Genomic DNA, 66,883 nt, shown 5'->3' on the forward strand with positions numbered 1-66,883 from the left:
CATAATTTTATTCATTATTATCTTCTTAAAATTGTTTCTTCATGAATTATTTATCCAGTCATGATTTGGGAGTTTTAATAGTGTTTAGCTTTGGAGGGTGGGGGACAAAACAAGATGTCTTGTGATCATGCCTACAATTCTACTCAATAAAGCATTTTTTAAATTCTTAGGGTAAGTATCAGATGTCAGTTGATGCCTAGTGCCCACATCAAAGATGTTTACAGTAACTCACAGCTCAGAGATTTACTTCCTCCAGACAAGTAGCAACTCACACACTAACCTAGTGGAATGCAGAATTCCCAGAATGGACTCTTTTCTATTGATGATTTCTCATCTAAATGAGCAAAATACCTCCAGTCAGCACTTAAGTGCATATGATCTCAGACTATAGGATGGAAATATGGAAAAGAGCCAAGAACTTGAACTAGAAACCATGGTACAGAGTCTCAACCCATTTTGTATGTGTGATCTTGAGTAAAACGGACTTTACAACCTGGGCCCCATCTAAAAAGTGGCTGGCAGGATTAAATGGGATAATGATAGAATCTTGCAAAGTGGTGATGCTATGCAGAAAGCAATCCTTATTCCCTAAATTAAAAGCCAGACATATGTCATTTCCATCCATCTTCCTCCTTTCTAATTCAATGCAAGCCAGGTGGATCCTGATACACACCATCAACACTTACTGGAAAACTAATTGGCAAAAGGTCAGAGCTGCTCAACCTGCTCTGAGCTTCTGATCCCAACTAGATAGACGGGTCAGTGGACCCAGGCTAACCTTAGGCTGATGCAGCAATGCCATTATCAGTGTATCGCAGAAATTTGGCATCTTCTACCCAAAGTATCCCTCATCCCTTCTGTAATAAAAATAAGTTTTTATGAACTGCACAGTCAAGAGGGAATGGGCCTCTCAAGGGCTTATACATTTTTTTCTTTGACTAAGAGAATGTAAACCCATCTGCAGGACCTTGTCTACATATGACCAAATCTTTTCAAGGCAATATGAGTCTGGATTTTTACCAGGAAGCTAAATAAGTATCCTATATAGCCACAGGAGGGAGTTAAAGGGTTTTTACATAGTTCAGCATGGGTCAGCAGTGGGAGTAGAAAAGAGGCTTGTGGGAGACAAAGGATTCCCTAGGAGAATAATTCTAGCACAGCTCAAAAGAGCCATGAATTAGGAAACACCATGGTCTCTGAAGTTCAAATCCTATCTCTGCTTTTCACTGTGAGAGTCCATAATTACATTTCTAAACAAAGGAGATGTTTTGGAGATATTTTTTCTAGACTTTGTCTTTCTTCATGTTGATTCACCCTAAGGTCATATCTGCTTCCAACTCTCCCAAATACACAGATAACCACACTTCCCTCTCCCTTTGCTTCTTCCCTTTTAACTGCCCCCCCTGCCCGCTCCTCCAGCACAGGGCAAGTGGCTTCTCCATGCTAACCTCTCAGCATCAATTCCAACAATCTTGGCCTAGAAACTTTTCCTCAAGAGTTCCTTAGAGGTAATCCCTTTCATGATTTCCCTCCTGGACTTCCCTAGTGCAATCCAGAAGCCACCTGCAGTCACATTTCCTGAGGAGCTTTAAAAATTCAGATCCTTGGAGGTATGCCAGACTTGCTGCATTTGCATCACCAGGTGTGGGACCTGGGAATCCAATTTTTAACAAAACTCCCCTACAGAGGAGCATACACTGCATTCAAAGCTATTGCTTTATAATTGACAACTGATTTTTGGTATAAAGATCTGGATGACTCCATCTTTTTTTTCTCATCTTTTTTTATTAATACCTATAAATTGTGCATATTAATGGGATGCATTCTAATATTTCCAAATATGTACACAGCATCCACCCTTCCTTTTGAGTGTCTCTTTTAGATTTTGACATTAGCCTCATAGATGATCACGTTTACAGATAGTTCCTCCTCTACATGTCAATCTGCCTGTTTAGGAAAGGGAGTTAATCAATAATAATCAATAATTTAACAAACGTTGTTAATTCATTTAACACTCACACCACCACCAGGAAGTAGCTACTATTAATAGTCCCATTAAACAGATGAAACAGCTAGACAGAGAAGTTCAATAATTCATCGAATGCCACACCATAATGAAATTAAAGTTTAAGTACTTTGATTTCCTTAACACCAGACATACAATCAATCAGTCTCCCCAAACAGAAATGATCCACAATAACAATGATTGCTTTTCAAAGCACCCTTCCGTAGTTTTCTTGTCATACTTCTAGTGAGATGCCATCAAGAGGAGAAGTCTTTAGGCTATTGCTACTAATCATTCTCTTCATCCAAAGTGCAGAGATTAAGTGAGTTTTAGTATTAGGTATTTTGATGGCAGCTCATAACCTTTTTTATATCATAGACAGAGAAACCAGAGAGCCCAGAGAGAAAGGTAACTGAACCATGAACCATGATGACTGATGAGAAAATATAGTTCTCTTTTCACCCGACAGTGACCTTGGGTTCCAGTTCTCGGGAGCAACCCTTGGCTTCCCTGTGCTTGGGCCCCGAGTGCTCATCACAGAACTCTCCAGCTCTGATACCCTTAGTTTCTCTTGTAAGTGCTAATGTCATGGGACCCACCTTACTGTGTCTCGTCTTCTACATCCGCAAAGATGAAATGACACCCAAAGTAACATCCTCCAAACCCCTCGCCCCAGTGTCTTTCAAAGGCAAGGAAATGGTGTCAATGGATGTTTTGGAGAAGCCACTACTGCATGCTGTTAGGATTAATTCCCATAATTTCTACCTATCAGACAATGGGCAGACGCATCTTCCTCTAAGGAGCCATGAACTTGTCCATGCCTGAGGAGATTCATCTTCATTCTGTCCATTTTGATTTCAAAGTCTTGATCATAAAAGTTCTTTTCAAAGGAAAATGTCCTCTCTAAACGAAAGGGAAGGAGAAAAATGCCAAGTTTCAGGAGAAAGGGGACATGTCCTGGGGAGGAGGGAACAGCGCCATCCACATCAGGGTGGAGGCTGAGGCATCCCCGTGTGGAGCCGTGGGTTAGTGTCGGTGCACGCACGCCTGGCCAAGCATTCCCTGCTTCAACACTATAATCAAATGTCTTTTATAGGAAATGAATCCTTGGCCTATTTGGCTGGCTGGAAATATCTGGTCAGTGTGTTCATACATGAGTCACAGGCTTCCCGGGGACAACCCACGCACCCCGTACCAATGGGAACAACCCTGTTTGGCAACATTGAATAGGTTTATTCTAATTGCCATTAACCTTTCAGGTTGAGCATCATATCTGGAGAGTTTTCTTAGCCAATACCTTTAAGCCACAAGCCACCATTTAGCATTCACGTAAGAAAAATGTGTAAAATGCCAATGTTTATTAAACTTCTCCCTGAAGGGGTCAACGGTAGGAAAGTTTCTGAACAGATTTTCGTTATCTCATCCTCTCTCTCCCTCTCTTTCTCAGTCTCCTTTCCCTCTCCATTTCCGTCCTGCTCCAATTTCTCCTCCCTCTTTCTCTGAAACAACATAACAATCAAGTTGGACATACAGGTTGCACCTAGAGGGAAACATCTTAAACAAGGAGTTCTCTTACTATTTTCTAGGAAGAAAGCAGATTTGGGGATTCTTTCTCTGTGTTCCACTCAGAACAACAACAACAACAAAACTCAAGAAGGCCTTTCTTCTAAGCCAGGGGCAAAAGTTTCTGACATCCCAGCTCCTTAGGATAGCCCAACAGGTGCCCGAGTCACAGTGGAGAGGGGTGTACTACCCACTCGGTATCTGGGACACTTGAAGAAGTCAATTTCCTGACCCAGAAGACATTGAGAGAGCTCACACTTGGAGCTCATTTCTTTCAATCTATGCAGCTGGATCTAGAGAACTATCTAGCCCCAACTCTAAGTGAGAGTACAAGTGTCTTCTCTCCGTGTCAGCTGGGGATTGTTTGTTGGCTCGTTTTTCACTAACCCACCAGAAAAAAAATAAGTGCCCTCCTCCTTCACGGTCACTGTTGGAGAAATACATACACCTGCCTTGTAGGATGGCCTCTGTGGTTACAGAGAGAAGTCTGGTGGTACAAGGCAGACAAAACAACAACCAGGACTTTTTTTCAGGGGGAAAAGGGAGAGTATAATTTTCTCCTTTTCTCCATCAAGTGATCCAGAAAGTCCAGAACTAAACCATTAGAAAAAAGCTAGAAAAGGCCAGGCCTGGTGGTACAAGCTTATGATCCCAGAAACTTGGGAGGCTAAGGCAAAAGGATTACAAGTTTGAGGCCAGCCTCAGCAACTGAGTGAGGCCCTATGCAACTTAGAAAGACTCTCTATCAACATAAAAAAAAATAAATAAAAAGGACTGTGTATATACAGCTCAGTGATAAAGCGTCCCTGGGTTCAATCTCCACTATATTAAAAAAAAAAAGGAAAAAGGGAACTGTTTTTCCCCCTCTGGCCAAGAAACAGAATCATGTACTGATTGTGAACAAATACTTAAATGTAGACCAGCACTGTCTGATTTCCAGCTGTGAGATACTAGACAAATGACTTAATCTATCTAGCTCCACTTCTTCATCTGCAAAATGGAGTTCTTAATAGCATCTGCTTCATAGGGTTTAGATGATGACATTAATTAATTACTGCAAAGCTCCAACAGCAGGTCTGGCACCCAGTAACACTGGTAGTAAGAGGCCATTGTGCTGCTCTGAGAAGTTTACATTCAATGGGAAAAAGAATCACACTCGAGCTAATGAGTTATTCCACATGAGCTAATAGTAAATAGCAGGAGTCATCCAAAGCTGTTTTAATAACAAACAAAAGCACCAGCTCAAGGTTAGAACCTTTCTTTTTAATAGAAAGTGGAGTCGTACAATAGCCCCAAGTAAAAACCACATGCAGGTCAAAGACTTTTGTTTTCCAGAATGTCATGGAACTCAGTTGGAAAGGACCTCTCCATAATGTATCAACCTTTGCTTTTTGGGGGCAGCCAATAAGAAGAAGATTGCACCAAGAGGAGGAGGGAGACCAGCTTGACATCAGTCCTGCAGGAAGGATCATTTTTGTAGAGAATGCAAATGTCAGGGCAATTCAGATAGGACGGCTGGCCCTTCTACCAGTACATTATTTGTTGTTTTTGTCCTTTGTGGCCCCAGTGTTCCCTGGGGCCTGGTTAGGGGTCAGCGGAGAAACCAACCGGCAGGAAGGCTTCTACAAAACTCTCAGTGTTAACATGGTACAGCCAACTCACGATCAGAATTACCAGACATGTGCGGAAACCACAGTGCCTTCTACGGCCAGGACTAGGAAGAGCAGGGCCTCTTCTATTCAATCAAAAACACATTGAACATTTTTGGCTCAGACATCATACTAAGGGTTTCACATGAATAATCTCACTCCTCTCTCACAATTTCCCTGTCATACTATTATCATTCACACTTCACCAGCCACTGAACCAAAGCTTACAGAAGTAACTTGCTCAGTGTCACATGGTGCATAAATGCTAAGGTCAGAACTTGAACCAATGCTTATCTACCACACTCCAGATGCCCAGTCATTAATGGGATCACTCAAGTTTGATTATGTCATGTCTGTAGCATGATCAAAGACATAAAGAGTTCAAGAATCGAGGCTCGTCACCGAGTTCTAAAGAAAATGAGCCCTAAAGACACAACTCAGTAGTGCTTATATATATAGCCCAACCCAGGAAGAAGCAGGGCTGAACACAATCACATCAGTACATGTAGGGCCAGAGCAGCTCTTCAGGAGTCCATCCTTAAGACCTCACATCTCTCTTCTGGTCCCATTTTTTTTCCAGAAACCTTCGTGTTTCAATTTGGTTTCTATAATTCTCAGATATAACAAAGATGCTCTGATTTGCAAATGGAAACTCTGTAGTGGCAGAATGGATCATCTTCCAGTATTAGCACATTTGCATTCTGGATCATCCCTCTGGTGCTTAAAGGTCAGGTTATTGTGAGTCAGCTCCTGAGAATCTCTTTGCTTCTGGTGCACCAATAGAAATAGGGCTCTGAACCCACCAGCCTGCAGCAGATGTACTGTGACCTCACAAAAGAGTATCTGCCTGTGAAGCTCTGCCCTGGAGACCAGATGACCTAACTAGATAGCATCTCCACCTCGTCTGGGTCAAACTGCAGCACTCATGTGATTGGGTTCATGTGAAGTCTATTGTTTGAATACTGGCGCTGTATAGTTCTGCCCCACTAGACATAAAACCAAGAGGTCTTACGTGGAGAAACATCAAGAAAGAATAGGCCTCACTTCTATTCATATTCACGGTGAGCACAGGGTTAGAATGATAGCTGCAGGGTATCCTTGTTTCCAATGGACAACTTGTGGCTTCATCAACAACTGTGGGTTGTCAAAGCAGCAAGCAACTTTCTGGTTTTGATCTCTCCCATGAGTAACAGGCTACAAGAGTGATAGGATGGGATATCCAAAGTCCACCCCTCCCCCAGGACCCCTGTTAAGAATGGCTACAGATTGTTACAGGGATGGAGTGGAGATCAGAAGTGAAATCCAACGTGTTAAGTTTAGGATAATAGACGATACTGTCTGTGAATGAGGCACAGACAGAACAAGGAAGAGGAAGATGTAAAATAGTTCTGTTCTTGTGGCCCTGAGTGGGAAGAGCTGAGAGGCCGTTGGAAGCTCATCCAGGTGGACAGAATGTCCTGTAGCTGCAGAACCACAGGGGCCATGTCCAGTGTCCCTGATGCAGCACCGTCTGTCCATATTGATGATGTGAAGCCTGTGTAGTGAACAGTAGTGATGAAAAAACCCGCGGATCAGGCAGCTCAGTCTGAGAGGAAGGTCCATGGAGAAGTTCAAGAGCTGAGAACTAAGGACACCATCAGGGGAGAGCGAGAGACTTGGGCTGTAACAGAAAGACGTTCAATCCTGTCCAATTACAGCACCCAGGTGTTGTGGCCTATCAGGAACAGCCTTGATTCGGTGTAATGTTTTTTCTTTTCCATAAAAATTGAAAAAAATATGAGTTTAATTCAATATGAGTTAAAACTCTATGATTTTATGAAGTCTATTATGTAAATTAATTTGCAAATTTAAAAACACATATAATTTGGCTAATTTAGGGTTTAGGAACTATATTCACTATAACTATCTTTGCTGCTTTACTAATAAAGATTCCTATTAAATATGTGTGTTGAAAACATGTCTTACCAATGACATGGAAAAAAATATTCTGTTTATCTGCATTTAATCTTCAGCAAAAACCAATCGCTGGAGTTCCCATTACATGCACTTTGGTGTGTTAATTTTCTATTGCTGCTATAAACTACCAGGAACCGAGTGGCTCTAGGCAGCACAAATTTACTTATTATCCTTCAGCTCTCTGTGTCAGAAGCATAATACAGGGCTCACAGGGCTGAAATCCTCCGGGCTGTGCTCCTTCCTGGAGGAGGACCTAGAGGACAGTCCAACCTTGCCTTGTCCACCTCCGAGGGGCTGCTCCTCATGCTTGGCGATGATCTCCTTCCATCTTCAAAGTCAGCAATCTTAGCAGACTGAGCTCTGCCTTCCTCACATCTCCTGCAACGTGATCTGAATCTTCCCCTTTCTTCTTTGGCTTTTAAAGACATTTGAGATTGCACTGGGGTACAGACAGAATAAGAAAGAGAAAGAGCCCATCTGAATGATTCAGGATAATCTTCTCATTTTAAGGCCAGGTGATTAGCAACCTTAATTCTGTAAACAGCCATAATTCTCCTGTGTCACCTGACATAGCTTATTCAGAGGGTCTAGAAAATTAGGATGTGGATGTCTTTGGGGGAAACCATCATTCTACCTAATGCACTTGATTATAACAAACCAAACAAAAACCAGAGAGAGAGAGAAAGAGACATTCCATATATTATCTTTGTAAAACACCAAAGACCCAATCTGAAGACTGATGTGCACATTAACAAGGACATGGGTATTTAAATCCACCAACCAATTAAGTTTCTGTGTTGTACTTTAAGCCTCAGGGAATACAATTGATGTAAGGATAGTATATATTTAAGACTATACCTTAACTAATAGTTTGAAGATGTAAACATACTCTATAACCTTCTGGGGATCATCTTTTTATAGCAACAATAACAACAATTAACATTTACTGAGCACTTACATTGTGCCAAAGTGTTATGTGCTCTCTGCATTTTCTACAGAGTTACTCACTTGACAGATGAGGAGCATGAGGTACAAGGGGTTCCTAATTCACCAGGGACGTTGCGAATAGTTAGTTACAGAGCCAGGTTTCAAGTCCAGGACTGTGAGACTCCAGACCCTGACTTTTTATCCATCATGCAAAACTGCCTCTTCTTTTTTTAATCAATGTGCACTTTGTAAGAATTTATTCACTGATTGACTTGCTGTGAGCTCAGTGTGAAAGAAAGAACAACTAGCTGTTAGGATTCTGTCCCTCAGGCCAATTTTGGCCACTCTCTGCTGACCTCTCCTATAATTCTGGGACAGAAAGAAAAGAACTTATGGGGAGGAAAATAAAGAGGCATGTCCATGAGAAAATAAGGAAGACAGAGAGAATGGGAGTAAGATCTAACAAAAGGCATGCAGAAATGGATTTCACCTGCTTAGAAGAAATAAGGCAAAGTCAAATCTTGCTAGGGAAGAGCTGCAGGGCTCCACTTCACCCTAAGCCCCAGTTCAGATACCATATGGAATGCTCCGGTAACTTTCTCCAAGTGTAAATAGTATTCATCCCAAAATAAAAATAGTTTTAAACAGAGAACATAGAAATAGTAAGAATAAAATACACCAAAACAAAGAAATTTGAAACTATACTTAGGATACAATTTTATATAGAAAAATGAGAATTTAAAAGGCTCCAACAATTTTAAAATAAACATTTTATTAAAAACATATCTTCCCAGCAATTTATACTCAAGTCCAGAACAAAGAAAAATACGGGCTTTTATTTTATTTTAATCAACACATAATAAGTGTGTGTGTGTATATATATATGTGTGTGTGTTATATTTACATACATACACACACACACACACACACACACACACATACACACACATATGGCTGGGAACATAGCCCAGTTAGTAGAGTGCTTGTCTCACATGCACAAGGCCCTGGGTTCAATCCCCAGTACCACAGAAAAAAAAAAAAAAAAAAAACGTAGACATATTTGTGGATTCCAGTATGATATTTCAATACACAAATACAATGTTAATGATCAAATCAGAATAATCAGCATTCCCATATCTTTATCATTACTTTATGCTGGAGCCTTCAAGTTTCTCTCTCCTAGTTTTTCTTCAAATATATAATATAACAAATAGATACTGTAAAACACACACAAATATTTTAATAATAGTACCATTACAATAGTTAAGGTCTGGAGATTTTCCCAAAGGCCCAAGTGTGAAAGACTTGGTTGCCAGTTTATGGTGCTACTGGGAGATGGTGGTACCTCTGAAATCCACTGGAAGATAGGATCACTGGGAGTATTCCCTTGAAGAAAATATTGTGTCATCAGTCTCTTTCTGTTTGCTTCTAGGCCACCATGAGCTAAACAGCCTCCCCCACCACGGGTCACCACTGTCATATACTGTGAGGCCACAAGCCTAAAACAACATAGCCAAGTGACCATGGACTGAAACCATAAGCCAAAGTAAAAATTTTGTCTTTTTATGTTGATTATCTCAGGTGTTTTGTCACAGTGGTAGGAAACTGACTAACAAACCACTGAGTATAACACATAGATTATCTGCTTTAATTCGCACCGTCAGATGATGTTTTGTTTTTGTATTTGTTTGTTTGTTTTGTTTTGTTTCTGAAGCTTACAATGAACATTGCCAGAACTCAAAATTAGTTGCCTACATTTTTGTTTTTCTTTTTGGTGCTAGGAATTGAACTCAGGGCCTGGTACAGTCTAAGCAAGGGCTCTTACCATTGAATTATAAGAGATGAGGTTTAATCTCAGTTCATAGTTATAGAAATTGAGGAGTAAGGAGTTGAGTCGTAGATGAAAGAGTCAGGATTTGAACTTAAGTCTGATAACAAGAACATGCATCAACATGTGATAGTAGAAGCAAGTGTGACTCCATTTTGTTTTATGACTTTATCCTGTAGAACAACCATGCCAAGTAGAAGGGTCATGACCGGGGCAAGATGTTCTTTTCCTTTTGCTACAGAAACCTTTAAGAACATAAAACTACCTAATGGGGTATTTTTTCTGTAACTAGGATAACGGGGCTCTGTTTCTGTAACTGGGGTGACTGGGCTGTGATTGGTTAGGCTTCCCTCCGCTTGACTGCACTCTCCCGCTTCTGTAACCTGGCTTGCTTGCATTGGCTGGACCCCCGAACATCCCTTTTGCAGTTTTCAGGCTTATAAGAAGCGCCCTTGCAATTGTTGGGGGCTGATCAGGGGAACAGCTTTATGTTCTGGTCAGCCGCCACTGGTGTGCTTCAATAAAGGCTTGATTCGATTATGCGTGAGTGGTCTGGAAGTCAGTTTATGAAACCCTGGGACGAAGCTTTAACTATAACAAACATAATCCACACTGACCTTTACCTGAACTGTGTTTATAAGACATAAACTCCTACAGATAATCTTTCCTGTAAATTACAGGGAATATTATTAGTAGTATCATTTTTATGATAAAAATACTGAGACCAGAGAGGTTAAGGTTTCCAGGTGGGTTAATGGCAAAGCAGTAACTTTAGCCCCCAGTTCCAAATTCTTTCCAGAATCCTGCTCTGCAACCTAGATGTAGAGCAGTCATCAGGGAGGTGATTTTTTAAAAACTAAATAAATAAATCTTTGAAACTATAAGTACAGAGTTTTGAAAAGCAAGCATCCCTAACCAAAAGAGAGAAATGCAAATCACAAAACTGTTTCTCAAACTAAAAGTCAAGCCATGATTAGTGATTTATAAGCAGTGAAATAGGTAACCAAAGAATACACTCAAGGAAAGAAAAGATGCAACCTAGAAGCAAATGTGCAAGAACTATAAACACACAGAGAACCTTCACAAACACACGGATAAAACAGGAAGCCCACAGTCACCTGGAACCCGGGCTCCCCCACACCTCTGCCACAGGACAAGCTCAGGAAAGGTTTCCTCTTCTCGCTGTTTTAATTCATTCATCTATTTAAAAGGAAAAAAAAGTCTACAATAGTTACTTGTTCATAAAATAAGGTGAGAACCTTGAACAAAAGAACACTTTAGCAAAATATCTGATTACTTCCCATCTCAAAGCATACCGATTAGGGAATGTTATCAAATGGATACAGTCTTGGGAGCATAATTAACACTGTGTTTATTATACAATCCTGTCAAACAGACAACTGCAGCATGTACACACCATAAAAATAATTAATTGAATTTTATTTTGACATTTTTCACAGGAGGAAAATAATTAATGCGATGCTACCACTCTCACATCCTGCCTGTGTTATTATGTCATTCCTCTACCAAAAGTGTTAAGTAGGGGCTGGGGCTGGGGCTCAGTGGTAGAGCACTTGCCTGGCACATGTGAGGCACTGGGTTCAATCCTCAGCACCACATATAAATAAATTAAATAAAAGTCCATTGATAGCTAAAAACATGCATATTAAAAAAAATGTTAAGTAAACCATCACAGTCTGTCTGGACAGGTGTGTAGCCTCCCCCTTGTCTCCAAATGCATACTCCTGTCCTCATTGATTTTCTCCAAGGCTACCTTTTGAACAATCAGTATGCTGGTGGCTCAGGCCTCCTGCTCAGAACCTCTCCGTGATTTTCCATCAGTGCTCTGTTGAAGGTCAGAGTAAACAACAGGCCTGAGAAGGCCTGGAACAACCCTGCACTGCTGGCTTTTCATCTCATCTGTCTTTTCTCCTTGCTCTTTCTGCGCAGTGACTGAGAGTGAGTATTCAGAAAATACTTGATGAACCAATGAATGAATGGGTGAACCATAGATTAAGGTTTCACCTTTAATAAGCAACATTTGGGTGAATCAAACAAATAAACGGTTGAAATACCAACAACTGTCACTTAGGGAAGAATGGCAGGGCTGTGGGGGCAGGTCCTTCCCACAGCCCTCGATCCCCTGGCCCTGCTACCACAGGAAGGCCCGATCAAAGGCAAAACCTACAAGGACAGCATTTCAGCAAATTGCATGAGATGACACCTCAGCCAACCAACACGACTGTTGCTCAAAAATGTGACAAAAGAAAAGGAAAGTAACGCCCAGTGAACACTAAAGCTAACCTGCAAGTTGATTCAAGGATTACGGATGACAGCAGCTTTTGTACAGGGATTTATTTGATCACCTCTCATGTACATTGGACTAAGACCATAGAAGAGGAAAACCATTTCAGACTTGCAGAAAGAGCACTCCCCACCCACTAATGGGGATCTGTTTTTCTGCTGTCCTCTCGAATGAACAAAATCACCCCAATAGGCCGGGTGGCTGGCCAAGGTAGCACAAAAGGACTTAAGGGTCTTTCTAAAGCCAGGCTTAAGGCAGGGTGTCTTTTTGCAAAAGTTATCCAGCTGCCACATGGCTTGCCTTCCCAGAAGCATTTGGTGTTGGCTGGGAAGGAAGCTGGGAGAGGGAAAGGAGTGGGCCTCCTTTTGTGAAGGCAACAACGATAAAAGAGGTTCAGCTCCCAGTATCATGGGATAGGCCCGTCTATTCTTCCGAGGCGTAGGTCCAGGTATGGAGTGACAAATATGTCGCTCAAATAGTGACTTCATCGCCCACGGGCAAAAAGACCTCCACAACTAGGAAAAGAAGGCTTTCTCTGTTGATGATGGTGCAAGTTGAATTCTGAATTTGAGGTATAAATGGGTGAAGACCTGTTGCTGAGCACCACGGACCAAGCCCTCACAGGGCAGGCCATTTGGCAAATACTAAAACTAGGGTGAAATAAAAGAAAAGAGAGCAAAGCAAATGAAACCCTTCAATCCAGAGACTAAAGAATCCTTAAAAGCAGGATGTGTCTTACTAGCCCCTGTGTTCCCAGAAATCGCTCAGTAAAATTAATAATTAAAAGAACTAAATTAGAAGGTTTGAATTCAAATTGTGTGTGTGACTATGGAGTTCAATCAACCATAGATTTAGAGACAAAATGGATAGTTTGGAGGTAGGAGGAAAAAGCAACAAAAATATCTTAAGCAGAGCTAACCACGCCAGGCATAGTGGTGCACACCTGGAATCCCAGAGACTCAGGAGGCTGAGGCAGGAAGATGGAAAGTTCAAGACCAGCCTCGACAACTTAGCAAAACCCTGTCTCCAAATTTAAAAAAAATTAAAAAGGACTGGGGATGTGGTTCAGTGGTAAAATGCCCCTAGGTTTCATCCCCAGTACCAAAAGTCAAGCAAAATAGCATAAATATATCTGGCCATTTGCAAATAAACAGGTGCTTGAATAAATATCCCTCAAGAGTAAAAATTTTGGTGAACATAAAGCATCATTTCTAAGGCTTAAAAAATCAAAGGGTAAAGGGAATAAAGAGTTCAACCCCAGCATAATGGCAAGCATCCCAGCTCTACCCAAGTGCTCTTGCCTCTTCTCTGTTGGTTTCTATTTCTTTGCCAGTAAAATGAAGTGTATGAAACACATTTTTGCAAAAGTGGCTTATATCATGATCAATATTATATTCCTAGAAAACATGAAAATCCTAAATGTTTTATTGGTAATTAAAGGCCAACAGTAGAAAGGAACCTTTAAAGTTTACATTATTGGATCCTAACCTTTTCAATGTTGTACTGTTTTGAAATCAACAAAACCCCAGGAAAAGACCGACAGGCAGAAAAAAATTCTGCATGTAATTTTAAAGGCTTGACGAACTTCTCGAGGTCTGCCCATTGGTTTCCATGTTAGAACCTCAGCTTAGATGAAAGTACTATATTGATTTTTTTCCCCAGTTGGGAATGCTCAGATTCATCTTCATTTTCTTCTCATTCTATCTCATCAAGTCTAGTCCACACAATGCATCTCTGCTGTACATAGTTTCCAAGACCAAGTTTAACCACCACTTAAAGAGGACCTGCCATAAGATGGAAATGATAGGAAATCAGAGATGAGTCAGCCAGAGCCTTGAATAAGTGGTGGGATTCCTAGGCAGAGGTTTGCCATTCAGTATGTGCATTAAGCATCTTTCTTGAGTGTGTGTATGTGTGTGTGTGTGTGTGTGTGTAAATTAGAACTGTACTAATCTGGACCTTCATAAAGACTTCACAGACTGGATTTTGTGAATACAGATCCTATTGGATTGAGATCTGCTTTCTCTTTCTTTATTCTAATATCTTTGCCTCTTCTAATTTCCTAACTCTTAAAGTTCCCCAGTGCTATTTGTTGGTGTTCACTTATAAGGTCTTGTTGACCTTTTCAAGTTTTTTTCTTGCTTTTAAAAATCAAACTAAGAAAAATCCCTACCATTGCTGTATCATTACTGACCACTTGATAAAAATTCTTCATATGATCTTAAACCATTTTAATTGACTTATTTTTAAAAAAAAAAATATTTATTTTTCAGTTGTAGTTGGACACAATACCTTTATCTTATTTATCTATTTTTATGTGGTGCTGAGGATTGAACCCAGGGCCTTGCACACGCAAGGGGACTGCTCCACCACTGAGCCACATCCCCAGCCCCTAATTGACTTATTTTTTAATTGGTGCATTTAGTGCATTAGTCCTTCATAAAAGTGGAATTCACTGCGATAGGTTCATACGTGCACATGACATTGTTTGGTTCATTTCATTCTTCTATTCCTCCCCTCTCCCATCCCTCCTCCCTTGCCCACTCCTTCTTCTACTCCACTGTTCTCCCATCTATTTTTATGAGATCCTCTCTTTTTTTTCTTTAATTCCTTATTTCTCTCTAGCTTCTGTACACAAAAGAAAACACTCAGCCATTCACTCTGAGTCTGGCATATTTCACTTAGCATAATGTTTTCCAGTTCCATCCATTTACCAGCAAATGACATGATTGCTGAACAAAACTTCATTGGGTATATACACCATGTTTTCTGTATCCAATCATCTATTGAGGATAGATACCTAGGCTGGTTCCATAATTTGGTTACCGCTATAAATATTGATATGGATGTATCACTATAGAATGCTGATTTTTCTTCTTTCTGGTAAATTCCAAGGAGAGAAATAGCTGGGTCAGAAGGTGGGTCTATTCCTGGTCTTTTGAGAGATCTCCAAACTGCTTTACAAAGTGGTTTGTACTAACTTGCCATCCCAACAATGTGTAAGTGAACCTTTTCCCCCACATATTACCTAGCATTTATTATTATGTGTATTTTTGATGCTTGTTGTCCTAACTGGAGTGAGATGGAATCTCAGTATAATTTTGATTTGCATTTCTCTGATTGCTAGGGATCTTAAACATTTTTTCACATCTGTTGACCATTTTCACTTCTTCTTTTGAGAAATGTCTTTTTAGTTCATTTGCCCATTCATTGATTGGGTTATTTGGGGGGAGGGTATTAAGGGGTTTTTTGAGCTCTATGTATATTCTGGATATTAATCTCCTGTTGAAGCTGGCAAAGATTTTCTACCATTCTGTCGGATCTGTTCATGCTCTTGTCTCCTTTGCTGTGCAGAAGATTTTCAACTTAAAGTCACCCCACTTATTGATTCTTGGTTGTTATTGTTGTTGTTTTGGTTGGGGAGAGGGTTGGGGTTTTTTTGTTTGGTTGGTTTGGTTTGGTTTTTGGTTTTTGGTTGGTTGGTTTTGGGCACAAGGAATGAAACTCAGGGGCATTCAACCACTGAGCCACATCCCCAGCCCTATTTTGTATTTTATTTAGAGACAGGGTCTCACTGAGTTGCTCAGCGCCTCACTTTTGCTGAGGCTGGCTTTGAACTCACCATCCTCCTGCCTCAGCCTCCTGAGCCACTGGGATTACAGACATATGCCACTGCACCCAGCTGACTCTTGGTTTTATTTCTTGAACTTTAAGAGTATTATTAAGAAAGCTAGTAATTGTGTCAATATGTTGGAGTATTGAGTCTATATTTTCTTCTAGCAGTTGCAGTGTTTCTGGTTTAATTCCTAGGTCTTTGCTCCACTTTGAGTTAATTTTTGTGCAGGGTGCGAGAAAGAGAACTAGTTTCATTTTTCTACATATGAACATCCAGTTTTCTCAGCACCATGTGTTAAAGGTTGTCTTTTCTCCTATATATATTTTCAGAACCTTTTTCAAGGATCAGATGACTTGTAAGTATGTGGGTTTGTCTCTGTATCTTCTATTCTATCCATTGGTCTTCATATCTGTTTTGATGTCAATATTATGGTGTTTTGGTAACTATAACTCTATAATATAATTTGAGATCTGGTATTGTGATGCCCCCAGCATCACTTTTATTGTTCAGTATTGCTTTGGTTATTCTAGGGCTTTTATTCTTCTATATGAATTCTAGGATTTATTTTCTAGTTACATGAATAATGTCCCTGGGATAACAAGGAAGTTCACTTCAAACTAGACTGTATTTTAGAACATAAAGCACGTGTTAGCAAATACAAAAGAATCAAAATTGCATCCTAACAGAAACCATATTAACACATGGAGATTGATTAACATATTTTGATGAGGAATGGGTCAGAAAAGAAATCAGGGAAGAATTTAAAAACTTTAGAAACAAATGAACACAGAGATACAACATACAAGAATCTCAGGGACACTATGAAGACACTTATGAGAAGAAAGTTTATAGCATTGAGCGCCTAAACAAAAATAACAGAAAGATCCCAAATAAATAGTTTAATTTCACATCTCAAGGCCTTAGAAAAGTATTAACAAACTAATTTCAAAACTAGAAGAAGGCAGGAAATACTTAAAATTTGAGCCAAAGTTAATGAAATTCATAATAAAAAAAACTCAACAGATCAATGCAACAAAGAGTTGGTTCTTTGAAAAGATAAAACAAGATTGATAAACCCTTAGCCATACTAACCAAAAGAAAGAAAATGCAATTCAACAAAATTCAGATGAAAAAGAAGGTATCATCCAGACATTGCTAAAATCCAGAGGATCATTAGGAACTGTTTTGAAAACTTATACTCCAATAAAGTGGAAAATCTAGAAGATAATGACAAATTTCCTGAAACATATGACTTACCCAAATTTCCTTGTATGTCAGACACTATATTCTAAAACTATTTGCAAGCAACTTTAAGTTGACCCTTTTCCTCCTAGGAAATGCTATACTATAGTATTTATAGTATAGTATAACACTAATCAACTCAAATCTTCTGTCATCTCTTTTTTCCCGGATAAATATAAATATGAGAAAATTGGTTAGTCTTTTTTTCAACTTGGCCATAGTTTGATAAACTGAAGCACACACAAAAAATGTTCAATCTGGTATTGCTGCAGATACTATGTTTTATTTCTATAAATGTTTTATCTTTTTATGTAACCCACCAAGTCATAGGATAATGACATACCAATTTGGCCTAAAGATCTACTACTCATCTGTTCTGAAATGTCATGCACAGTAAAAATGTATTGGGGGATTATTTTGGCTATTCTTCTGTCACTATAAAAAAACAGGGTGCTTATAAGATGCTTCTGTGATGGATTTAATGTCTTTAAAAGGCAGATGGTGCTTCAGGAAATGTCAACTAACTGTCAACAGTACTCCTCTGCTGGCTCCTGATACACCTGCTCATGTCCCCATTTATTCTCTCACCACCCCACCTCTCCTACAAAATACCTACTCCCTTTTCATGATGACACCTCGGTTCATCAGAAAAATCAATTGAATGTGAAAATTATAAATTTTTTAACTGGAAAATCATGCAAAGAGATATCACTTGGATTCTGAAACAGCTGGAATTCTTCAGAAATGCAAAAAAAGAGAAAAATCTTAAATTATATTATGGGCAAAATGCTCATTATCAAAATCATGATTAAACGTTGGACATCCACTGAAAACGCAGTGGGAGTCTTCATCCTTTGAGTTCTTTCAACATAGTTTAAAAATAGGCTCAGTAATTTGCTGGTAAACACAATTCACAATAGCTCAACTGTGGCACCAAAATAGATGTTCCTCAGTGGATGAATGGATAAAAAAATGTGGCATATATACACAATGGAATTTTACTCAGCAATAAAAGAGAATAAAATCATGGCATTTGCAGATAAATGGATGGCATTGGAGAAGTGCTAAGTGAAGTTAGTTAATCCCCAAAAAAACAAATGCTGAATGTTTTCTCTGATATAAGGAGGCTGACCCATAGTGGGGTAGGGAGGGGGGAACATGGGAGGAATTGATGAATTCTACATAGGGAAGAGGGGAGGGAGGGAAAGGGAGGAGGCAGGGGATTAGCAAGAATGGTGGAATGTGATAAATATCATTATCCAAAGAACATGTATGAAGACATGAATTGATGTCAACATACTTTATATACAACCAGGGATATGAAAAATTGTGCTGTATACATATAATAAGAATTGTAATGCATTTCACTGTCATTTATTTTTTTTTAAATCAATAAAAAAAATTGCTGGTAAACATAAAAACACAACAAATAACTTGCTAATGTTCTTTCCAGTTCTGAGAGTCAACAAATACAGAGATTTACAGATCATTTTACTCTTCTTAAAAACTTAGAATTTAAAAGAATGTGATGAAAGTTTAAACTTCTATAGTAAAGGGTTAACTAACATGAATTCATTTTCATTTCTTATCTGTCAGTTAAAATTTTTAATTAACTCTTTCTAAAATAAAATTAACTGTAGTTAATTTTTTTAAATGTTTCTAAATTGGCACCACAGTTGAGATATTGTGAATTGTGTTTACCAGCAAATTGTTCTAGCTATGCATGTGTCTTGCAATATACATATAAAGAGTACCTCCGAAATGATATTCACCAAATTTTGCCAAGGGTTATGTCTGTGTAGAGGAATTAGCGTGTTTGTTTTTAAGTCTTTTCTCTTGCACTTTCATATGTTGCTTGAATTTTTATAATAAGCCTTACTATTTTTACCAAAAAAAAATAATAATATTTTATTTCTTTTAAAATCCAATGGCATCCCACACATTAGATGTTAAAAGGAAAATTGTTGTGCAATAGAACTAGAAAAGATTGTCTCTCCCAGTCCTCTCAAATTTCACCACTAGTTTTTCCCCACCCTGGTCCTGTTGTGTAATACAAGAAACATTTTGGGGCTGGTGATGTGGCTCAAGCAGTAGCGCACTGGCCTGGCATGCCTGCGGCCCGGGTTCGATCCTCCTTCTGGGCTGGGGATGTGGCTCAAGCGGTAGCGCGCTCGCCTGGCATGCGTGCGGCCCGGGTTCGATCCTCAGCACCACATACCAACAAAGATGTTGTGTCCGCCGAGAACTAGAAAATAAATAATAAAAATTCTCTCTCTCTCTCTCTCTCTCCTCTCTCACTCTCTCTTAAAAAAAAAAAAAAGAAACATTTTGCTCAAGGTCTACTCCTATAAATCAAAACTCCCACACACTAATTTACATAAAATGAGATGTGGGCCAATTTATGGGGCTAATAAGTCACTGCCGCTCAGACACGCCTGAAGTGATCAGGGAGATGATGGGTTTCATTGTGGATTCTGGTGAGAGTTTAGGGATTAGGAGTTCAGCCTGACCCTTGCACAGACTGGGGTGTACACTATTCTCCTTCATAAGCTGGGTCCATGGCAACAGGAGTCAGAAGCAACCACAACCCTGAGTCAAAACCAGCAATCAGGAACCTTTCATGTCCATCAGAACATAACTTCCTACCACACCTCCGACAGTCTCTATGTTTCCCTTATTTATTCCACTTTTATCATATCTCCCTGTCTTAGTTTTCTGTTGCTATAACAGAATACCTGAGATGCTTGTATCTTACAGTGCCAGAGACTGGGAAGTCCCAGGTTGAGGGACCATGTTTGGGGAGGGGCTTCTTATCCATAGGGACTCTCTGCAAGGTCCTGAGGCAATTCAGGCTACTCCATAGCAAGAAGGACACACAAAGAGCAAGAGCCAGACTGGCTTCTATGACAGATTCACTCTCAAGATAACCCACTAACCAATTAATCCATTAATTCATGGATTAATCCGCCCGTGAAGGCAAAGCCCTCATGACCTCATCATCTCTTAAAGGTCCCACCTCGTCCCACCTCCTAACCCCTAATGATGGGGATTAAATTCAGCCTGAGTTTTGCAGGAGATGTTAAAAACCACAATTCAAACCACTCCCTTTGGTCTTTTCCTCATGTCAGAGATGCAAGTGGCCACAGTCACTCCCCAAGCTTCTTTTAGTCATGGTTACATTTTTTCCCATCACGTATACAGTGAGATGAGGACAATCCAGAGAACTTTTCTTGGTAGGTTTTGTTGCAGGAGCAGGAGGCGCAGAGCTGTGGGCTTTGATGGCTTTATTTCCAGTTGGAAAGATGGCCTCGGTGGAGGACTTGTGCACTCCCGAGAGAGGCTTTTCCCTCTGATTCTGTAATTCACACTCCTAACAGGAGTAAGAACTGATGGTATTTGAGGTCCTGAGTTAGAAACCTCAATCACAAAAAGGTCATGACAGAATTAGCAACCGTTTATAAAACAGCCCCAAGAAACTAGACTTGGGTGCTTCGAAGGTGGAAGACTGAAGCTTTTCCAGAAGGCTTATAACAAATGTGGCATACTCAGTGGTCGGTGAAGAGTAGAGCTGAACCCAGTCCAGGCATAGGAGGTAGCTGGGCCCAGTGGATCTTCTCCACTGGAGGGTCTTGGATCCAGATGCGGCTGTTTCCTACTATAAGGGGCACCCAAATCATGCAGGAGAACTCAGAAAATGGTTGTTAAAGGCGGTAACCCTTGAACTACCGGGAAAGCAAGGGTTGTTGACTTTCAAGGCTGAGGGGACGGCACAAACCAAGGCAGCGGACACCTACAAATTTCTGTGCTCATTATACTGTTCATGCAAATCAGCTCTGAATCATTTGCCTCTATGAGCCCTGATTCTTTGTCTGTGAAATGGGGACAATAACGCTTGCCTGGCTACAGTAAGAGTTGTAACAATTAAATAAAGAATAGCAAATGGCTACCTGCACTGGGAAGTCCCATTATCATTATGAGAGAGAAGTGCCATACAGGACCCCGTGGTGACTCGACCCAGCAACAGCACCATGTGGCAGAATCCCACTGTGGCTTTACCACTAACTCGAGATTTTCCTTGACATATCCCCCTTTGGGCTTCAGTTGGCCTCTTCTGTAAAATTAGTGGCACAGAAACCAGGAACACTAACGTCTCTTCTGATACCAACCCTTTACTCCTAAGTCCCTTTTAAATCTTGTCACCAGTAACCAGCCCGGCGCGCCTGCCCCCAGACTACGTCTTTGTTCATTCCTAACCTTTACCTTGGCAGATTCCCCAAGCATTCAAACAACCCAAGGCATGCTTCCTGCTTTCCACCACCCCCTCTGCAGGTCACAGAGGCACAGACGCCAGCCCTTCCAGGGCTCAGCCAGGGACAGGCCTATCAGGCAGTTGCCATCAGCTGTTCCTCCCAGAGTTCAAGCGAAGTCCTGGGCAGAGGCCAGAGTTTGGTTTAGAGGTGCGCTGGGATGAAAGGCAACTGGAAGTGGAAGGCTCGGTCATTCGTTCATTAATTACGACTATAATTGAAGGTTTGTTCTGAAGAGTGATTCCTTTGAAATTACTTTCCATCAAACAGCGACTGTCACGAAGGAATCAGATATTCAGAGCCGTCTCTATTTCCTCAGCATGCGTAGTTTTTTTTCTAGGACTTGAGACTCAGTTCCAATCGGGCTCCACCTTTATGAATCTCTCTCACTCTTGCTTTAGAGGTAATTTGTTTATCTGGGTGTGAGTGCGGGTGCGAGCGCGCTCTTAACGTCTCCTTTATAAAAAAAAGAAAACCTGTACCATACCAAATACCCTGAGTGTGGGCTTTAATCTGGCCTTTTTCGGATGAATGGGACAAAGGAAAAATTCCTCAGGGAGATTAGAAGGACACCTGAGACGAATACCCACCTGATGACATGGGCCACACCTCCCGAGTTCAACTGGAAGGGAGGAAGCAAACTGGTATATTGATGTGGTTCTAAACAACAACAGTGTGTGCTGGCCCGAGGGCACTTTGGGATTGACCAAGAGGAAACACATGTTGCACAATGATATGATCTTGCTGGTACAGTTGTCAGAGAAGGGAACTCCCACAGCAAAGGGCATAAAACCATCCAGGGCTGTCTGGGGCGGCTCAGTTCTGTGGAGCCAGGGAGCAGAGCAGAGCCCAGCCCAGCCCCATACACAGATGGGACCATGAACTCCAGCCGCAGCTTTAGCCAAACCCCTTCAGCCGTTCTCCATGGCCCCAGAGGTGCCAGGACCCGGCCCGGGAGCTTCCCCCGGGCCCCCAGCGTGCACGGTGGAGCGGGGGGTGCCCACATCTCCCTTTCCTTCGCCACACCAAGCTGCCTGCCTCCTGGAGGGTCTTGGGGGTCTGGCAAAGGTGGCTCCCTCCTAAGTGGAAATGGGAAAGAGACCATGCAGAACCTCAATGACCGCCTGGCCTCCTACCTGGACAAGGTGCGCGCCCTGGAGGAGGCCAACATGAAGCTGGAGAGTCGCATCCTGCAGTGGCATCAGCAGAGAGACCCTGACAGCCAGCAGGATTACTCCCAGTACGAGGAAAACATCAGCCACCTGCAGGAACAGGTAAGGCGCTGTGTGACCCTGCAGCTTCCAGGTGGGGCTTCACCGCCAGGGCAAGGAAAGATCAGCTCAAAAGACAACTTCCAAGAAAGTAGCAGTGATTCAATTGCTCACAAAGATATTTGAGGCTATCTTCTTATTAGACCTTAAATATGGACTTGGGAAAGTCTGTTTGGTATAAATGATCTCCTGTGGGTCAGTTAAATGTAGAAAATGAAGGCAGACAAAAATGATAGAAGTGTTATAGACTTTTTAAAAAGTGAGACTCTGATATTTCACACAATAAGAAAAAAATCTAAGAAAACAAAATGAGGCAGCCAGCCACCCGTGCTGTATCACTTATGATCGACAATGGCACCGTAATGATAAGGGCTGGTATGCAGGTTGCACGCTCCATACACAAGGCACAGGAGAATATTTACTTTCTCATTACATCAGTTCTGCTCCACCTCAAATTCCTGGCGACACTGTGGCGATCCATCAACAAAAAGCTGAGTTACATTCTTTTGGAGATCATGCACAAAAGCCGTCACTCTACTAGCAGATATATCATCGTGACGTCCCTGAATATTCTTTTTTTTTGCAGGGGAGGGGGTTGCTAGATGATAAAGTTGCTCATGGTTCTGAGAATAGGATATTGCTAGGAGAAAATAGTAAAATGAGCATAGTTTTTAAAACACGAGAGTTGGGTGGGTATGGACATTCTTCAATAAGTAAATAACGAGTCAAACAAACATCGGAAAAGCAAACTCGTGAGTTCTGGGTCACTTGGCTAGAAGTAGAGGGAACCCAGTCATCTTACCGGTTATTCTTTTTAAAGCTGCTTAACTTCCCTCTTATATAAAACAGTCCCAGAAAATCCCTGTAAGATCATGACTTAACCTCCCACAGGAAGGGCATCACAGGCTCCTGATATTTATACCATGTTATTTCCCAACACTCAGCCATCCTTGCAAGCATGTAGAAAGGACCGATCAAGATAATATAAATCTGTCCTTGTAATGAACCCTAATTATTGAATAATCAGCCTAATAACTGACTGTGTAATTACCTTAACTATATAGTATATGGTTGTCTTTACCAAAAAAACAAGGTGACTCAACAGTCCTCCTCATGTTTCTTCATTTATTAAAGTTGCTTTGGTTTGAGAAGAGAGGGAATAGAAGACACTTGCCATTGGAGAGCTGAGGACATGAGTCCCAGAAGAAATGTGAAATTAGACCTGAGCACAGGATATATTAGCCAACGGAAGAGAGAAGGGAGGAAAGGAAGAGGAGCGAGGGAAACAATTAGTGAGCACTTCTTGTTCCCCAGGCATCATGTTGAGTGTTTAATATAAATATTTGTGGTAAGGGCTTTCTGCAATGATGGGATTGTCCCATGTCATTTGATTTAATTCTGACAGAGCTCTGTTAGGAAACTAAAACTTATAAAAGTGAAGTAGCTGCTGGCAAGAGGCAGAGTGGGATTCTAACTCAGATCTGTTTGCAAAGGCTTCATGATTTCCTTGTCATCCTGGGGTTGACTAGCCGACCTCATGCAAAACTGATATTTAGATAGGACTAATAAGTAAAATTCTTCACCTTTGCATTATTATTCAAAACATTTTGTATGCATCTCATTTAATCATCACAGCTCGGTGAAGCAGGTATTTTTATTTCAACTGAAGGAGACAGAGACTGAGTGTCTAAATTCTTTGGAATACAATCAAGAAAAGTAAGAAGGTATGATTATGAGGAGGGATCAACTAGTCCACCCTCAGATGGCCCAGAATTCTGGGTTTTAAGATTAAATGGAAAGCTTCTTCAGCTTCAAGTTCCACTCTTTTCTGGACTTTTTCTGAAGATGCATTTTCCTCCAGCTTTGAAGAAAGCAATGCTTTCTGTCCTGACTTCCCCCATCTGCAAGTGAGGAAACTGGCCCAAAGAGATCCCACAGTAACGTGAGTTTGGCACTATCCTGGTATTTAATGAAATTCTCGAGTAGATATAGCACTCTGCCCCACTTTGGACTGTTAAATATTACTCAAAAAGTCTATAAGATGTTGAATTCAAAAATTAATCCAATCCTTTTGAAACAAAGAATGGGACATACTCCTAGGAATACTCTACATAAAACAGGATTCCTGAGTAATTCTCAATGGTGCTATATTTAGCATTTTGGTTTATGGACAAAAATTCTATTTTTCTCTCCCTGGGAGATCACACACCCTGGAGCAACAATGTTATGCTAGCACACCAACTAGATTTTAAAAGAATGAACTCAGGGCTTTGGGGAGAAGCCAGGTGATTATTACAACATACAATGTAAAACCTGTGCCTCATGTATTATTTCTCAATCCATCCTCATCCATTTATGACCATGGAGGATGTCTCAGAAATAGTGGCATATTGTATTACCATATCTAGTAAACCTGGACTGTGGAAAATAGTTTTCAATCTGTTTTATATAAAGTACATTTCAGAGCCTATATTCATGAACCACAATAATGCTAGCTGGTGGGTTTTACAATGAATATATTATTGCTTTAACTCAGAAAAGTCAAATAAACCTGCCTGTGGTCTTTTAGTTTTTCTGATTCTGTGTTACATATAAAGCAAGATTTCCGAGTTGTCCTAGGAGTGTGTCAGATAGAATAAATCAACACACAGGAAATAAGGCTTACCTCAGGATCCCAGGCTTTGGGGTATGGAGTTATTCCTCATTTTGCATGAGTTTAGAGAATGCAAAGAATAAGGGTCATAGAAGAAAAGGCACTGGTAAGGATGTGACAAAGGAGCACTGTGGACGGGAGACAAAGAAAGATCTGCAGTTTCCTTTTTTAGAGCAAAAGAAAAAAATCATAGGACCATTTGGAATCCCACAAAGGGAAAAAAGAAATTTAGTGAGGAGCCAGCCTGGCAATGTCCACCATGAACAGCAAAAGTTGGAGGATGTGTTGCAACACATAAAACTTGACACTTTGTCCAATGCACACATCGACTCTAATTATGAAAGTTGTAAAATTATAAAAAGAAAATTGTACAATTGACATTTTCTGAACTAATTCCATTTCAGCTAATTTTTCAGTGTCTATGCAATATGCCCAGAATATGCTGTTTAACACCATTATTTTGTTTAATACCTTCCAAAATTCATGATTCTTTGATGAAGTGGCTATTATTCTTGCCATTTTTATGGATGAAGAAACTGAGGCTCAGCCAAACTTACTTTGGTGCTGGAGCAGAATCCCAGGTCTGCAGTCGGAGTGCAGATCCAGGGTTCTCACCACTTCTGAAGGCACCTATTATGCATTCATGATCCCAAATTCCAAGTAACCAGTGGAGCTTTCAATAGGACCAGAGTTTTAAAAGGTACCTTTGTATTGAGTTTGTCCTAAGAAAATGCTTTCTAAATAAAGGGATTAGCTGTAAAAATATAATGGCAATATCACAGGATTCTCTGACTCCAACTAAATTGTAGAAGTTTAGAGCAAGAACCCCTAAGGTCACCTATTTGTAGTGTAAACTTCTTATTTAACAAATTGTGAAACTGAAGCACAGGGAGTGAAATGTCTCACCCAAGACCACGTGAATGGTCAGAAAGAAAGAACCAAAGGACAGCTCCAGTTTGGGCACAATACTTGGCTAATACTTGGTACCAAAGTGGTAGCATACTTTGGAAAAATGAGGTTATCTTCCATTCCATTTCTCCAAGGACAGCGACATACATCAAATGTTCACTGTTTCTATGATCATAACACACTATATACACAATTGTCCAAGAAAACACCTCCAACAACAATTTTTTTTATATTTTTTAGTTGTCAGTAGATCTTTTATTCATTTATATGTGGTGCTGAGAATCGAACCCAGTGCCTCACACATGCTAGGCAAGCGCTCTACCACTGAGCCACAAGCCCAGCCCCTCCAACAACATTTTTTAAAGCAAACAAAAATCTATATAAATATCTAGTGAAAGTCTTTAACTGGAAGCTTTAACCCCAGAGAAGCTTATTAAGCATCTTCATTAGCTGGTAAAGAATTAGTTCAGTTAATGTTTTAATAGCTATCAGTGGGGCGTTCTCATGATGGACTACATTACAAGCACGGACACATGCCTGCGAGTTATGTATGTGGCTTTAGCACTCTGAGGGAAAAAACATATCATGTGATTATAATAATGAAATGCATTTAAAATCAGGGTTAGTGTCGCTCAATAACACTGATGGGAAATGTGAACATATCACAAGTAAGAATGATGGGCATCTAAAACCATCATTATTGTGCTTCAGGAGAGCTAATATTCACAATAAGAAACAACTCAGAGCCTAAGTTCCTTTTAACATCTCCTCATGAGGGACCGGAAGCAAAACCACAGGACCTGTTCATCACACTGAAAGCTGAAAGACATTCTGAACAATCTCTGTCCTTCCTCTTCCAAAAACCATTCTTTAAACAGTTGCGCCAACCCCAGCCTGACAAAACTCAATGTGAACAAAGGCAGGGAAACCAGCTGCAGATCTTGTCCTGGCTATAAAATCATCTGTGCTTTGTACCTAGTCCGTGCTCAGTAAATATGGGCTGATTTGATTCTCATTGTTCCACTGAGGAAAAAGAAGTTGTCTTTGCTGACAAGTCACAAACCCAGGAAATGAGAGGGCAGACATACAGCTGTCAGAGCCAGGCACAGTAGTGCACAGCTGTAATCCCAGCAACTCAGGAAGCTGAGGCAGGAGAATCAGAAGTTCAAAGCCAGCCTCAGCAACTGAGTGAGACCCTGACTCCAAATTCAAAAAAACAAACGAAAAGGACTTGGGGTGGTTCAGGGGTAAAGCATCCCCTGGGTTCAATCGCTGGATGTGTAACCGACGTGATTCTGCAATCTGCATTTGGGGTAAAATTGGGAGTTCATAACCCACTTCAATCTAATGTATGAAATATGATATGTCAAGAGCTTTGTAATGTTGTGAACAACCAATAAAAAAATAAAAAATTAAAAAAAAAAAAAACCAAAAATATAAAGAGAAAGAAAAGAAAAGAAAAGAAATGCAGTCGTCAGTTGTGGGTCTACCGGACTGAAAAAATTCTCGGGGCGTGTTTTCCAGATAGTGGACGGCAAGATGACCAATGCTCAGATGGTGGTTCTCATCGACAATGCCAGAATGGCAGTGGATGACTTCAGTCTCAAGTAAGTTCCTTTTTCACAGGGTTTTGTGGGGTTTTGTTTATTTCCTTTACAAAAGGAAAACTCACCTTGCCGTTAGTCACACCTGAAATCTCACTGGGTTATAATTAAAAGCTGAAATGACGACAAATTCCATGTGCAGTACTTGAATGAACCTTTGTTTCAACAAACCAGACATAAAACACAGTATAGAGGGGAAAAATCTGACTATGAACCAAGAATTAGGTGATGCTAGAGTTATTCATTTTAAGTATGATAATGTTATTGTGCTTACTTTTGAAAGATGCATTCTGAAGCATACAGGATTAAAATGTCATATGTCTATAAGTCTATAATTCACTGTGAAAAAAATATAGCAATTAATAATGATGAAGCAAGTTGGCAAAATACTGACCATTGCTCAAGATAGGCGGTGGGCGTATGGCAATTTATTATTCTTTTCTCTCTACTCAATTAGAAAAAATGGACATTGAGTCACTATAATAGAAAAGTAGAGATTTGTCAAGAGCTTTGTAATGTTTTGAACAACCAATAAAAAAAAATAAAAAAATAAAGTTTCATTTTAAAAGACAAAAAAAAAAGAAAAGTAAGAGTGTGAAATCGACATACAAAGGACATCCTGTGTGCATTCATTTGTTCTGATTAAACCTAAAATGTCAGATATTCACGTCTCAACGAAGGCAGATCCTTACCAAGCCCATGGCCTTCCAACAACAGGTGTGTTCTTCCCTTCCTTCCAACCAAAGGTATGAAAATGAACACTCCTTTAAGAAAGACTTGGAAATTGAAGTCGAGGGCCTCCGAAAGACCTTGGATGATCTGACCATTGTCACAACAGACCTGGAACAGGAGGTGGAGGGAATGAGGAAAGAGCTCATCCTCATGAAGAAGCACCATGAACAGGTAGGACTGCCCAGGGACCCCCAGTGCTCAGCTGAGCTCTCTCCCTGCACGGTTCAGGGTGATCCGATAACCAAAGAAGAAACCACCCGAATGCCAGTCCTGTTGACCTTATGCCCAAATAACTATGAAGAATCACATGAGTACCTCATTTTTCCAGTTTCAAGGTTACCTACCCAGATGTCAAACACAACCACCAAAATTAACAATGACTTGGCCAACAGTTTCATTAACACACAATGTTTACCTTGACCTTTTTGTTAATATGATACTGTAAGAATGAATGTGTGAAGCTGAACTTTACTGGCCAAACATGCGGCAAATTGGAGGACAGTAGAATAAAGAGAATCTGCTATGCACCAAAGTAAAATGACTAATGGCAAAAATTAAGGATCCCAATTTCCGGAAGTATTTAGCTGACTTTTAAAGAGTTACCATTCATTTCAAGTCCCTGAGACTGATAAAATGATAGAAAAACAATCCCCATTTTTGGCAAACAACATTGCTTCCGAACATCAAAGAGCCCAGTTTCCTAAGAGCTGGTTAGACGATGATTATTAATTAAACCTTTCTTGCAGCTGCTTGGCTTTTAGGAAATCCTACAGAAGCATACACAGAGATCTTAGAAGCCTCTACACCTTTCAATTACTAAACTCCACCTTCTGGTTACTGAACTGCTTCCCAAAAGCTTTGGTCTAAAACCTAGAATATTCCATTGCTTAGCTGTACAGTCACTTCACCAATGAACAATTCCTGCAGAGGAATTAATATTTTAGGTAGGCATAATGGTTTCTGAAATATTTTCCAACAGAGACTAAGTCAGTAATTACAGAAGACGTTTGATTACCTGTCTGTGCTATTCTTTATTTTATAAAATTATTAGGGGGGAAAAAAGTAAATAATGTTTTGTCATCAACAATAATTGAGAAACCAAACCACACGGGCAAAAGTGTAGCAACCACATCAGCTGAAATGTTTTCAAGATCCATTTACCTCTGCCAATCAACACAAATTCCAGCCTTCTGGTTGGCATAGCTGGTTGATATTTTTTTTTCTCTATTGTTAAACAGGAACTGAGGGATCATCATGTGCCAAATGACTTCAATGTCAATGTGAAGGTGAATACAACTCCCGGAGAAGATCTGATCAAGGTCTTGGAGGATATGAGGCAGGAATATGAGCTTATAATAAAGAAGAAGCATCAAGACTTGGATACTTGGTTTAAAGAGCAGGTAAATGAAAGGTGGCCAGACTCCCCAGAGGTTCAGTTCCACGTGGCCCCCATGCTGATACCTCTGCCTATGCTTGGTCTCACAGTCAACGGCCCTATCCCAAGAGACAGCCAGTCCAGCTGCTGTGCAAGGCAGCCCAAGTGACATCCACGAGCTGAAGCGCACTTTCCAGGCCCTAGAGATTGACCTGCAGACACAGCACAACAGGGTAAGTGGGAGCTAGGAAAACCTGGGTCCTGTACCACCTCCTCCTCAAAGTCTTCCTCCACCTCTCTCCTGGGCCCCAACACCCCCACTCCCCTTGGGACATCTCTCACTCTCTACTCTCCATCCAAATTGTTCACGATGAGAATGATAATAAGAGCTTCATTTATAGTGTGCAGATGGTGCCAGATGTCAGGCTAGGTGCCTCATTATTTTAAGTGTAGTTAATCCTCACATTAGCCTTTCTAGGTAGGTCTTAGCATCTCCATTTTAGAGACCAGGAAGCCAAAGCTCTAGGCAGTTAAGCAAGTTGGCCAACAACTCGTAAATTAACCATGGTGAAACTACGTGGTGTTAGAAGAATAGTGACTCTAGATCCCCAAAATCTCTATCAGTGCTCTCTCCACTTAGAACCAGGCTAACCCCCCAAACTCTAACACAGAGAAATTCCAATGCCAACATGATAGGTCGCAAATCCAGGCTTGGCAACTCCAAAGTACTGCTCTATTCTTTATGTATTTGTCTTATCATCCAGCAAACTATAAGTTACCATGTCTAAGTCATTTCTAAGTCATTTCTATCATTTATAGTTTTGTAAAATGCATTGTAAGGGGGGTCATAATCGTTCAAAATTCTTTGATTCCCTTCATAGCCTACTGAAATCTGATCATTCATCAATATAACTCCCGAGTGCCATTCGCTTCTCCATCTTAAGAGCCCATACTTAGTTCATTTGTCTCACAGGTGCACATGGTAAATGAAGTCACGTTTTATGAATCAGTGATGGTGAGCGGACCCTAAACATAGCCACTGTTGAGATGACAATAATGAGCTCAGCAGTATGTGTAGCATGGTGTTTTGCAGCTTTCTAGACAATTTAACCCACATCATTTCACCACACCCTTGTGATGTCAGAGAAGCATTTAGACCATTGTCATGCATTCTCCTACTTGACACTGTTTTAAAATCTGAGGACTTGATAATAAAGGAGTCAGCACCCTTCATCCAGACAATAAATGGGCAAATCATCAAAATAGGTTCTTGTTAGGTGGAAAAAAAAATCTCAACAATGAAATGAAGCATGCTAGATATGGCAGAGAGGAAAACTTCCATTTTAAAGCAAGGTAGTCATGAAAGGTTTTACTGTTCAGGCTGCACAAAGGCCTGAAAGACATAAGGAGGTGGTTTATGTAGCGATGGGAGGGGTTAAGGTCAGTATTCCAGGTGAAGGGAACAACAAACGCTGAAGACACAAGTATGTCCTATAGGTTGGAGGAATAGTGGAGAAGTCAGTGTGGCTACAGGGACTGAATGAAAGGAAGAGAAGAGAAAATTAAGGGAGTAAAAGGGAGAGGGCAGAAGGGAGAGGAGGCCATGGCATCATGATGGCACCTGGACTTTGTACGCTACCTTGGAGCAGGACAGACAGGAATTCATTTCAGCTAGCACAGGCAACTCTTTGAAGAACTTTGCTGTAGGTGAAGAACAACAGAAGAATAGTATAGGACACTTGCATTAGTTTGGATGGTGGTTGGAGACAGATATCTGAAATAAGGTGAGAATAATTGAACAGAGCAGAGAATCGCATCTAACATGCAAGATGGCGGGCCATCGCGGAGATCATGGAGCACAAGTAGTTCATGCATCACAACAGGAGGAAAGTGAGCCCCTGGACACAGATTCAAGTTTGTGGTTGGAAGTAACGGCAGGAGACTCTGGGAGTGCTCTCCTAGTGCTTTCATCTCCTCCAGGATTCTGAGAAGTGAGTGAGTTCATGGACTGAAAGAAAGGTTGGAGAGAAGGGAGGTTTGAGGACAGAGAAGAAGGAAGGAAATACCGCTCTGGGAGGAGACAGGGTGACTACGCTAGAAACCCATGGTTTCTTATCCAGGCAGCATTAAGGGCCCCCTGAAAATTAAGCAGCCATTAAAGTGGGAGAATCCAATGCAGTTAAAATTTTCTCTTCAAGATTAAACTTGCTCCAGAAAAGCAGGTATTAAATCCAAACAGAAAATAGACTTGAGTTCGGTCTTTCATAACCTGGCCCAGAAACTTCATTCTGCAGTTCTGGAATTTCCTCAAAAATGATCATTTTTTTTTTTACCACTGTGAGAATCAGAAAGCATTACTTGAGACCAAGGTTATTAGATATACCAAGTTAAAATATAGGACACTTCAATTACCTTGAATGTTAGAAAGACACAGGGTTTTTTTCTATGTAGAAGCTTGTAATATTGCATCAATATTTGGGAAATGTTCATCCAAAAGCGTTATTTGTTGTTCATCTGTAATTTGAACTTTACACCATCACCCCTCCAGGAGTGCAGGGGACTGGCCAGGACCCCTTGGTAAAATGATTTTATGGACAGAAAATGACTTCAGGAGTCCCAACACCCAAGCCCCAAACCTGTAAGTCAACCTGATTCTCACCTCGGTGTCCCCAGCAGCTACCAGGACACCTAGCAGACTGGTTGACATATGCTAAATACTCAACAGGCCCACGCTGATGGACCTATCAAGCCATCAGCCAGTTAGCAAAAGAACTATCATCTCCTCTTTCAGAAATCTGCTTTGGAAAACATGTTGTCGGAGACCCAGTCTCGGTACTCCTGCCAGCTCCAGGACATGCAGCAGATCATCTCCCACTATGAGCAGGAGCTGATGCAGCTACGCCATGACCTAGAGCGTCAGAACAGTGAATACAAGGTGCTCCTGGGCATCAAAACCCACCTGGAGAAGGAGATTGCCACCTACCGCCAGCTCCTGGATGGGGAGAGCAACGGGTGAGGCAAAGGCTGTGCAAAAGGCCTGTGGTACCCGCGTGTGCAAATGTGTGTGCACATTTGGCTTCTGTCTGCAATGGTCACTCTAGAGGAAAAGGGCTAATGCTGACTTTTTCTAGAAGATACCTATGTTCTAGATACCTAGGTTCTGTTTTATTAAGCAACAAATGGGAACTAGTCAGTAATGCTCCCTGGGTGCTAAGATTTGCATTCAGAACAATTTAAATGAGGATGTTGAAGTCTCTAGGGGAAAAAAAAAGAAAAAAGCCATGGTTTGGACTATTGTGTTTCCAGGTGGGAAAGCACACATTTTGGCTTAAAAGGACAGGAGAGGGAAGGGAGAATGTTTCAGTCTAAAAGCAGGAAAAGATTGATAAGAGAGAGAGAGAGCTAGATTTGCAATCTGATGTGTCTGGCAGAGCCAAGAAATAATAGCTGGACATAAAAAGGGCACATACAAACCAGGCAGAGTGGCACACACCTGTAAGCTCAGAACTTAGGAGGCCGAGGCAAGAGGATCACAAGTTCAAGGGCAGCCAGGGCAACGTAGTGAGACCTTGTCTCAAAAATGAAATAAAATGGGCTGGGGATGTAGCTCAGATTGAACCTCTGGGTTCAATCCCCAGTACTACAAAATTTAAAGGAGAGAGAGAGAGACAGACAGACAGACAGACAGAAAGGGGATTTTCAAAATACATAAATAAAATGTCATTGGACTAAACTGCGAAGTCTGAGAAGTTCAAGGTTTCCTGGCTTGAGACTCTAGAAGAGACCCTGGTGGAGGCCAGGACTTCAGCAGGCTGAAAGGAGGGAGGAGATGGTTTGGAAGACTTGTCCAGACCCCAGGGTTGCGGGGAGGCAACTGCCTTCCAGATGGAGGAGGGTTCTCCCGTGAACTCATGACCCTGAGACTGTGGAGCTCAATTACCTTCATCAAAGAGCTGAGAAGTTACACGCAGGCAACGGAAGTTGGTTCATCCCAAGGTTTTATGACCACTGTTAATACTAATGGGAGCTTTAACCTTTCTCACTTTAACAGGATGATGGAAGAATCGAAATCCAGCATGAAAGGTAAAAAGAATTCTTTCACTGTTTGAATTTGCTTTTTTAAAATGAATCTGTGTGTTTATCCGTTCTTTAAGTTGTCATGATCCTCAGGTATATTCCCAAGTGTCCCGTGTTCAACTTTTATTTGGCTCCCAAATAGCCAGGAATTATCAAAGAACTTAACAAATTAACTAATACAGAACAAAGGGAACTCTCCTATGTCCTCAACAAGTGCACAGTTTGAGTATCCCTTATTTAAAATGCTTGGAACCAAGAGTGTTTCAGATTTCATATTTTTGGGGGAATATTTCTATATACATAGTGAGATATGTTGATGAGACTCAAGTCCACATGCAAAATTTATACATATGGTCTGTAGGTAATTTTAAACGATATTTTAAGTAAGTTTTACCAAAGTTTGATGGTGTGGGATTTTCCACTGTGGCACTATGTCAAGTGCTCAAAATGTTTTGGATTTTTGCTCATTCCAGATTTCAGATTTTCAGATAAGGGATACTCAATCTGTATATGCAAAGTTCTTTATAAGCAGTGAAGTAGAGTAAAAGGATAATTAAGAGTATTGTGTCTCTGTTAAGTGATGGAGTCTGTTTACTAAACTCCTAAGAAATTAAGTCATCATTTCCCAAACTCACTTCTTTTGAACACTAATGCTCCGTGAGATTTGAATAGTGTATTATGAAAGACATGTTCTACGGCCAGATAAGGTTGGGCATGTTATGCACCATCACCCTCTTCTTGAATAGTCAGGTTGCATTTCAGTATGTTAAAGATGGGGACAGGGACTGCTGTGAGGGGAAAAAAGGAACAAGGAAGAAGAAGAAGAAATATCAAAAAGGTTTGCTTTAATTCAATAATCCCAAACATCTTTGACTTGGAAACCTATTTTCTCAGATTTTCATTAACACCTCACAGAAAAGTTTCAGGACTGTCCAGTCTGCAGCAAGTGGCAATTTCTAATTAGTTCATGATAAAATTGTTCCAAGATGTGAGCAATTCCTTAGAGTTGGACTAACCATCTCAGAACAGCTAGTCTAATGGCTGCCCTTTGGCAATATTTGATGGATGGTCCTTCAGCCTCTTCTTAACGCACATCCAGGGATGGGAAACTCAGTACTTGACGGGATAACCCAATCTGCTGTAGGAAAAGTTTGATTTTAGCAAAAGTTTCCCGTGTGTCTCTATTGATAATTTCAGCTATTCCCATTGGTCTAGAATTGCTTTATTGAAATGTCAATGAGGTACTTATTCAAATAAAAAATAGCTTTGAAAACAGTGGCCATGATAAACAGCCCTAGTTTCTCACCCCCGCAGAATCACACAGCATGCTTCCTAAAATGTGTATCCCAAAATGGCATTTAGTGCTCTGTAAACTCGCAGAATCTGTACTGCGAGAGCTACAAAACCTGCACAAACAGAAAGCACTCTTCCGGTGCTCGTGGCCAGAGGCGAGCTTCCGTATCGGGTACACGCAGGATGAAAGTCCTGATCTCCAGAGAGTGATGTTGTTCCCAGAAGGTGGAGGGAAAATCCTCCTTGGGGAGATCCCTATTCACTGCAGCAGAGCCCACCATATTGTTTAGTGATTATTTTGGAAGGCACAAGGGATTGCATGCAGGGGACTGAAAATGAGTATAGTTCAAATGGGGGGAAAACATGGCAGTGACCTCTCCGGTGCTCTCTCCTTCAGCATCTACAGCTCCAAAGATCAAGGCCATCACCCAGGAGAGCATCAATGGAAGAATAGTTCTTTCTCAAGTGAATGAGATCCAAAAGCATGAGTGAAACCAATATAATTTCTGCCTGTTGTAAAAACTATTTCCCCCCTATGGAAAGCCCTTGCCTAGATACTAATGGGTGAGTCTTAAAAGGTATCCTTGGAGTTATCAAAACTTTTTTTTTCTCCTCATAATGCTCTTGATATACTGTTGAACTTTTCAAAACAAAATATGAGTTTGCAAGCTAAAAACTCTGCTTTCCTAACTACGGTCTTCAGATTCCCATCAATGCGCCAATAAAACTCCACACAAGTTGCATCCTGTCTTTTCTTATGTCCCAAGGCAAGACGAGACCTCAAGGTCTAGTTCTAACAAGAGGTTCTCAGTGCATTGAAAGATCCATGGGGATCTTACCATATCAGATATGTCCTCAGTCCTCAGCAGCCAAACTCCAGGCAATATTGTTACCCTGAAGCTGGGCAGCCCAGGAAGGAGAGGTTGTTCACAAGGTTCACCAGGCTCTGCCAGCAGACAACGAAGGAGAAATAGAGAAAGGAGGTCCAGAAAAGTTTACCGAGAGCGTCAGATGACCAAAAATTATTCTATCTCACCTTTAAAAGAAGAAAAAGAATGACCTAAGAATGAATGGAAGCTTTGAAAGGAGATTCTGGGGATGATAGGACCTTGTTACAGATAGACATTAAAGCAGGGACTCACTCAAGATCTAAATTGCAAATATAAGGATCTAGAGCATTATGTTGAGCTGGATCCGTTCTGAGCTACAGACTGGACCATGTACCTCTGTCCTCTGAGAAGATGCCACCTTCTCCAATTCTAGGAGTGTGGACCACTACTCTGAATTTGTAGACAGGAGCACTGCTGGGGAGAAGGAAGTGGAAATCGACATAGCCTTTAAGACAGTCAGAATATTGTCCATGGAATCACAAGGATATTAACCACTTAGGAGACCATAGGCACAGGTTAGTCAGAATCTCCCATTTTATAGGCAAATACACTGAGGTTTAGAACAGTAAAGTTGTTTACCCAATACTGGCCTGGTGCTGCTGGGTCTACATTCTTGGCTCCTCCGGCAGTTATTAATCTAAAAGCGAGCATAGTCTAGTTCCATTATCATCTAACACATCTTAAAATCCATGTCTCAATACCCTGTTTGAAAGGGCTGCGTTTGGTATTTGCTGAACTGGGCATCTGTTAAAACTGGATTCATCCTGCCTTGAAGACAACAACTGGTATTTCTTATCCCTAATACTCAAAAGAAAAGCAGCCCCTAACAAACTCATGTTGAGCAAAAGGAACCCAGGATAATTACATCATTGCAAAAATGTGTCTTTGATTAAACTAAAATGTGTAAGTTCCCTGGTGTAAAATTATATTTATTTATATTTACTATGTGGCCATTTCAAAGAGGATCGAATATAACAAATACACAAACATGAGTTTTCTCTGTGCAATATTTGTCTGCAATAACCTTTGATGTTATTTGGGGGTAAGAATGGACCCAAATTAGACTTCATTAGTTCACTTCTTCTATTTTACTTGACTAAAAGAACTTCTTTAGATTGAGAAGTTACAAAAGTTTCCAAGAAGATCTAAAAATTAATTTTTCTCTATTTTAGCACTCACTTATTCTACTATTTTGGATGTTATTATCACTTTCTTAAAATCCAGAAAATGTGCATAAAATATACAGTTAGCCCTCAACACTCTCATATTGCACATTCATAGATTCAACCCAAACACAGATAGGAAAAATAATGGATCTGTACAGAACATGTACAGACTTTTATGTCTTATCATCATTTCCTAAAAATATAAAGCAGCTGTTTACACAGCATTTACATTGTGTTAGGTATTATAATTATCTGGAGATGAGTTAAAAAGTGTGTAGGTTATATGGAAATACTGTGCCATTTTATATAATGGACTTAAACATCCACAGATTTTTGGCATTCACCCTGGAACTAATCCCCTGCAAATACCGTGGGACGGCTTCACATACTCTTCTCAAGGTGAAGTGTGAGCGCTACTAGAAAAATCCCATGGAGAATATTAAAAAAGAATTTGACAAACTAAAGAGAAAGTTACAATTCCAGAACCAGAACACAATCAATAAGCTTCCATTTGCAATCATAGTTTATGTATGACTTGGTCATAGTAAACCATAACATGAATAGTTTTTCATTCAATGACCAAAATCTTCTTAAGGTCTTACTATTAATTTTCATTGTATCAATTAAATCATCACAGTTTTTCTCCGAAATTCATCAGTCAGCAAAATGGAGTGGTGATCACCCTATTGGTAAAGATTTGCCCCTATTTCTCTAAGGAGAGAGACGCAGAGAGAAATTAAACCACTTAAATACAGAGACAATTGTGTGAACTTTGGCTCTAGGTAACCTAGAATAACCTTTTCCCATGTTTAAATCAGCCCAAAATAAAATCTTTCAAAATACCCATTACAAATTGATTAAAGCTTGTATGTTCAGGTAAGTTATCAACCAAAGAAGTTTCTGTTTATATTTGGTTTTAACAAACATGCACCCAACCCACATAAAGGAGATGGTAATAAATTCTATTGTTTTCATTCCAGATATACTTTGAGTAAATAGCAATTATCCTTCTGTGAGCCAAAACCCAATTAAACAAATAATGGGATAATCTAGAGAAGTGTAAAGTATTATTACTTTGGAATTTAATGTTTATGTCAACATATTTACCTACAGTGCTTGGATCCATCTGATATTGCTCAATCCAATGAAATATATGCCTTTATAGATTATTATAAATAATATCTGGAATATCATTTTTACATACCTACCCTGTGGAAGACATGTGAAATTGGGAACTAAACTTCATAAAAATTCATTACTAAGGGATATAACGGTGGTGTGCTGGGCGGGGAGCTCATAAAGACAAAAGAGCAGCAACTGGAAGAGATAACAGGAAGGAGCTCAGGGGATTTCTTCAACTCAGGAGTTCTCACACTTGACTCCCCTAAGGATCACCTGGGGAGATGAAAATTCTAACGCCCAGGTCACAGTCTATGCCAATAAAATCAAGATTTTTTTGATGGTTGGGGCCCAGGCATTAATATAGTTCAACATAGATTCTCAGGACCTGGATTTGATCCCCATTATTGGAAAAAAATTTTTCACATTTAATTAATAAGTTTGAAGTTTGGGGACCTATTGCTTTACTTGCTTCAGGTAAGTGCTTTTCTTTTTTCTTTGCTAAGCTTTTCACGTTCCTAATCTTTTAATGGTTCCCATAAGAATTAATAAAACTAATAGAAAAATAAAAATCTCTGTCACATCACTCTCAAATGCTTGAGTTTCATTTTACAGAATTATAGAGAATTGATTCCAGGAAATACAGCTGAGTAAAATTTAGTTATAGTAAGACAAATAGAGCCAGGTGTGTTGATGCACACTTGTAATCCCAGCTACCTGAAAGGCTGAGGCAGGAGAATCACAAGTTCAAGGCCAGTTTAGGCAACCTAGGGAGAACTCTATCTCAAAATAAAAGGAAAATAATTTAAAGCTCAAAGAAGTAGGACAAATACTTCACTTTCAAAAAGTATTTCACAAAACTCTGCAAACATACTTTGACCTAATTTTAGCAAAATATCTTCCACGTACATAATCAAATATTTGGTCAAGATGTTGCTTTCCTATAATCATTTTCTATGATGAAAATTTCCTGTGTTGTTTTAGCCTCCTCTTAAATTGTTTTCACAGCAAAGTAAATAGTAGCATTTGCAAATAAGAAACTATTAAGGAATACATCTCTAACCCAAGTGACTAAAAGAATTAATTGGGGGAATATATAAGCAATTATTTCCTTAAAGAAATACCAGGTTGTTTAATTATTTCCCAAATGCATATTTTATATTTCTCTAATAGTTCATTCAGGCTTCACATGTATTTTTTAAATGTTGACATTAAAAGAAAATGTAAGGCTGGGGATATAGCTCAGTTGGTAGAGTGCTTGCCTTGCATTCACAAGGCCCTGGGTTCAATCCCCAGCACCACAAAAAAATTATTACTTTGGAATTTAATGTTTAACAAAAAAAAAAGAAAAAAAGAAAGAAAGAAAATGTAGACATCAACTTATTGAACCTTCTTGTTTGAGAGATGAAGGGCTAAAACATAGAAAGATTAGCTAAGCCCTAACTCCATTCCAGCATCTTCAGGACATGAAGATGGAAACATCAGAATTGGGCGGGGGAAGGGGTGGATAAAAAGCATGATGTATTTTTAAAAACTCATAGCAAATTAAAAATAACAGTTCCAAATGTATGAACTATTGAAAAGTCCCAATAAGGTATGTACTCCAGCTGAAACCAATAACTGCAAGAATAAAATAAGCCTGGGGTAAGTACTAAAGATTGAATTGTTTTTGTTTTCTTTACAGTCGGTCTTAAAATATTTAACATAGACTAAATTTAACATATGGTCAGTCTTTAAAAGTTTATTTTATGTGAAAGAGTATAGCAAACCATTTTGGGGGATAAAATAACATAAAATCCATAATATTTTAAGGACATTAAGCAACATTATACCATATTTACACATTTACCTATTTAATCTTTAACAACAGAAAATGGCACTAAATAATAGCATTATTATCTGAGTATGCCATAGATATTGATGGCCCCAATGAATTCATACCATAAGTATTTATGCCCTTCTGTGCAATCCCACCCAAATTTTCTCTGGGTTTGAACATGTGACCCGATTTGACCAATGAAAATCAGAAAGCAGGATATAATCAGAGGCTTAATAAATGCTTGCATATTGGTGTTTCTCCTCTTAGAATGCGCCCTCTACAAGGCCAACTTCCATGCATGAAGTTCAATTACCCTGAGACCACCATACTGTGAGGAAGTCCAAGCTAGCCTCATGGAGGCGCCACATAAAGAAAAGTTGAAAAACCAACCAATAGTCGTAACTGAGCCTCCAGACACATGTCTGACTCGGGTCCAGCCATTCCAACTAGTTCTCAGTCATGCAAACCAAAAATCTGAGGCCCCAGACATCATGAAGCAAACATAAGCCATCCTCAAAAATCCCAAATTTGAAATTCTGATCCTCAGCAATGTGAACAAATGGTTGTTTTAAGCCAATAAGCTTGGGGATAGTTTCTTATGTAACAGGGAATAAGTGCAGTGGAGTGAAGAGTCTATTACTTGCCCAGTGACAATAGCTGACTTAAAGCTAAAATGTTGATTTACATTCCCATCAAACTGACCACCATTTTTAGTCATTTTAATATTGAAATGGACTAGTTCCATAACCACAGATGAAGCATCAAATCTTCCAAGAGAAAAGTCTACTCTCCTCAAAGATGGCAGAGAGTAATTCTATCAGGTACGTTCACAGCTCTTTTCTCTTCCTCTTCAGAAGAGGGGAACAACTGGTGTAGCTCCAAACCAAGGAGGAGGGACATCCCCTGCTCCTCACCAGAGCACATGGGGATGCCCAGATAAATTCTCTTGATATTTGAGTTTCGATTCCTTTTGACTCTGTACTTAAGTTCCTCATTCCGGAGACATTAACAATTTTCCTTTTAAATATTTATGCTTACAACATCACACAGAGTTTCACTGAAAGATGATCAGGTTTCCACATAGGTAAGCAATGTTTCCTTCCCCGAGATGATAGATAAGTTCTTTCCAGGTTAAGATGGCCATGACTACCAGATAGCTCCCAGTTATATATTTAATAAGTTGTTAAGACCCTGGACTATAACTCATTCATTATAGGCATGATTCTTCACAATGATGTACTCTTAGATGTTCTTTAATCAATAAATGCTTTTAGGATTTGGGGTGTGAACACATCCCCTGACGTGTTTATCACAACAATGTTAGTTTTCCAACTCATCTACATGCCTCAGTTCAACCCCATGTGTGACTCATCCCCATCTCATGTGTTCTATTACAACATCCACATGTCATCATCTTTCTGATGAGGACTAGAGAATTTCTAAAATATATCTGCACTGAGGTCATGCAAAAAGGAAAGACAGTGCCTCTGATGTACTTAACCATCTGATGACCTAACTATACTTGGTGGTTTTACTTAAGAACTTGTGTGTGTGTGTGTGTGTGTGTATGCGCACACTAATCATACTGTATATGGACTGTCCTACTCACCAAAACTTCTCTTTGAAATTTAAATGAGAATCCACTTAATAGAATTATGAGTCATCTCATAAAAACTACACATCTATTTATGCTAATTTCAAGGTATGCAGACACAACATAGCCCCCGAGCACGTGATATACACACACACATACTAGAAGAAATTCTAAAATAACAACTATCCCTTGACTGAGCTTTACATCATGATCTCATATAACATTTGTCACAACCCCGAAGGGCATCATTATCTTCACTTTATGACTAAGGAAACTGGGGCTCGGGTGGAGTACACCAACCTGCCTCTGATCATTCATCTATAAAATGATGGAACCCGGATCTGTACCCAACATACTTGGGCTTCATGTCACCCATGTCAAAAATAGTTGCTAAAGAGTTGTGTAAAATCTGAACAATGGACCATACATTCTCAGGAATAGTTGCTGATGGATTTGTCTAAAGTGTGAATGCAGGGGTGAGAAATTTGAGTTTTCTATTTTTAAATCAGAATTCATATTATTTCAGAGGCAATGGGTTGTGTGATCTCATTTACATGGTACTAGAACAATATACATGATTCAGAAATAGTCACTCAGGATCACAAAGGCACAGACTTTTACAACCAAGAACTTCATCCTCATTAACCAAACCTGGAAGTGTTCAATGCTCTGTGCACAGAGATGATCTCTTAACTTGCAACTACCCTAAAGCTATACCAGTCCGCACCAGGGGAGCTGATGGCACATTTCAAACCCAGAGGATCTCACACCTTAAATGTCTGCCCAGCTGGACCTTATACTAATTTCTAATTCCTACCAAATTTTTCTCTCCCTCACACTCAAAGAACATAAAAGAATGAGATGGATGAAGACAAGGTAGAAATAATTGACAGGCCACCATTATACCACATATTTTCAACCATCATTAGCTGGAAATATTTTATCCAGAGTCTTATCACAAAAACATATTGTGAAGGTTTCCACTCATCACCTCCAATGACTTGGGATGCAGAAGTTTCGAGTCACCGCCCTGACCCAAGTCTTAGGTACATGCACACATACAACCTGGGGATATTATTAAAATGCAGATTATGATCTTGTAACTCTGGGTTGGGGCTCACAAATCTGCATTTCTAACAAGCTCTGAGATGATGCTGAAGATGCCGATCCCTGGACCATAGTTGGGAGTAGCAAAGTGGTGATTATAGATGATCTCCATCCATCGATCTCGTGGCAGGTCCCCTCAACTGAATGTCATTTCTATAAGCCAGTCTCAATCAACTCAATATAGATTGAGCTGGGTAAATGACACAGCAGGACAGGTGGCATAATTGGAATTCTATTAGCATAGTCTTGCTCAAAGCAAGCTAAACCTGCAGGAGCACTGATTGAGACCTAGAAGGAGGGTGTTTCTTCCATTCTTGCCAATAGAAAAACAGAATGGACTCTGAAAATTAAGGAGATGTATCACCTTGTTCCAAATTATTCCTGGACTCCATGCACAATTCAAGCCATAGAAGTTCACAAGAAATCAGATCTAGCTGGGCGCAGTGGAGCACACCTGTAGTACCAGTGGCTCAGGAGGCTGAGGCAGGAGGATCATGAGTTCAAAGCCAGCCTCAGCAAAAGCAAGGAGCTAAGCAATTCAGTGAGACCCTGTCTCTAAATAAAATACAAAATGGGGCTGGGGATGTGGCAAAGTGGTTGAGTGCTCCTGAGTTCAGTCCCCAGCACCGCCCCCGCAAAAAAATCAGATCCATTAGAGAGAAGAAAAAACACTGTCTACGGTTGTCTGTTGTGTTAGTAGCCCAGCACTAAAAAGTGTGCTTCTGTTTCCCTATGAAGGAGGATTCACATATAAAAATCATCCCAAATTGTCTTCAAGGACAATTTCTTTACTCAGTGAGCCAAACAATGGCTGAAGTTTTAAGAAAAAAACAAATCTAAAAAAATAAAACTGTGAAATGATGTCCTGTTCCACACTAAACTAAACCAGCTTGGGCTGGATTGCATTTGTGATTATTTTTGATGCCATTTTTCTTTGTTTTCAAGAAATTCACATGGGAATGGACGGAGTCGGAGTAAACAACCAACGAAGGAGTAGTTATTAGACACCTACTTGTGCCTGCTATGGAGCCAGTCACCACCCAGGAAGACAAAAAGAAGATAAAAAGTCAGAGCTCTGGAGAAGAAAACTAAAATATGCAACATAGTCCCTTGGCCCAGCTACAATTCCTGTCACCTGTGATCACGGTATGCAATCTTAATAATTACTACCTCTGCTCGTTATGATAATGAAATTGATTCGAGTTGGGAGGAAGAAAGGAAATATGTCTCTTTAGTAAAGCTCTTTCCACCCTCTGGAAGCTTTCTCCCACCTTAACAAAAACTGCATAAAGCCATTCCCGACCCCATGCCCACGGGGTCAGGGGTGACGAGCCTCGCCCCCTCTGCAGCATCCAGACATTGCCACCTGGCCTTCCCCTCACGAGCATCAGCTTGTTTTTCCAGAGAGCAGCAGTCATTACCTGAATGGCAGGTTTGCCACGCAAGCTTCCTTAATGTGGGGCTTTGTAGACATCACGTCCGGGTTGTCATTAGTGCCCTCTGAAAACAGTAATCAGCTGGCAGACCAGAGAAGGACATTCCAAGAAGAAAACGCATTATTACAAATGTTTGGGAAGCCGTGGAAAATCTAATTTATTTGTTTGTTTGTTTGTTGTGTTTGCTTAGCTCAAGAAAAGGGCTAACTTGTACACGATGCATGAGAATGGAAGTCATCCGGATGTACCGAACTGTACTTGGCAACAGTGCTGGGAGTGGGGGAGGGACACACTTACCGGTTGGCAGCCCTGCGGAAGGAGGGGTCTCCCTCCACCCCTGCACCCCTGCAGGAGGCTGAGCCAAGGGCAAGAGATACTATTGTGGGTTCATGGCTTATTACCTTTCTCACTCAGTCTCCTGCTCTTCTCCATACAGTGTTAGGTGGTTAGAAGGTTCTAGAAGAGGCCCTGCTCCAGGAGCTAAAGCATTTTCTGAGTCTTCCCTCTGTCCCTACAGCAAAAATCAACACAGCCCAAGGGAGAAGACGCGGTCACTCCAGTGTTCCCTCTTCCACCCCAGCCCCCATGATCTCTCAGCCACCAAGAGGCCAACATGACCAAGAGGCAGTTCTGTCTCAGTCCACCCTGGAGCTGCCTTAGGAGAGCAGACATGCAGGTCAGTTTCCTTCTCTGTCTCAGCATCGGCCTCCTGACTGTTTCTTCAATGCAAAGGGTTAAAGCCACGCCCTCCAGAAAAGCTATGCTGAGACTTTGGGAAACTGGACAAGGGATGCTGGGGACCCACACCTCTGGGCCAGCTGGAGACCCATCCCAGGGTCCAGAGATTGGGCAGCCTGGACAGGAGAGACCCAGACGCCTGACATAGGGGAGCTGTGCTGATAGAGTCTGGGACTGGGAGTCCAGGGCTTTGGTCCATTTCCAGTATCTTCCTGGCAGGGCCTGGGCTCTGATCCTCCCCTCTTTGCCCACCAGAAGTGTGTCAAGGGAGGAACTCACAGCTGACCCCAATGATCCTTTAGAAATAAAACTTTTTAAGTGGTCTCTGCTACTTTTAAATAATCCAGTGATATCTGGAAGGGGCCTGTGTGCTCACTGGGGTCGCCCTAGCAGAAAAGGGCAGGCACTCACTTCTACCCCCCACCATTTTTCTGGTGCCTGCAGTAACCTCTGATGCTTACAAAAAAAAAAAAAAAAAAAAAAAAACCTCATTATAAAAAGGGAGAAAGATGAATCTCTTCTACCTCCAGGATTTTCCTTTTCTTGGTCACTTCTCATTTCTTCTCCTTCATGTTCAGCCCCAGAACAATGTTCCTAAAAAGGGAGGGTAACAACTATCTAAACTGCTACCATCAGCAAGGGAAGTGTCAGTGAAACCGCAGGCAGCCATCCAGACCTCGGCCTCCCACCCAAACCTGAAGGAAACAATCCATTCTCAAGGTCAGGTGGCGGACAGAAAGTCCTCGTTCCTACCCTAACAACCATCCCTTCTCTCAGTGCTGGCTTGCTTTCCAAGATAACTTGCTTTCCAAGATAACTTTCCATCTTGGCATTTGTGTCTTCGAGGCATCTAGAAAGAAACCTTGTGTATCACCCCACAGAACAAAAGAGAGAAAGAAAATGTTCTTGGATCAGCTTCTCGAAAAATCTTAAACCAGATTCTCCTGGGATGTTTCGGGCCAGTCACGCTGGTTACTTGATACGGTGGCATCTTTCTTTAAAAATTTAGAATAAACAATGGATTGAATGAAAAGTTTAAAAGTCTACAATGTCCGCGCAGCAGCACTGGTTTCTAAATTGCTACGCTGCTGCTCAAGAGCTTGTCTGCCCTTTGGGGCCACCGACTTCTTTACAGTGCAAGACAGGGAGTATGAGATTTCCAAGCAGAGGGCAAAGACGCTTGACAGGAATGTTGTAAGAGGAAGAAGGACTTGTACCAGGACTTTCTGATTTGATTATTTTCTTCTTAATTAGAATTGAGTTTGAGTCTACAGAGAATATATAATAATAGGTAAAGGGAAAATATTAACTGTGCTTTCAATTTCCATAGATGTTTATAGGTCAAAGAGATGGCCAAATTGCACATGAAGTTTCAACAGGACACAGCCACACCGTTCAGTCTACACATTTCTATGGCTGTGCTTAGGCTAACAGTATCTCTCCAACCCAGAGCCCTTACATATTTATCTTCTGGCCTTTAGAGAAAAAGATTTCCAACCTCTGCTACAGATGACAGAGCAGGAGAAAAATGAAAATTACAACCAAGAATGGTGGTACACACCTGTAATCCTGTTATCCCAGGAACTCAGGAGGCTGAGGCAGGAGGATCGAAAGTTCAAGACAAGCCTCAGCAACTCAGCAATACTCTGTCTAAAAAACAAAACAAAACAAAAATCTGGGGATAAAGCATCCCTGGGTTAAATCCCAGTACCACAAAAAAAAAAGGAAAGAAAGAAAATGAAAAGCACAGTAGAAACAGTCAGACCTATCCATCCATATCTCTGTCTCAGAAAGGTGAACAGACCATTCACTAGCAGGAGAGGGTCTTGACCCCTTCACTAAACACAGGCTACTAAAAACAGGTGTGGATCATTTGAATTGTATAGTTTAGGATCAGTGTAATCACTTTAAAGATTACAAAGTGTCTGTGTTTCCCCTCAGGTAACTCATGTTTATGGCAAAAATTAAAAGTAAGACAAAAGATATGTATTGCTTTTTATTTTAAAAACTGTATGCTTCCCAAATAGTTTTCAAGATAATAGTCAATGCTGTCCTTTGCAAAACTGCCAATTTGAACTGAGCTAAAACACACACACACACACACACACACACACACACACACACACACACACACACCCTGATGAGTCACAAACCTGAATTTCACTAAGAGCCTGGGAGGGTTGCTTTGGCCCTTATTAGATATGAAGAGCAAGAGCTCCCCCTGCTGGCTTCATAGACAACCTAGGCCCGGACTCCATGTATTTTCTGATCCAGGATCGTGTCCAACAAAGATCAATGTCCACAGTTTCATGAGGAATAGAGGAGTATCAGACATTCACAATTCATTTCTAAAAGATCATAGCAATTTGAGATTTGTATTACATGTATCATATCAAGGAATTTCTACCTAAACGGAAGCTACTGGGGTTTTACCTCCCTTAAACCTCCCCTCTCCCTAAAAAAAAAAAAAATTAACTATAGCCTTCTACACCACTTTATGGCACATGAAGTCTTGTAACAATGAACAAAGAATTTTATTTCTCATTTGATACAGAATGCTGGCCAAGGGTTTTGTTCTAAATACATTGACTCATGAGAAATTGCCAATATTCCACTCTTGATCCATGCAGATGGCACCTGAATATAATTAGTTCATCAACAATGGACAAGATACCCAGGAGAGTCTGGAGGTGTGCAGTGTGGCAGGTTTTGGTGCTTGGAGGCTGGGGATACAGGACACAAACCCTCCAGCCTCATGAGTTTCCCCAGTGCCTCCTCTGAGCTCCTCTGTCTGATGAAGTGGACAGTGGGAGTTTGTGGCACCTGTTTTGTCACTTGGGCCACTCTGCTCCACTTGATACGTACACTTTGATATATTCCTTAAAATGTCCATGATGGTTTGATGCAATGGTCCCTAGGTTAAAAGCACAAGGAATCATGGCTTCTTATTTCTCAGATCTGCAAACAGTGTGACCAAACTCCATCCTCCAGGACAGAACAAAAGCCATTATAACTTCCACTGATAACATCACACCGTCCAGCAGATCCCAACTGAAGTTGAATGAGAACCATTGGCTGAAGGCTTTCTCCTGAATCTAATTATAATTCAACATAATCTTGTGGATGGAGAGCAGCAAGAACCTCACAGCTGTATGAGATATCAATCACAAGAGCCAAAGCAGAAAGAAAATCATCCAGCAGAGGGAGCCAAAGAGAAATGCATACTTATTTTTTAAGCATGACAGAATCTTAAGACTTGAGAGCCTGTATGTACAACTATAAGGCACCAATTTAAAAAAAAAAAAAAAGTGGGGGGAATAAAAGACTTGAGATCCCAAATGATATATTTTATCACATTGATATTATTTCCTCAAAGGTCACAGTTACCCTGTGCCTTTTGACCCCAGCCAGATCTTGTGATAATTTTTCCCCAAGACAAAGCTGATATGATTCTTTTATGTTCACTTTTACCTAGAAAAACATGCAAACTTCTTATTTAGATCAAGGCATATGTCAAAATGCATTTTGAATATAGTGGACACCACAAAAACAGAATTTTTAAGGGAAAACATTATTTTCTTCCCCTTTAAAACAGATAAACTGGGTTCTTTCCTTCACAATTTACTGACTTATTAACCATCAACTGGGTGCTCACTATGTTGGACCCTGAATCCAGACCTCCCTGAAGGTATTTTACAGTCCTTTGTTGCAGTTGGGGTATTTAAACCCATCCTTCAGCTTGGCTTCCCATGTCAGCTTCAGTGGCTTCCCGTGTCACACAGAGTACATTCAGAGTCCTTGGCCATCAGTGGGTCATGGCTGTTCGCCATTCCATGGGAGACACCATTGGCTACTGTGACACTGTGTTCATTCCATGGCTGGAGGTGTCACACCTGTGCAATGAGTAGGAGAGACAGACTGTTTCCAGATGAGCCTTCTTGAGTCATCACTCAAGGTGACTTGCTCACTCACTCAACACCCATTTATTGGCACAGGCCAGTCCTGAAGGTTACCATTATCCAGTGCACTTCCGTCTCAGGATTAATATGCCAACTGAATTAGATGTCAGAAAAGGGAAAAGGCTTGGAAAGCATTCTCCCAAGGGATATGAAAGCTACTTCAGCACCAAATAACAGCCTCTGGTGATAACAGGGTTACATCTGCCAGATGGCATCTGTTCTTGCCTCCTCCTGTCTCTGCCTTGTCCCTCCTTTAGCCACGTGTCCTGTTTACATCCACGACAGACTTACTCGTTTTTGTACCTGGCTGATACAAAATACTCTCATATATTTTTTCCCCTTTTATTTTATTTTTGATTGAAGTAAAATTCATATAACAAATATAAACCAATTTTTTTTTCTTTTAGTCTCCTTTTTAGTAATTATTATTTGACTCGTGCAAATTTGTGGGCTACCATGTGATAAATTAATACATGCATACAGTGTGTAATGATCAAATCAGGGTAGTTAGTATTTCCATCTCCTTAAGCTTATTTTTTTAAATTTTTGATTAATACATAATAATTGTGCATCTTTATGAGGTCCTAGGAATTTCTAATGATTTGGGGCAGCTGGTGGAAGGAGAGCTGGACTGGGCGACGCGTGTAGGGAAAGGAAGCTGCAATCATGCAGACTGTGTTACCAGAGCCCTAAGCTGCTGCCCTACTCAGGAGGTGTTAGGGTCTCACCTGAATCATTACTAGTTTGCTCTTTAGCTTTTCATTTTAAATTGCATTCAAATCTGTGTGCACGTTTTTTGCCACTGGTACTACTTTCCATCTCAATGATTAGAAAAAAAATACATTTGAAAAAGTGATACATTGCCTATACCATTAACCTAAATCAGTGTTTATCATGTGTGGTCTTTGTGTTTTCTTTTTAAAGATTAGGAAATTGCTCCACAGACAATATCCAGTGGCTTCCCATGTCACACAGAGTACATTCAGAGTCCTTGCAGGACATTGACCATCAGCAGGTCATGGCTGTTTGCCTCTGCCCTCTGTTACTCCCATGTCCCTCCCAACCCTCGGCAGTAGCACAGGGCCCTCTGCTCCACCCACACTCACCACCCTAGACCTTTGCCCCGGGAAGTTCCTCCACCCAACTTCTAGATGGCTCTTCCTCTACAATTTTTATTCAAATATCATTCCCAGCAAGGCCCAGCTTATTACTCTAAATGAGAGAATACCTTCCACCCCCACCCTTTCTAGCTGTGGCCCAGGAAGCTAGGTTCTGCCAGGGAAGAAACTTATGTGTTTCTGGATCCCTGCAATCAGGAGCTGGCCCACAATCACATTTATGCATATTTGTGAATGAATGAATGAATGAACAGAACATAAAATGCTCGAAAAGGCTCATCTTGATAAATACAAGTCCCTGGTCTCCCACTCCTGAACCTTTCTTTCCAGACTATTTTAGCTCTTTCTTCTTGTATAAGCTTGCATATTTCCAAACAATATATTTATAGTGCTTCTTCTTGATTTATAATTTAAGACACTATAGACTTAAATTCCTGCTGTGGAAGTTGATGATACAGGTTCTGGATTCTTACACCACCTCATCTCACACCAGCATGATTATATCAATCACTTTAGTGTGTGTGTGTGTGTGTGTGTGTGTGTGTGTGTGTGTGTGTGAGTGTGTGTGTGTTGGGTCTATATTCCTCTGCTAGAATGAGCCCATGTTTGTCTATTTTGTTCATTGAAGAACAGTGTCGGGTAACACAGCAGACCCTGAATAAATATTTATGGGATGATTGAATGAATTCTCAGGTTTACATCATGACTTATCCACAGGATGCATTGCCCATGTCCCTCCTGACTGCCTGGCTAGCTACTCTTCTTTAAGCACTGCACAGGCATGTCACCACCTTCTGGAAGCCTTCCATGGCTCACTCTCATCCAGCTTTCCTTGGGGATCCCATCTCTATAGCCCCCAAATCTTTTCACCAGCACATACTGATTTCTAATTACTGATTTATTAACCAACATCTCCCATGAAGCTGAAGCCTTTTGGCATCATGGATGGTGTCTTGGAGATATCTGGATCACCCCCGCTTGTCTATCACAGCATCAGACCCATTGCAATAGATGCTCAAGCAGCCCAAATGAAAAACACGGGGCCCTACCTGACACTTTGAAGCAAGAGAGAAAGGATTCTTCCTGTCCCGGGTGAGCCCAGCAGTGAGTCACCACCACCACTGACAAAGTTAGCTCTCTTGCTTTTCCTTTAACTCTTCACTTCCTCCGATTCATCAATCTCAGGACATTCCATGCACCTTATTTAATCAACCATTGAGCTTCTTTCTGTCCCCTTGAAAATAAAAATAACAAATTTCAGGTAATAGTTACATCATCAGGGCATCATCATTTCTTTCAAAGCTAGGATCATGGTGCTACCAGACCTGATTTCCCAGTGCCTCCGACAAAATGAAAATATACAATCAGTTGCAACCCTTCCCACACCGTTACCACTAACAGCCCCCAGCAGTGGTTCTGGAGCCTTGCCATGCATCCGGGTCACCTGGGAATCTTGTTAGGACAGAGATGCAGGTGGCTGGGCCCTGCCCCTACCCCAGAATTTCCACAGAGGATTTGAGGTGGAAGTCTGAGAATCTTCATTTGCAACAAGCTTCCGTGGTATTGGTGCTGCTGGTCTGGGACCACCCTCTGAGGTCCCTTCCTCTCCCATAACTTTCCAAGTGGCTCAGGCATTAAATAGATGCATTTGGAGATGGGTTAAACTCCCCTTCCCTCACCAAGACAAGCAGCTGTTGAACCACTTCTCAAACTTTATTACACACATAAACCACCTGGGGAACTACTAAAATGCAGATTCTTATTGGGGCAGATGGTAGGGGAGCTGGCTTTGGGGTGATGCCAATGCTGCTGGTCCACAGAACAAATTCTGAATTGAAAGCTTTACAACTTATCCCAAGTAGATTAGCACTAAAGTGATTTTCTTGGCTCTCAAAGCTTTGAGAAGGCTCAAAACATTCGATTTCGCATCAGAGCACTAAAACTACCAATATACTTTTACTCTTTGCTTAAATTGTTGACAGAATAGAAACAGGTTAACGTGTTCACTTTCATCCACATAAAACTTTCATTATCAGTGGGACGGCTGACTCACTGGCACTACCCAGAAGTACTAGCCTCTATTCAAACAACAGGAATAGGACCCCAGAGGGATGGCTGGGAGGGTGGGACTGTTGATAGGCGCTGATTAATTGAGGAACTCGCTCTTTGTCTTATGATAAATGGTGATTTGATACATAGTTTCAGCATTTAGCCTTCCGCTGACACTCTGCTTCTAATGCATTATTAAGCCCAATTCTACCCCAGATCTGTTTTCTGTTTTCTTTTCTCTTTCTTGATTGCTTGCTGGCTGTCTTGCTTTCTTTGGCTAGAGATTTTAGTGATGGAGAAGTCAAAAAGAGCATAAACTCCTCCAAAACCTTCCTAATCCCCACACTCCCTTACACCTGCAGGGGAGGGTACCACCTACATAATTTGTGGGTCCCTGATGGAAAGGCAGGACCCTGACCAAAAAATTGTTGAAACTTTCAACACTGTGACAGCAGAGAATTAAATGAGAGCCAGATCTTCTAAGGTCAGATGTCCCTGAGGCCAGCCCTAGGTGAGGAACTCAGACTGGGAAACCCCATGAATTTGTAAATTCTCATCCTCCTCCCTTCTCTCTCCTTCTCCCTTTCCTATTTCCTTTATGTCAGGAAAGAAGAGCAAGGATGAGAACAGTGGTGTCATTCATCCCATGGGTGAATAAAAACTTGCTCCTGTCTCCTCTTCTTCTTGCCTTTCTTCCTTTTTTCCTAAGTAACTCAACCTCCTGATTAAGAAAAGCCTAAGTAGATGCCACTGATTCCGAGGGCTAACCTGAGATCTACCTTTGGCCTGACTGTGATAACGTGGTTTACCTAACCTATGATAAGGAAATGGACTACACAAATATGATTAGAGGGGAGGGTGTGTCATCTCCTCAAATGACAAGCTTTTTAAAGTCATCAGACAGCAGGTCACCATGGATTCTGTTCAATCCTCCTGGTTTGGAAGGTGCAGATGGGGTCCAGAGCATATCCATTTTGTGAGGCCAAGCACCACCCTTAGAACTGCCAAATTAGAGATGTGCTGTGAGTGCAGAGGACACATCCCATTTTGAAGATTTGGTCCAAAATCAAATAAAATATCTCATTAAGAATTTTGGGCTGGGGATGTGGCTCAGTTGGTAGAGTGCTTGCCTCACATGCACAAGGCCCTGGGTTCAATCCCCAGCACCACAGGGGGGGAAAAAGAATTTTATATTGACTATGTTTTGGGCTAAAAAAATATATACATACATATATATATATATATATATATATATATATAGTGAAAATATGTACATTATTAAAATGAGTTCCATCTGTTTCTTTTTACTTTTTTTACATGTCTTAGTAGGAGACTTCAATTTCCCTGTGGGGATCACAGTTGGACAAAGTTCTGGAAGGGGATCTGAGCTCTGCTTATCCATCTTCATTGGATTATCAACTCCATGGGGTGGGAATACAGGACCAGCCCTAGACGTCACCAAGGGAGGAACAACTTGATAGCTGAGTTCATCTCTCAAGGTCTCACTACACCAAGTTTCCTTCTCAAGTTCTCTCCACCCAACCTCACTCACACACATCTTCATACACACACACTCTCACACACTCACACTCACACTCACACAGAAGCTGGCAGACTTTGGGACAGGAGCTTGTCTGTGCATCTTTCTGTCCTCAATGCCCAGCACAGTCCACCATCTAAGTGCTCTGTGTCAATCATCCATAGCTCCTCCCACTGGCAATACTTTGGGGTCACTTGATATATACACTTCAAAGTAATCACATTGGCTCAGTTATGTTTGCCCCCAACAGGCTGTCCTCCAGCTTATCTAACATAGCTACATGAATTCCACCCACACCCATGGCAATGCTACCAGCCTGATATATGTTGAATGGTAGATGTTAGCGGCCCTTTTCTTGTCACCACCAAGTTTATAATCGCCATACTTCCCCTGTGATCACAGCTGCTATGAGTGGCTACAACTCACTGGGTGCTTCCTACGTATCAGGTGTCATGTCACGCATTTCAAGGGTGGCATTTCATTTCATCCTCACAACACTACTCTGCTGGCTCTTCTCACCATCCTCCACCTGACATGTGGGAAAAGTGAGACTCAAAGAGGTTAAGATCCTTGTCTAAGTTCACGCAGCAAGCAAGTGGCCCAGGCAGATTCAAATGCACATCTCCAAGGTCTGTGTTTCAATCTGCGATGTCTACAATGGAGCACAGTGCTCAGAATCATCAGCGCAGCAGAGAGGCCAAAAGGAAGTGGGGCCATTTTGAACAGTGAGTGAATATTTGCACCAAGACAGAGCTCTTCTTTTTCTTCTTCTATTTTTAAAAATGCATATATTTCTCAATAAATTAGAAAATAGAAAAGGTAAGCCATCAACCTTTTTTCTCCAAATCAAGGAACACATCATCTGGCATATCCTTTCTGCCAGAACACGTGTATACACATAGATGTGCACCCATGTACACACGCGCGCACACACACACACACACACACACACACACACACTGCATTTCAGTATAACATGGGTCATATCTAAGCAACACTCTGGGAAAATACACTTATGAAGAAAATGGAAGAGTCATTCAGAAGAAATTGCCAATGATTTTTTTTATGCCGAAGCTGAAAGTGTGAAATAATCTTTGAAAGACAGATTTAAAATTTTTGCATTGGGCTCTGGTTTAAAGCATTGTTTTTGTAATCAGCATTCTTCTTCATCAAAAGAGCAGATTCATCCCAAACGGAAGATTTCAACGGCAGCGCTTTTACTCTAGGGATTATCACCTCTGGGTATAAATATTGAAGTGCGATTTTAAAACACCAAGCTTAAAAATAATACCAGAACTACTTGCTAAGTCCATTTTGATAGAATTTCTAAAAGCAAGATCTTTGAAGGATTTTATTGGAGTTCTAAAAAGAGGCTACATGCAATGCTCTGCATTAAAAATGTTGGATAAAATTTCTGGGTGACTCAGATGCAAGATGACAGAGACAAAATGGTCATAATCCATTACAGCAAAACAGATGAAGAACTGTCGTTTTAATACAAGAGCCTGACAGGCCAAAATAACTGGTTTCTATTTTCACTCTTAGATGAATCGATGATCATATCTTAGGTTTGTCATATAGTTTTTCAGTTTTGACATTGCGAAGGCACTATGTCAGTGTAATTAGAGGAGAGAAAGAAGGACCTGAATTAGACATTAAGAAGCTCTTGCTGAGTTTTAAAACATTCTGGTCCAGTGTCATACTAATGTTCGATAAGCACAAATGGTGGCCAAACACATATGACAGTAAATGCTGTGCTTTTAAAAGGCCACCGGGTAAATCTTTAATAAAGCTTCAGATGACTTAGGAGCAAAATGAATCCTGCAGCAGGAAACAAACTCAGTTATTGGCATGGATCAAATTGCCCAGAAACATCGTGTGTCAACATGAACATCAGCATCTCGGGACCCATGTATTACTCCTCAGTTACTCCAGGCTTCCTAAACCTGTGGTCCTTCTGACAGTTCATTTCACAGGGATGCATTTGTTTGAGCAAAGGGAACATGGCCACCAGCCTGCCCACTCTATCAACGCAAGACTTGGCCATAAAATCCTGCTCTATTTTGCTCTGGGCTGAAATTGTTTAATATCCTTCAACATATGCATCGAACACAAAAAAACTCCCCCAGGCTCTCCTTTCTTTTCATTGCTTAGGAAAAAAAAATGGAAAACACCGAGCAATGAGGCGTTGAAAATATTGGTTACATCACGAGAAACGAACAGAAGCAACTCATTCTAGAAAACAGAATTCATAAACCAAGGCCCCTCCGACACCTAGTGAGTCCCCAAGAAGGTGTAAAGTCCTTGGTTTAGCAGGCTGGGAAGCACATCCTGGGACTAAAACCCCCAATCACAAGAATGTGTGTAGTCGGCAAGGGCTGTTGTCACGAGGGAACCCTGTGGTTCCAGTTCTCAGCCTTTGCTTTTCTAAATTTAATTCAGAGGCTGCTCACAATGGAGCTGTTCCTCCCTCCCCTCTGATGCCGAGCAGGATCATGAAAGGATTGCTCACATTCTAGGCTAGCTTTCCAAGCGCAGCAATTTAGCAAGGCCCTGACTCATAATAAAAAGTAAAAAAGGGCTGGGGATGTGGCTCAGTGGTTAAGCACCCCTGGGTTCAATCTCTGTTAAATAGATAATAATAATAATAAAGTTGTTATTGTTAGAATGTTTATAGATTTATTGAAGACCACTTCTTACCTCATTTCATCCCCTCTCTACTCATCATTTCCTCTCTGGCCCACCCCTGCTCATTTCCCTGCCCCCAAGCCTTTGCACATGCTGGCCCTTCCATTCTTGACACCCAGTCAAGGTCTAGGGTGAATAAGTGCCCTAATTGTCCCCATTCTCTCCGGGATTTCAAATCCTATTCCTATTTCATGCTCACCCTCCACAAAGCCTGCCCTGATTTCCTCAGCTGAAAGGCCCCACTTCCTCCTCTAATTTTCAACACTACTTTCTCAGGACTCTTGCCTCCTCCTGTTATACTTGCCCACATCAGTATTTCCTCTGCTGGGCCACAATCTCCTCCAGACTCGGACCATTCAGGAAGCACTCAGCAAATGCTTGTTGAAAACAAATTGTTTTTCTGTTTTTAAAAACCAATTGTCAGAAAGTTCTTTCATGTTTTACCAAATGCATGGTCCAGAAGATATTGACTGTCTTAGTCTGTTTTCTGTTGCTAGTAACATAACACCACAGACTGGATAAGTCATAAAGAAAAGAGGTGTATATTGGTTCATGGGTCTGGTTCAAGGTTGAGAGACCACATCTGATGATGTCATTCCTGCTAGCAGAGTCCCCGGGTGCACAGGATATATCACACAGTGAGAGGGAGTGTGGGAGACCTAGCCAAACTAGCTTTTATAGCAGACCTCTCTGCAGATAACTCATTAACCCACTAATCCATAAACTGAGTGAATGGATTAACCGATCATAAGTGCAGAGTTCTAATGACCTCTTAAAGGTCCTCCTTGGTCCTATCTCTTAATATCTCATAATGGGGATTAAGTTTAACCTGAGTTTCACAGGAGACAAGTCACATTCGAACCATAGTATTGATTTTTTTTTTTTTTTTTTTTTTGCACAGGGATTGAACTCAGGGGCACTTGACCACTGAGCCACATCCCCAGCTCTATTTTGTATTTTATTTAGAAACAGAGTCTCACTGAGTTGCTTAGCACCTTGCTGTTATTGAAGCTGGCTTTAAACTCATGATCCTCCTGCCTCAGCCTCCAGAGCTGCTGGGATTAGAGGTATGAGCCACAGCATCTGATTTTTTAAAAAAATATTTATTTTCTAGTTGTAGTTGGACACAATACCTTTATTTTATTTATTTATTTTTATGTGATGTTGAAGATCAAACCCAGGACCTTGCACATGCGAGGTGAGCACTGCTGAGCCACAGTCCAAGCCCCTTAGTATTGATTTTTATGGGCAGTTTTCCTAAAACCTGTTTACAACGCCTAAGAAGAGCATATCATTCTCTTTCTCTCTCCCTCTCCCTATCTCTCTTTCTTATTTCAACCTCCATCCTATGTTTTGCAACAAATTTTCAATATGGACTTCTTCTACTCAGTATGGTACTATGCATAATTTTTTTTTACTTCCATGTGTGCACATTAAAAAGTAATGACCTGGCATCCCACCAAGCGAAATGCAAACACATCTGCCATGTGTGCTCTGAAAAACTAATTAATAATACATGTCTTCATCTCCTTTGATGTATTTAAATACATTGTACCTTGCTCTGGGAGGATTCTGGGTCCATGATCACTGCCCATCTTACAGCTTCCATTTCAATTTTGTGCTATTAGGAGTAAATCAAGGAAGACATCCAAAGAGTAGGCTTCTAGAGTCAGGTGGAAATAGAATGCATGCAGTATATACTTATATTAGCCTATTAAGCAGTAGTTTAATTGATGACAGTTTTGCTTCTACATTGGGTGGTGTTTGCAAGAGAGTTTTCCTGAGTCAAACAATGGAAATCAATTTAGAGAGCAAAGATGTTGCTTAATCTCAACTTTCTGTATTTGTACTGTTGCCACAGGCAGGTCATTAACCCCTGAACGCCTCAGCCTTCTCATTTACAAAATGAAAAAGATGTCCTGTGAGGTTTTCAAGGTCTTTTCCAGATATGAGAGCCAATAAAGTTCTTGGTGTTTAAAACTGAGCATGATGGGGGCTGGGGCTGGGGCTCAGCGGTAGAGCCACTCGCCTGGCGCATGAGAGGCCCTGGGTTCGATCCTCAGCACCACATTAAAAAAAAATAAATAAAACAAAGGTATTGTGTCCCACTACAACTAAAAAAATAAATATTAATATATGTTATATATATACATATATATTTTTTTAAATAAAAAATGAGCACAATGAAAAACAAAAATACACAGTAATTGCCATTTGCTTACTCGTTTTCAAAAATAATCAGTTTGGGTTGTTCAAATAACATATTAGTACATCATAAAATCGAATCACTGTCCATTTCTTCCCTTCAAATGCCATCCCAAAAAGTTCAATGTTAATTGGCAGTTGTCACTTATGTTATGGGCCAGGCTATATGGGCAAAGACCAAACAGACTCCATTTTACCCTGAGACTCCATATCACGTAAGAAATGCTTCTCCCGTGGGAAAGCCCCGCCTCTGTACCCATTAATAGTTGCCTAACATAGCATCCTTGGCTACACAAAATGGCAATTCTTATACAATGTAAAATTGTTCTCATCGGTTTCCATTTTTCTTGGGCAATGTACCTTGTCAGAGATTGACTGTCTAGATGTTAGTAACCACTCTCTAACTTGTTCTGAAGTAGGGTCCTTTTGACCCACTTCCCTTCTGCTTGCTTGCTGCTATACCTACCTGGAAAGTCCCTTGGGAAATAACCAAGGTACCCACTGCATTGTCTCCCTCACTGCCCAGTTCAGCTTCTGTACCTGCTTGCTTGCAGCTACATCAACCCAGATATGGTTTTTGCCTTTAAATATCCTAAAATGCTCAGACTCAGGGCTGTTCCTTGCAGAGACAGTTATGGGTCCTGTAGAGAGAAGTCGCCGGCTGACTGGCTAAATAAAGACTCTTCCATTTGGACAAAACTGGGACTTGATGTGTTCTCTGAGCGAATTGCCCCACAACAGCTTAAAGGTAATATTTAACTAACGATCTTACAACCTATAGCTAGGCAACATCTTCTAGAGACTCCACAAACGGTGTCCAAGCACCAAATAGACTACATTTTTAGGTTCTCACAATTTTCTGAATGAAATGATCCACTTTATGTGATGATGGAGAAAAAGAGAGAAAACCCCAGGCAGCGGTGAAGTCTGTACCAAATGGCACCTTCTCCCAGGATTTGAGTGGACTTTTGGAAGATAAAAGTGAACTGAAATTGTGGTGGTAATTAACACAGGAGGGAGAAATGTGGGACTCAATAAGTTGGAGGAAACCTTCCTACATAGCTTGTTAGGTCCCCTCAGCCTCTCCAGAACAGAATACCCAGCAATCTTCTTCACTTAGTTCCGATGCAGGCGCTGCACACTGGCCAAGCCCACAACCATGTTCCCAGTCACATGGCCCCACAAACCCTCTCCCAGCCCTGAGAGGGGATGCCCTTGGGGGTCCCCACTCATTTACCCAAGTCAGGACACAAGGGGTCTATCTTCCTGACTCATCCGAGTCCTCATGCCCCAAGCCCATTCGGTCAACATGTAGTGTCACCCCCTTTCTCCACAGAAAAGTCTTAACTGGGCTTCTCCAGAAATCTTCACCATGGCTGATTTTAGGACTGTCAGCAAACGAGTCTGCAAAAGAGTTCAATGTAGATAAACTTCCTATTTTCTTGTTGCCCTGTCTTACTTGGCTGGGAAGAAAAGAACACTCCAGGTGATGGACACCCCTTACTAGTTTTTCACAAACATGTGTCCAGTATAGTAGTTTGTAGAAATGTTTAAGCAAGGACTCTGGCCTTGAGCTGGGGCTTCACAGAGATGTCTACATTTCTAAGATAAGAAAAGTTACCAATTGGGCTCCCTGGTAATAACTGGCAGGGGGAGGAAAGAAAGGGGAGAAGGTGTTGTCCTGAAGGGTTAACTTGCCCAGAACAGTGAAAGAAAGAAAGTCTTTTTTTTTTTTTTTTTTTTTTTTTTGGTGGTGGTGCTGGGGATTGAACCCAAGGCCTTGTACATTCCAGGAGAGCACTCTACCAACTGAGCTATATTCCCAGCTACCCAAAAAAACCGCTTTTATGTGAACTTCAGCAGAATGTGAACTTCTGAGCCCCTCCTCCTACATGCTGGGTATAAAATTCTGAAACTCTCTGAACTCAGGGTTCAGGGGATTGATTGATTACAGCAGAAGCTGTGCCCTCTGAACCTGGCTGCAGCCAAATAAAACTGTTTCCTGCTATCTTCGGTGCCATGCCTCCTCTGTCCCTACCACAAACAGAGGAATTGGGCCAAAGTGTGTGCACATACCTGCTGGACCTGAGAGAGGTGCACAGGAGAGATCAGTATGGCTTGACCCCATTTTGACACGGAACATCTTACATCCTTAGAAAACCTCTCTGCCCTGGAAAGGAATGTGGGAGCCCAGGAATGGCTTCGCGGAAGAGATGACAGCCAGAGAAGACGGGAACAGCGCATGTGCGAGCATGGAACAGAGAGTCGCCTGCGGTATGTTACTGGAACTCACTGTCTGGAGGGATGAGAAAGCGACCGTGGAGGTAGGTGGAGGGCGAGCTTGGAGCGCTGCTCATTGGATCTGACCGTGTCAGTGTCGATTTTGCACAGAAGTGAAACAGATTTGCCCTGTTAGGCAGACACTTGAGACTAGACCTCAACACGTAAATTGTGCATGGTTAGAAGCAGAAGCTAAGCTGTTGCCTTAAATTGTCAGGCTTTACTGTGACGCTGTGTAGAAGTCAGGATTTGCCTTGGCAACACGTTATTCCTGATATGGGAAGAATTACCTTGTGCTCTCTCTTCATCAGGTGACATAAGTATGCAACGTTCTTGGCTTTAACACTGAACACTGGTGAAATCACCCGCAGGCAGGACCAGTTGCAGGGGTGAAGGGGCTATTTAGAGATTGAATAGGAACTTGAAGACACTTGGTTTCAGAGACTGATTCCAGGACCAAAAGAAGATATTCATCTCATCAGTTAAAACTGTGTCCCAGCCCTGAACCACACAGCTTATAGTGTGCCAAAATAAGTTGGTATTTTTTTTTACAAACCTTGTAATTGGTACAAGTATATTGTATTATAAGACTGTTATATTGAAAATGATAATGTGCAGGGGATTAAAAACACTTCAGTATCACAATTTTAGTAACCCCTTTTTTTCACTTAAAAATTTTTTAACTTTATTATTTCACTGATAACCCTCCTGTGTTTAACTTTCCCCAATTATGTCTTTATTATTTCTTTTTTCTGGACCCAAGAACAAGTCCATGATCACAGATATGTTTTCTTGTAAGGTCTCTTTAATCTTTTTTTTTTTTTTTTAAACCCAGTCATGTTTTACCACTGAGTTACATCCCTACTCTTTTTGTTTGTTGTTTGTTTTTTAATTTTTTTTTAAGAAGGAGATTCTTTTTTTTTATTGGTTGTTCACAACATTACAAAGCTCTTGACATATCATATTTCATACATTAGATTCTAGTAGGTTATGAACTCCCAATTTTTACCCCAAATGCAGATTGCAGAATCACGTCGGAAGTAACCCCTTTTTTAAAAAATGTTATTATTATACCAGGAAATGATCCAGATATCCCTCAAATCCAAGAACACATGCATATAGATAAAGGAGGGACCTGTGACTGTCATTTACAGTCTAACATATTATCTATATGAATATCCTTTATGCATGCATGACTCAGTTTTGCCTGTTTATATACTTGACATCAGTTGAATTGTCCCAGATGAATTATTTTGTTCCTTTTTTTTTAATTCAACACTAAGCCTTTGAAGATTCGTGCATGTTGATAATGTAGCTTATTCATTTTTTCCCGCTGCATGGTATCCCATTATATGAATATATGTTAATGTGTTTATTCATTCTATTGACAAGCATTTGAGTTATTTAGTTTTTTGTCATTATTGTTGTTGTTGTTTTTACATAGGAATAAATAATTTACTTAGTCAAAGCAAATAGATATAAGCCAGGTTTTAAGTGATCGCATAGCCCCTTTATGTCTTTAAAGTCCAGATGAATGAATATTATATAGAAGAGAGCACACATTGACTACCTTGCCTGTATTACATAGCTGTATTACCTTGCCTGACTTCATAGCTTTAATTTTACAAACTTTCACACGATATTTAGACAAAGCTCTGAAAAATCAAGCCTTTAGATGCCTCCCTACCTTTGGGAGTTGTTCAGTTTTGTTTCCTGTGTGTGCATGTGTACTCCCACTATGAACAATGCTCCTGGGAATATTCTCATAAAAATCTTCTGGTAAACATGTACAAGAGTTTGTCTGGCATAAATATGCCTAGGAATGGTATCACTGAGTGAGAGACATATGCATCTTCTGCTGGATGAGATAATGTCAAGCTATTGTCCAAAGTAACTGTACCTAATTATATAGCCGCTATGAGTGGGGGAGAATTCCTCACAACCACAGCTGGTTCTGCCCAGCCTTGGCACATGTGGACCAGGCCATTTCTTGCCAGTTATATTTTGTAAATATCTTCTCCCTGTTTGGGGCTTTTTTTGTTATAAATATGGAATCTTTTCATGAACAAAATTGTTCAATCAGTATCTAGTTTGTACATCACAGTTTATGCTTTTTATATCCTAGTTATGAAACACTCCTTTGCCCTATTCCTACAGACCTTATTCCATGTATTTCCTTCTAAACATCATAGTTTTTATCTTTCACATTTACATCTTTTAATGAACCTGGAGTTTATTTTTGTGTATCAGATAAATATTTGCCTAAGATAGAAATATAATTCCATTTTTAAATGTGGAAATACTCCATTGCTTTCCTAACTCATTTGTAACGTTCAGCCAGTTGGAAATGGAGTTTCCATATACAGTAGTTTCTGAGCTCTTTGTGCTAAGCCCTTGGTTTATTTGTAGATCAACACAGGAGCCATTACTCACTGTGTGAAGAGAAAAACTATACATTGAAAATGTAACATTCATCCTTAACTTGTCAATGTATAAAGCTAATGTGTATATTTACCCTTTTCCTGAACAGTCCAGGACCTTGAAATAACCTTACTTCATTCAAACTCTCTGATTCTCATCTATTTTAATTCTAGTTTGTTTTTTCTTCATAATATATATATAGTATTAGCCCATTCTCCATGGAGGGGACACATTCCAAGTCCCCCAGGGGATGCCTGAACACCTTAGGTAGTATGTAACCCTATACTGTACAAACTCCTTTTTTCCTAGATGCTCTGCAGCATAGCCACATAGTTCTAGAGTTCATCTATCCTTCCAAGTTGTATGCTCTGGTGCCTCCTTTGCATCAGTATAATTGCATCTTGGGGTCATCATTAAGTAAAATAAGGATTCAACGAACACAAGTACTGTGATAATGCACAATAGATCTGATAAATGATATGGCTACTAATAACTATAGGGCAAGTAGCATATACAACAGGGATACTCTGGATAAAGGGATGATTCACATCCTGGGCAGGATGGAGAGGGGCAGCGAGAACTTTCATCATGCTCCTCATGATGGCACATTATGAATTGTTAATTTAAAACTTATGTATTATTAAATTCTAGGAATCCTCCATTTAATATGCCTGGCTGCAGGCAACAGAAATTGCAGAAGAGAAGCCAAGGGAAAGGGGGAAGTCCACTTTACATTACTTTATAGCCAATGTTCACTCGGGTTTGATCACATACTTAGCACTCTTATTTGTTCATTATTCTTTTTTGCAACTCAGAACTTCCACCTGAAATCACCTTCCTTCTGCTTAAATATATACTTCCAGAATATATTTAGTGAAAATCTAGAAACTGATGGTAAACCCAGTTTTTGTTATCCTGAAAATGTCTGTTTTACCCTCTTTCAAAGAAAATGTCACTGAGTGAGAAAATTGCAGAATGGCTGTTATGTTCTCCCAGCACATTAAAGATGCTGTCCATTTCCAGTGTCCGTGTTGCTCTTGAGAAGTCAGCTGTCAGTCTAATCACCATGCCTTTGTCAGTGATCTTTCTTTGTTTCCCTTAATGATTTGGTTTTCTGTTCTGATGTGTGGAGTCATGATTTTACTCATTTTTCCTGAAATTTATCCTAAGTTTCCATAGATGGCACTTTCTGAGCTCTTTGTGTCTTCAAACAGCTCTGGAAAGTTCTCATTTTTATTTTGTCAAATGCTCTCTGCCTTGTTCTGGAACTCTCACTAAACACATTTAGACCATTTAGCTCTCGCCTGCATGCCCCCTGACCCCCTTCATCACTTGGCTGCATCCCCCGGATTTCCTCACAGCCATCTAGTTCAGTGATTCTGTTTAGCCTTGCTTAATATGTTCCTGGACCCGGCCACTAAACTCCTAATTATATTATTCATTTCTTCTGGCTTATTTTTTATATGTGCTTGGCAGATCTTATAATATCTTAGTAATTACTCCAACTTTCAAGTTTATCTTTAGTTTTCTTAAACCCTTTATTCTGGGCATAATCATCTGCCACATATCAACATTTTGGTCAACAAAGTGATGGTGAGCACATAAGATTATAATGATGATAAAAGCTCATACTGCCTAGTGACATCATAGTCATCACAGCCATAGTGACATCATAGAACATGCATAGAATATGCATTGTCTGTGGTGATGCTGGTGTAAACAAATATACTGCACCAACAATTGTACAAAAGTCTCCAGAGGGGTTAATTGTATAAGCAAGCACATATAAGTGTAGGCATACAAGTACATTCAGGACATACTACTTCACAATGATAGCAAATGACTATGTTACCAGTTTATGTATGTACACACACACACACACACACACACACACACACAACACACACACATTCACCCTATAGCCTAGATGTGTGCTAGGTATAACTAGATGTGTGCTAGGTATACCATCCAGGTTTGTGTAATTAGACTCTGTGATGTTTGGACAAAGAAGTCACCTAATAACATATTTATCATTATAACTCTGCCATTAAGTGATGGATGACTGTATATTTATATTTTCCCTTAGATGATTCCATAGCAACTGAGATAACAAATCCATGGACTCACTGAAGTGCAATTGGGCAGAATTACCAAATAAGTATAAATCAAACCTGAACATGCCATATTAACTGTGTAAACTGCCATAATGTAAGTTTACTACATCAAACCCCTTGTACCCACCTCCCAGCTTCAACAAAATAACTCCTGGTCAAATATCCTTCATCTGTACACCACCCACCATCTGGAGAAGACAACCTCTCCAGAGACTGCAGGTTCTACAATCGCTTGTCCATGACAAAGGAAAAAAAAACAGAAAGTAGAAAGTCCTCTGGAAATATAGTGCTTAAGATAGCACTCCAAACCACAAACCAAATGGAATATTAATCATTAACACCCTCACCAGAGTCATCTCAGAGGTCAAAAAATGCACTTCTTTTAAAAATTTTTTTTAGTTGTAGTTGGACACAATATCTTTATTTTATTTCTATGTGGTGCTGAGGATCGAATCCAGGGCCTGGCACATGCTAGGCAAGCGCTCTACTGTTGAGCCACAACCCCAGCCTCCCCAAAATGCACCTCTTTTTAGCTACAAGAAAGTTGACTCTAATCAAAGTTCTCATTTACAGCTGCCGTCATCCAACAGCGTGGAACATCAGGGTTATTGGAATATCCATTATTTTGTGTATGAACAAGGGTCAACAGACAGAGGTCTGTAGAGACTCAGTCCTCAGGCATAACTCAAAAAAAAAATGAATTACTAGGAAATACTAGCTTGATTTCCTGTGATCACTCTAGAAGAGAAAATAATCTACCAAAGCAAAAAGCTCAATCACAGTTCTCCTGCCCTGGCAAAAGAAGACAAAAAGCTCTCTGATAGGAATTTTTTCTACTCATACAAATTAGGAGATTGGATGACTTCATAGTAATGGCCTTATTGTATCAGATCTTAGTTCAAATTTGAAACCTTAAGAACCCATAAATAGCAGCAAAAACTGGTGGGATAACACGCAAAGTTATTTCTTAAAAAAAAGGAATTTGAACTCTTTGACTTAAATATCACTGGGTCCAGCCATAAGGAAGACTGGTGCTAAAGGAGAAAACAGAAAGCATCGTGCTTAACAACTGCCTTTACAGCCAGAGAGCTGTTAGTCAGCTCTTTGTCACTGTGACCAATAAAGAGATAAACAACTCATAGGAGGAAAGGTGTATTTTGGCTCAGTCTCAGAGGTCAGGGTACAAAGTTAGTTGACACCATTGCTTTGGGCCTATGGCAGCCCGGCACATCACAGCAGGAGTGTACCCAGAGAGCTGCTCACTGGTGGCAGCCAGAAAGCCAAGCTGCCAATTTTTCTTAACTCTCTTCCACTAGGCCCCACCTCCG

General features: G+C 40.7%; 1 protein-coding gene, 1 long non-coding RNA gene and 1 other non-coding gene across 3 annotated transcripts; 2 read left to right on the forward strand and 1 right to left on the reverse strand.

The window, feature by feature from the left end:
- The first annotated feature begins 22,197 nt into the window (after window positions 1–22,197).
- Window positions 22,198–36,055, forward strand: Krt23 (keratin 23). The gene is made up of 8 exons (XM_005321831.4): window positions 22,198–22,672; window positions 27,756–27,838; window positions 28,582–28,738; window positions 29,806–29,967; window positions 30,053–30,175; window positions 32,734–32,954; window positions 33,994–34,025; window positions 35,710–36,055. The coding sequence occupies exons 1-8, from the start codon at window positions 22,277–22,279 to the stop codon at window positions 35,802–35,804; spliced, it is 1,269 nt and encodes a 422-aa protein (XP_005321888.1). The 5' UTR covers window positions 22,198–22,276; the 3' UTR covers window positions 35,805–36,055.
- Window positions 36,056–48,507: 12,452 nt separating this feature from the next.
- On the reverse strand, window positions 48,508–52,021 carry LOC144375775 (uncharacterized). The gene is made up of 3 exons (XR_013435659.1): window positions 51,938–52,021; window positions 51,308–51,492; window positions 48,508–49,074 (listed from the first exon to the last, which is right to left on the reverse strand). It is a non-coding gene; the product is annotated as an uncharacterized LOC144375775 (long non-coding RNA).
- A 1,384-nt stretch (window positions 52,022–53,405) lies between these two features.
- On the forward strand, window positions 53,406–53,479 carry Trnav-cac (transfer RNA valine (anticodon CAC)). Its single transcript has one exon. It is a non-coding gene; the product is annotated as a tRNA-Val (tRNA).
- The last annotated feature ends 13,404 nt before the right edge of the window (window positions 53,480–66,883 follow it).

The sequence above is a fragment of the Ictidomys tridecemlineatus genome, chromosome 3 (genome assembly GCF_052094955.1).
Source record: "Ictidomys tridecemlineatus isolate mIctTri1 chromosome 3, mIctTri1.hap1, whole genome shotgun sequence".
In the NCBI taxonomy this organism is placed as follows: Eukaryota; Metazoa; Chordata; class Mammalia; order Rodentia; family Sciuridae; genus Ictidomys; species Ictidomys tridecemlineatus.

Excerpts from the sequence above, each read along its gene's own strand:
- Krt23 (XM_005321831.4), top strand. The coding sequence starts at position 22,277 with ATGAACTCCAGCCGCAGCTTTAGCCAAACCCCTTCAGCCGTTCTCCAT. Across the intron at positions 22,673-27,755 it reads TCAGCCACCTGCAGGAACAG|ATAGTGGACGGCAAGATGAC; the intron begins GTAAGGCGCTGT and ends CGTGTTTTCCAG. Across the intron at positions 29,968-30,052 it reads ATACTTGGTTTAAAGAGCAG|TCAACGGCCCTATCCCAAGA; the intron begins GTAAATGAAAGG and ends TTGGTCTCACAG.